The sequence below is a fragment of the Carya illinoinensis genome, chromosome 7 (assembly GCF_018687715.1).
Source record: "Carya illinoinensis cultivar Pawnee chromosome 7, C.illinoinensisPawnee_v1, whole genome shotgun sequence".
In the NCBI taxonomy this organism is placed as follows: domain Eukaryota; kingdom Viridiplantae; phylum Streptophyta; class Magnoliopsida; order Fagales; family Juglandaceae; genus Carya; species Carya illinoinensis.
This window is the reverse complement of record NC_056758.1, coordinates 10,325,001-10,397,089: the sequence shown is the minus strand read 5'-3', so window position 1 is coordinate 10,397,089 and position 72,089 is coordinate 10,325,001. Positions and strand designations below refer to the sequence as shown.

At 35.2% G+C, this 72,089-nt stretch overlaps 3 protein-coding genes across 3 annotated transcripts; 2 read left to right on the top strand and 1 right to left on the bottom strand.

Moving 5' to 3' along the window:
* Positions 1–14,841: 14,841 nt before the first annotated feature.
* On the top strand, positions 14,842–19,421 carry LOC122315002 (aspartyl protease family protein 1-like). Its single transcript, XM_043130677.1, has 11 exons — positions 14,842–14,989; positions 15,358–15,592; positions 15,978–16,119; positions 16,398–16,630; positions 17,096–17,320; positions 17,506–17,641; positions 17,734–17,807; positions 17,895–17,994; positions 18,075–18,135; positions 18,819–18,890; positions 18,980–19,421. Exons 1-11 carry the CDS (start codon positions 14,926–14,928, stop codon positions 19,180–19,182), a joined length of 1,545 nt encoding a protein of 514 aa, XP_042986611.1. The 5' UTR covers positions 14,842–14,925; the 3' UTR covers positions 19,183–19,421.
* A 20,510-nt stretch (positions 19,422–39,931) lies between these two features.
* Positions 39,932–42,710, top strand: LOC122316153. The gene is made up of 5 exons (XM_043132689.1): positions 39,932–40,807; positions 40,967–41,262; positions 41,428–41,692; positions 41,817–42,215; positions 42,384–42,710. Exons 1-5 carry the CDS (start codon positions 39,932–39,934, stop codon positions 42,708–42,710), a joined length of 2,163 nt encoding a protein of 720 aa, XP_042988623.1.
* A 2,315-nt stretch (positions 42,711–45,025) lies between these two features.
* On the bottom strand, positions 45,026–60,239 carry LOC122316449 (pre-rRNA-processing protein esf1). Its single transcript, XM_043132969.1, has 7 exons — positions 59,592–60,239; positions 59,350–59,421; positions 58,451–58,662; positions 56,648–56,810; positions 53,667–53,795; positions 45,989–46,689; positions 45,026–45,639 (listed from the first exon to the last, which is right to left on the bottom strand). Exons 1-7 carry the CDS (start codon positions 60,129–60,131, stop codon positions 45,270–45,272), a joined length of 2,187 nt encoding a protein of 728 aa, XP_042988903.1. The 5' UTR covers positions 60,132–60,239; the 3' UTR covers positions 45,026–45,269.
* Positions 60,240–72,089: the final 11,850 nt, after the last annotated feature.

Here is a 72,089-nt window from a genome sequence, read left to right as displayed (position 1 = left end):
CAGTGTTTGTTTTATTAATTTTCCCTCCCTACCTTCTATCACGAGATTGTCTTTGGTCTATTCATGGGAATTTAAGAGAAGAGGTTCACGTTTGGCAGCTTGCTTGCCCATGATACTGTTGGTGTCCAACTTCGCATTGTTTTCGAGTTTTTTTTTTTTTTTTTTTTAATCTTATTGCATGAGTTGCTATGTTATGATGATGGCTGAACATCGCTTTAATTCTTCTAAAAATGAACGATGATTAGGTTGGTGTGGAGTTCTGTCTTATCAATGGAAAATATTTGAAATATTAAGTCAGTAAAATAAATTTTTTGAAGATAAATTCAAAGAGCTTTGCTACACATAAACCCACACATTACATTTTTTTTTTCAATTTTTAAATTATTTTTTAAATTTTTTTGGTTTTATTTTTTTTAAAATAATTGAATTCTTCTACTTAATTATTCATATACCAAACATTTGGTAAAATAAAAAAAAAAAAACAAAGAAAAAGAAAAAGAAAAAGTGTGGTGTGTGAACTTATGTTTAGAATTTTTCAAATTAAAATGGAAGCATGAAAGTGAAAATAATGCATTTATATTTCCTACATGATTTCTTGTGAAATATCCATTTTATTGAGATTCCTATTAATTGTTACCCTCTCTCAAAAAGGGCGCTATATCCATTGCCAAATATTTTCAAATGTATATGATTTGTGCTACATCCACGAGGGTGTAGCTTGACAAATTCTCCTGATAAGCCTATTGGCCATTTTTTTCATTCATTTTTAATACACTTAAATATTTAAAAAAATAAAAAAAACTCACAACATCATTCAAAAAGATTTCCTTAGTCACTAAAAAAAAATTGTCTGTTAATTTTTTTAAAAAATTTACAAACTAAAAAAAGTAGTAAAATGATAGTAGTACGGTAATAAGGCTATCATTATTCATAAAACAAATTGCAGAGGTTACTCACCCTCTCTCTATATCTCCCATATTTTTTAGGAGTGCATGATCATCTCTTCCATTTTCTTCAACATAGAAGGGAATAATATATTGAATGAAATATGTAAAGTAGAGAGTGTAACATTCTCTAAAAATATGGAAGAGATATCTGCATGTTTAGAAAGTGGACGAGGTAACTTAAAAAATGAAAGAAGTACTCCTTGGTCATCCCAAGAGTCATGATAAAATATTATAAACAACCTTATCTCCAAAATTCTCATTGTTGAAGCAATACTCAATTCATTCAGGGTTTTAACCCTTTCTTGCTCATAGCCCTTGTCTCCCCGACTCTTGAACCACAAACTTCATACAACACTACAAGAAAAATGGACAATTGCGACTAATTTATAGCAACGAAAAGATGATTAGTAACGAAAAGACTATTGATTGCTAATAGTATTTTTGTTGCTATAAATTGGTCGCAATTGTTCATTTTTCTTGTAGTGTAAAGACTAAATTCGAACCCATAACCAAAAAGCTACGTAGCAAGAAATGTCCCACAAAGTTCAATATCCAAGACTCTAACTAATAAACATAGTTCAAATTCTTATTATACATCAAACCAAAAAATTAGTTTGCATGTCGGTCATAGGTTTTGCGTGCAGATTAATAATTGATCCATTTATTAGTTGTGTAATTAGGTTGGTTTGTTTTCGTCAACATTATTTTCTCTAGAAATTATATGTATATATATTTTATAATTCGATAGAAATTTGCAATATGATCATATTAACTATTTCTTTAGAATTTTTCTTTTTGAGCATTCCTACTCATAAGCCTCATACACCACACTTAATATTTTTTATTTTTTTAAATTTTTTGTAAATTTTTTTTAGATTTATTCTTTTTAAACTAATTCAATTTTTCTATTTATTATTCATATACTTTACATTTGATAAAATAAAAAAATAAAAAAAATAACAAAAATGGATGGTGTGTGGTGTATAGGCTTATGTTTAGATTTTTTCTTTTTTTAAAGTGAGATTTCTTATAGTTAGACCCTTTTAGCAATCAAATAAAATTAATATATAACTCAAGGGAAATATTTTAGACATAAAAGGATTACATAAAAGTAAACTTATAAACTGATGTGGTTTGATGTGATACGTCAGATTTTAAACTTATTTTTATTGTTAAGCAGATATAATGGATTTCATAAAATCACATCAATTTATGAGTTTATTTTATGTAATCTCTTTGTGTATGTAATACTTCTCATAGATCAATCATATCACGTGATAGTTCTAACTTCCCATCTATTTTTCTTCTTTTTGTTTTCAGTGTTTGCTTTATTAATTTTCCCTCCCTACCTTCTATTACGAGATCGTTTTTGGTCTAGTCATGGGAATTTAAGAGAAGGGGTTCACGTTTGGCAGCTTGCTTGCCCATGATACTGTTGGTGTCCAACTTCGCATTGTTTTGGGGCTTTGTTTTCGAGATTGTATTTTTCTCTTATTGCATGAGTTGCTACGTTACGGTGATGGCTGAACATAGCTTTAATTCTTCCAAAAATGAACGATGATTAGGTTGGTGTGGAGTTCTATCTTATCAATGGAAAATATTTCAATGATTAAGTCAGTAAAATAAATTTTTTAAAGATAAATTCAAAGAGCTTTGCTACACATAAGCCCACACACCATACCTTTTTTCTTTTTTCTTTTTTTAAATTTTAAATTAATTTTTAATTTTTTCTTAGTTTATTTTTTTAAAAAATAATTGAATTATTCTACTAACTATTCATATACCAAACATTTGGTTAATAAAAAAAAAGTGTGGTGTGTGGACTTATATTTAGAATTTTTCAAATTGAAATGGAAGCATAAAAATGAAAATAATGCATTTATATTCCCTACATGATTTCTTGTGAAATATCCATTTTATTGGGATTCTTATTAATTGTTACCCTCTCTCAAAAAGGGCGCTATGTCCATTGCTAATATTTTCAAATGTATATGATTTATGCTACATCCACCGATGGTGTAGCTCCACAAATTCTCCTGATAAGTTCATTTGCCCTTTATTCATTCATTTTTTATACACTTAAATATTTTTTGAAAAACCCCACAACGTCATTAAAAAATATTTTCTCAATTACTGAAAAAAATTGTCCGTTACTTTTTTTTTTAAATTTTAAAAAATAAAAAAGAGTAATAAAATGGTAGTAATAGGATAGGAAGGCTATCATTATTCATATAAAAAATTGTAGAGGTCATTGCAGTGACACCCTCTCTTGCTCATTGCCTTTGTCTCCCCAACCCTCGAACCACAAACTTCACACAAAGACTAAATTCAACTATAACCAAAAAGTTACATAGCAAGAAATATCTCAAACAAGAGCAATTGCGACATTAAACTAGAAGAAAAAGAAGGATAACAAATTACATAAGGGTATGTAGAGGGCTATAAATAATATAATTCCTTCCTCCATTTCTTTCCTTGTTTTGGTGCAAGTGCAAATCTTTGGAGACTACAAATTGAATGTAGTAAGGGATCTGAGATCACAACATTGTTTGTGTAATCGAGGCATCAAATTAATAAGGATTTCGACTAATATTTTAAATCGCTTAGTAGTGACATGGGTGATCAAGGACACCTAAGTCCAAGATGATGAAGTGTATTTTTGGAATTTTGGAAAAAAGAAAGGAAATTTTAAGAATTTGAGATAATCTGTAGTACTCATAGGCTTGAATGGATGGCTTTAAGGAGATTTTGTTTACTAGTATGTGGGGAATAACTGTAGTTTGCTAGGCAGATTTCGAGGATGAAATCTTTCTTAAGAGGGAGGATGTAACACCCCAACTAAAATTACTAAGAATTTAATGAGGATAATTTAATTGGACCTAAATTAGGTTTAATAAGCAATGATGAGTGAGCCCAGGATTAAAATTTATTGAGAAAGGTTTGGGAATTTTAGTTAAGCCCATAGGCCCAAAATTTTATAGTTGGCCTGTTAAGATGAAACGTACTAACGTTTGTAGAAGATGTATCGTAATATTCTACTTATTTAATTACCTATAATGAAGAATAACTAAATAAATATTCTATTTCATAAAAATCAATGAATACCGATTAATTAAATAGTAATAACATATTTTCGTTTTTCAAATTATCATTTAGTAAAATAATTAGGTATTTATTCAACTCCGTTAAAATAAGTCATGAAAATTTTAATTCTTAAAATAGGTTTAATTTTCTTATGATTAATATAATTATTTAATTTTACAAAAATCTAATAAATACTGATATCGTTTAAATATTATTAACATATTTCTTTATTTTCAATTTACAACTTTAATAGCATAATTATATCAAAATCTAATATATTAAGCAGAAGAAATTCATTTCATATAATAGACATTGAACTTAAAATGTTTAAAATAGAAATCAACCACTTGCTATTTACTATTTAAACCCTTAATTATTTTCTGTATAGAAAAATAGAGTTTCTGTAAAATAAAGGTTCTGTGCTTACAAGAAGTAAACCAAGCCCTGCCAATTCCATAATAGTTAAATCCAGCCCAACACGAGTCAAGTCCGTTGTAAAACACGTATTGAACTTAGGAGTAAGCTCAACTTAAAAGCAAAGCCCCGTCCCCGTTTGGATTTTAAGATGAATTGAGTAGAGTTGTGAATAGTAGTATTTTGTAAGTCCATTGAGATAGATTTAACTTTTTAAATAGATTGAAATGTATGAGCTAAGTTGAGATGAGTTTAACTTTTTTATATAAAGTTGAAAAAATGATCGATCCCATCAATAATTGGCTTGAGATGAATTGAGTTTGGTTCAACAACCAAACACAATCGTGCGTGAATCCAAATCCAGCCTAACAACAAAAGCCCATGTGAAAAACCAAAGTTGGCCTAAAACCATATGTCATGTCTCACAACCAGAGCATTGGTAATGGCGTAAGTCTAAAATTTAACTAAACGTAGAAAAAGTCATTTGCATTGGATTTGTAATACATATCAGGTTTGACATTTATATTACAGTAAGTGTTAGTGCCTCTTCAAGTCTGGCGAGGAACTGTTTTGAGACCAAACATTTATTTTATTATTTTTGAGACTACCTGGCGCTCATCTCTCGCTTGTTTACATTGTGACTTTCTTGCTATTGGTGGTCTTCGACTGGTGCAGTGTAGCGCATATTATCTTTGTGTTTGTGAAAATGCACCAACGGTTCACTTATTTTAATAAGAACAGAGATGTAAATGCCAGATGGTGTTGCCTTGGTCATGACTTTATTAATTATTTTTTGTTATTTTTATCGTTCTTGCAATCTTTACACTTAGCTGAAGTGTAAAATATTAAAAAAATAATCAAATATTATTAAAATAAATAATATTATATTCTTATTTAGAATTTAAGATAGCTAGTTCAATGTTAACTAATCTAACTAAAAGTCCATATTAAAACTAAAAAAATCACATTGGAGCTCTATTTTAGACTTTGGCAATGGCTAGGCCATTGATAGTAATTTAATATAGATATATATTATATATATCACAAAACAAGTCTGACTACCCATTTGAAAGACATCGAACTCTCTAGAGAAACAAGGAGTCTTGTGACAGAGGGCTTAAGGCTTACCATGGGGGAAAGATACGCCGTGCAAGATGGAGGTATGGACGACGTGGATGGAGACGAGACTGAGATCAATGGTAGCCACAGCTTCGGAATAACACAAGGAAACTTGCTTACGACAGATTTGAGGCTGCTAGAGCTGTGGTGGAGACTTGTCGACTTTTCTTGAACGAGGTGGTGCTTTAAACGTGGTGGTCGACACTTTCTCTATGCATAGGGAGTCGACGTGGAGGAGTTGGCCACGTGTGGAGTATTATGAGGTTCAATGATGGTTTATTGAGAAGCACTGGAGTAAGGGAGGTAGATAGGGGTGGTCGTGTGCTTATTAGCGCGGTGCAAGGTTACGGAGGGTGGCTGGTCATTGGTTTCTGTGGCTTTCGGCATATTCTGTGATGGCTCTTGGTGGTGCCTTTCGGAGAGGGAAAGAAGGGCTAGCATGCTCTATTTTAGAATAGGAAAATAGAGGTGTTTTGTGGTGATGGTAGGTTGTTTCATACGATGGAGACCTTGGACAGAGGAGAGCTGGCTTTGGACATGGGTTTGGTGCATCTGTGGCCTGTGGCTTATTGCCTTCAGTTTCAATGCAAGGTGAAGAGAGAACTTCCTTGAGCTTGAGGTTGGTAAAGTGCTACGATGGTTTGTTGTAGCATGCTTGAAGGCTTGCAGTTTTGTTTGCCATGTATAGCTTGCTAGGTGGGAGAATGGGAGCCAGTAGAATTGAAATGAAGGGACCATATTTGTCACAAACAAGGACAAAATGAGAATTTGTTAGCAAAACAAGGGATGCAATTGGAAATAAAGTAGTGAACAAAAGTTATTGTTCATGCACAATAGCCACTTATATAAGTAAGGTAGATATATATATACATATTTTTATATAGATTTATTTGTAGGAAAAATCTGGTTGTAAGCGATTCTGTGTATCAATACACATACCCATACAATGTGATTAGTCAAAAAGTCAGACTTTAATGAAAATTGTGCCAACTTGAATTTTGAATATAAAGACAACAACATTAGTACGCATATTGGTACGCGAATTCGTTTGTACATAGCAAAACTCTTATTTACATATGTTCTCTCTGTTGCACTTTTGTGGACTCCCATCCTCCATGCCTAGTAAGCCATATATGACAAACAATACCAAAAGTCTCCACGCACACCCAACAAGTCACCGTTTCCATATGTTGCACCAAGCTACATAACTGTTGCCCCCCATGTTCGAGCCTATATGCCAACCAACAAACTTCCATGGATGTCCACCCAGCAAGCATCACAGCACAACCTCCACTCACGGCCTGATTGCCTTCTTTCACATTCATCAACTGAAGCCTAGTAGGCACAATAGCCAACCTCCATGACCACCAAACCACACCGAAACCAAAAACTGCTATCACGCCAATGGCTCCCCACAAAGGTGAAGCCTGAACCTGTAACTGCACCACCTCACCATCATCGTCCCTAGCACCACCCTATTGGTTGATAATCACCGCACTCAACCTCCAAATCATAGAACTTCTCCCAAACTGAAATAGAGCAATGTTGCCCAAACCAAGAGTAAGTCACCATAGTCCAACCACCTTGAGCCACCGGATGCCTGCCATAGTCCAACAACAAAGTACATGGGCCATGGGCCAGATAATTTCATTAACAATTTCCTTCATTTTAATTCATCATCTTATTTGGACCCATAGTTTTATTTTCTTTTTGTGCAATTAGTTTTGTAGCTCGAGCCTATGTAGGGGTCATCTTGCTTATGTACGAGATAAGAGCTCTAAGGTTGATCATCATAAGCTTAATACAACATATTTTTTAATTTTTCTATTCTTCTCTTGGAGGTAAGGTCAACCTCGAAGTTGACCAATTTTCTTGCACTTTTCTACATTTTCTATTCACTCAAACACCAACTATCAGGTGTGTTGCAAAGTGATATTAGAGAGGCACCAGCCTCTGTGCTATAATGGAAGAAATTCTTGTATTTCTCAACAAAATCAAAGATTCAATGGAATGAATTCAAGAAAATCTCAAAATTCTCTATCAACATGTAATTGATGGCAGGAAGGATTTTGAAGAAAAATTTAGTCATCTGTAGCAACAACTTCGTGAGTTGCAAGAAGAAGAAAAACATGCAGCAAAGGTGGAAGAAAAGAAAAGGAAAGAACAGCAACGTATTGCTTGTCCGATTTCCTCTTCAACAAAGGATATCTCTCTCAGATCTCGATTTTTCCTCTTCCACTATGGATTTCTTCCCCTCGACTGGCTTTGACTCAACTTGGGGGATAGTTGAAATTTTCCTTTCTCAAACAAATGCAAATAGAGATTCGACACAAAGAGAGGGTGTGTGTCAGTTCTGCCACTGGGAACGATTCCCTTAGCACCATATGGAAGTTTGATTCTGGTGGCCTCCGCTTCCCACCCTCACATTTCTTCTTCTCTAACTTCTCTGTTTGTCTCCGTCATTTTAAATCCAAAATCCAATAACCAATCTATGTCACAATTCTTCTCTCATTTGTTCCCTCTCTGCTTCTAGCTCTCCAATCATAAGCAACCACCCTAGCACAAGGAGTTCTCTACTCTAGGAAGACCTACAAGTAGCGGTATCCGTCAAGTCGTCAAGTCTTCATCTTGCTCAACGACCTCATCAAGGTCTTTATAACTGGTAGTAGCAATAGTAATGACCAAGAAATTCCCTTCCACTTGGTAATCTCTATAGTCAACATGCTACAAGGCATCTTCTCGAAGCTTGGAAACCAGAGATACTAGGACATTTCTTTATTTTTGCAGACATTCTTGGAGCCGATAATCAAGATATCGGTGGACAGATCAAGAAGTGGGGTCGGTTCAAAGAGTCCTAGAACCCAACATTTGATTGGGAGATCGTCTGTTGAGGTATTTGAAATTATCGACCAACAACTTCAAGAATACGAGCAAAAGCTCTTTGCCCCTACGGGCATGCCTTTGTTTAGCTTTGATTTACCAAGGTGGTTACCGGTGTTATTAAAGGTCCAATTGAATGTCTAGTTGTTAGTGTTGAATGGGTCTATAGAAAAAGAAATGTCAAAGCTAGCCTTGTTGTTAGTGACCAAAACTCAAGGTTTGCGCATATAGTTGATGCACGGGTTGGTTCAAATGAACCTATCCTATCCAAAGAGATACATAAAGTCTAAAGAATATAAGGTACAAGGATGCAATTGATGTTGTGGTATCTGTTTCTATTAAAAAAAAAAAAGAAAAAAAAAAAGAAAGAAAGAGGAAGAAGATGTTGTGGTATCTGCATATGTGAAAGAAATCATTGAGTATTGGAGTCCTGCTACTCATGAGTTCCTGGAGAAAGAGGCAAGGACAGAATATAGGGCACCTCAGTTGTTTGCCAAAATGCTTGAAAAAATCTTATGAATGTTTCCCAGCATTCTGGCTCCATTTTCATTAGTATGGTGTCAAGATTTAGAGCTAGGTTGGCAGTAGAAATTGGGCTATTTTTTCTTTTGATTGTTTTGAGAATTTTTGAAAATGTTGTTCAACCTAACTTTCAGCAGAAGATGAGTGTGCTTTAGTTACCCAAAGAACTCTGGTTGATTCAAAAATCTTGATGGAAGCTATCATACTTGAGGTAAAAAAAAGGGAAAAAGTTACAATTAAAAATATTGGATTTGAAATAAGTAGTACTAGAATGTACTACCTTTATTTTATGTCTTGTGATCCAATACTCAAGGGCACAATAATCAAAGGAAGGACTGTGTGGAGAGTGTGGTCTGTTGATGGTCAAACTGCTGGGTATACAAAAAAGTTGATCAATGATTATTCCACTTTGACATATGCTCCTATAACGGGAGCTCATTGGCCTATTTTTCCCTTCAAGGTTCTTATAATAATAGCTCATTAGCCCTTTGATAGAGAGAGTGGAAAATGATTTAAGGAAATCGGTGAAGATGCTTGGCGTGTGAAGGTTGCTACTAGTGTAGCACGTGGAATTGTATATCTCCATGAGGATTGTCATCCTCGAATTATTCATTGAAATATCAAGTCATCAAATATTCTTTTAGATAAAAACTTTAAAGCTTGGGTTTTAGACTTTGGGCTTACCAAATTAGCTCTTGATGTAGACACACACATAAGCACCAGTGTCACGGGAACGTTTGGATACATGGCTTCAGAATACGCAACAAGTGGCAAATTGATTGAAAAGTCGTGTTTATTCTTTTCAAGTTGTGCTTTTGGAGTTCATTATAGGTTGCAAGCCTATGGATACCTGTTAGCCATTGGGTGAGGAGAGCCTTCTTAAATGGGCCCCCCTATTGCTTTCTCAAGCACTTGAAGATGGTGACTTTGGAGGGTTGGTGGATCCAAGGCTGGAAAAGAACAATGTTGGAAATGAAATGTTTTGGATGATTAAGGCAGTTGTAGCTTGTGAGCTTTATTCAACTATGAGAAGGCCAAGAATGAGTTTGGTGGTGAGAGCTTTAGAGTCTTTGGATGAAGTTTCAAATTTTACCAATGGAATAAAATCTGGCCAAAGTGAACAATTTGATCTTGCATAACAATATGCACAAATTAGAATGTTTCAAAGGATGGCATTTAGTACTGAAGAATACAATGTTGGGCTTCCATTTTATCCAATCAGCTCAGATTTATGAGAGGAATTGGTGGAACGTGGTGCATCATTTGTGTTTATGTTCCCAAGAAAACTTTGATATATGTAGCAATACTCCTTGATAGTATTGATATTATGAAACATGAAGTGGCTGTTAGTAAAAAGAAAATTCTCATTTTTAACTCTAGTGATGGGATAATTGTAGGCAAGGATACCCGCACCTTGTGGGTAGGGTGCTTTGATCGAAAATGGTTTGTTACAGTCCAAGAACATAGTACATGGGCCATGGGCCAGATAATTTCATTGGCAATTTTCTTCATTTTAATTCAATATCTTTTTTAGAGTATAGCATAATAAATGGGCTTGGACCCATAGTTTTATTTTCTTTTTATGCAATTAGTTTTGTAGCTTGGGCCCATGTAGGGTCATCCTGCTTATGTACGGCTCTAGGGTTGATCATTAGAAACTTAATACAACATATTTTTCAATTTCTATTTTCTTCTCTTGGAGGTAAGGTCAACTTCAAATTTGACCAATTTTCTTGCACTTTTTTATATTTTCTATTCACCCAAACACCAACCATTGGGTTCACGACCAACCCTTCTATTGGTGAATCTCTATACCTACCTCTTCACGCCATAACAACCACTTATGTGTGTCTGTGTGTGTGTATATATGTATATATCACTCACTCTTTCATTTCAGTGTTCAACCATCACACACAGAAGAAGTCAGTTAGTCCCTGCCATATCTCAGGCACCCAACGCTATTGCATGCTTCCCTCTCCTTTCGGTTAGCCCTTCGTTTTGCCTTCTCTTAGTACAGAAACCTTGCTTTAGGTTTCAAGTGTTTTATTTTCCAAGTCTGGACACACGGCTTAAGTGTAAAACAAACCATATTACTTTTCCTTTCCCACCCTTCCCGTAGCCCCTATAAAACATTCACATACAGACTTCCCTTACTTGTAAGCCATGGCAGACTGCTGGGCTTATTTTACGAACTTGGTTTACACTCAGATGATAATGTTTTGGGCTTATTCTACATTCGAGTTTCATAAATTGAGCTTGTTTGGGTATATAACTGTTATTCTAGAAACTTATGTTTATAATATATATATATATATATATATATGTATGAGATCATTCTATATTATTAAATACTAATTTTTATAATTAGATTTCAGCAGTAAATAATAAATATTTTAATTTTATTTTGAACACTCTATATCTAATTAAGTCTATTTTATAAAAAGGGTTTATGCTATTATTTAATAAATTTATATAAAATACAATTTCCTACTAAATTATATGTTATTAATATTAAATTATGATTATAATAATATATAGTTTTTAAGGATTTGAACTCTAAATATGATTAAGTTTAATTATCAAAACAAATTTCCGTTGTTATATATTTGGTCAGATTTGATAAATTGTTCTATTATAGTTATAATTAGGAAATAAAGAAATATATTAAGAATATTTAAATGATATTATAATTTATTCGATTTCTTGTAAAACTGAATAATTACTTAATTATAAGAAAATTTGAACTTAATTTTATGAATTGGGATTTTCACAACTTATTTCAATAGAATAAAGTCTAATAACGTTTCTAAGTTAGAAACTGAAAATAAAAATGTGTTATTAGTATTTAATTAATTATATGATATTAGTTGTTCAAAAAATATTATATGATATTAGTATTCAATCTTTTTTGTATGACACATAATTTTTATTAAATTAGTCCTCATGGTACTATGTATGTATAATTAATTAGAATATTATGATACGTTTTTTTTTTTTTTTTTATAGAAACCTTAGTAACATTGGGGTTGTGTGGAAGAGGTTTCGTCTCATTTCATCTCATTTCCAAATATCAGATAAATACTTTTTAATTTTAAATATTCAACTTTTCATTTAATCATTACCTAATCTATACAATTTTTCTAAACTTTCAAATAAAATATAAAAAATAGCTCAACTTTTTCAAATTCCAAAACAAATATAATATTTAAAAATTATATTTTAACAATATTTTAACTTTATAATATTTTTATTCAACTTTTTTTCTCTTATTTTTCAAAATCTAATAAAACATCATAACTCAAATAATTTCACAACTATTTACAAGTCGTTTCATTACTATTAACAGATTTCTCATCTCATCTCATTCCTCAAACATCTCCTTATTATTTCATATAGGTAACATGCTACGAAATAGGTTTAGGAAGTAGTACGAGGTAAGTAACTTGATTATAAAATTAAGTTTAGCACACATAGGCTAGTTAGATTATCATTATAGCCAGTTCTTTGATAGCCAATTTTTTATGTACCACACATGTTATTCATCATAGTACATGATCATGTTAATTTTGCATCATATTTAATTCAACATTTATAATTATGTATGTATTATGTATGTCATACATTTCACATTGGTCTTTGCACGTAAGCTTTCAAGATGAAGTGTAAGATAAGATTAGATTAGTTTAATTAGGATGGACATTTAAATGCATGATACCAATGCGATTTATGGGTGGATGTGCAAGCCACAGACCTAATCATGGTCCATCATGCTAGAATACTATTAGCAGCTCCCTTTGTGGCTACAAGATGTGGGGTCAAGTGCACAACCTTGTATACATGGTTAAGTGTGTTGATTAGTAAAATAATTCAAGACAAGTCATAAACATATGTATCAATGATCATGATTTTAAATTACGTGAAATATTTTATAAAAAATCTTATATTTATTATGTTTACGTTATAATAGAATTATTGACTCTTCAACTCATTTTAGTTTTATATCATGTTTTTAAACACCTAGGTGAGGATGATGAGGAGTAAAAGCGGACCGTGCTTAGATGAAGCAGTTTGATTTAATTCCATGCTTCTTAGATTAATTAATTTTTATGATAGACATTTTATTCAGTTATTTGAAGACTAAGATTTAATGTTATTTGAGATATGATTTATTTAATAACTCTTTTATAAATTAAATATTTATTTTATTAAATTATAAAGTCTCTCGCTTGTCTATATTTATAAAAACACGTGATATCCTTAGCTTATGGGAAGGAGGTGTTACATTCGGATCTGACTCTAACTTAGTGGGAGTTCGGATCTGACTCTAATTAGTGGGAGTTCGAATTTGAACTCCAACTAAACCAGAATTCGATCCAACTCCGACAATACTTAGAAAAGTAAAAAAACTTTAGGTCCGAGTCTAATGCTGTGGAGTCAATATTAGAATCGAATTTTTAAATTTTTGCACAATCCTATCCAAATCGGTAGGTCATTTTGCCGAACTTGGCGAACCACATAAATGTTGGTCTTCTTTATTACTATCAATTTATTGTTAAGCAAGCTACGGATGAATACCTCTAACATACTATCACCATGAGCAATTATGTAAGATAAGAGAGTCATTCGACCATACTCTTCAGCCAGAAACTATTTCAGCAAGGACAAAGCTATTATGCCTTTAATTTATACCACTCATTTTTTCCTCTCGACGTGGCATCACAACCACAATGTGCTGCCAAATAGCATATTAAAAAATATTCAAAATACAAATATAAATAAGTAAAAAGAATCTAAAATTTTAGTCTTCATTTTTACTATTTCCAACAACATCCCCAATCTTTTCGATTTCTCCTTATTTGTCTAAGAAATTCAAAATAATGATTTTTTTATTTTTTATTTTTATACAAGATGAGAGTTTCAAAATAATGATTTTGGCTGTAAAGATGGAGGCACTTTTTCTTACAAATGGCTGGGCAGCAGTCATCGGTGGTGCAGTAGAACTAGGTGGCGATCGGATACTCGGAATGGGTGGGAATAATACAAAAAATGAGATTTGTTTGAATGATATCGTTGATATAACATTTTATCTAGAAAAATGATATTTACAATCATAAAATAAAGTGAATAAATATTTTATTATGTTTTAAAAAAAATACAGAAATGCATAAAAATTTTATTATTTTTTAAAAAATTATGTATTATTTACAGACTCCATGTAGCATCATCCATTTATCTTACTGAGAAAAGTAGAGCTTGTGAATGTAATTTTATTATGTACAAATAAAGTTGACCGTTAATCTGCTATTAATATTGATTATTTTATATTTAAAGTTTAAATTAATACTATTTTTAATAAAATTTATTTTTTAACTAATTATATTAGATTGATGTATATATTAATACGCAGTTATGCTTGTAACTAATTTTTTCTGTGCACAAAAAGTGGGACCCTTCTTTCTCAATCAGTGAGAGAACGACTCTTAAGGAGAGGTTTGGAAATAGATATTAAAATTTTGATTTGATATAAAAGTTTAAAATATTAATTTTTAGTATTATTATTGTTTTGAAATTTGAAAAAGTTGTATTGAAATTTAAAAAAATTAAATTATTTATTATAATTTTATGTAAAAATTTTAAAAAAATTATAACGATGAGACGAGAATTTTAAAATTGAGTAGAAAAACCTGCCCCAACTCTTGGCGCGTCAACCACGGTCTTCGTTTCCCCAACCCACCCCCTACGTCTCCCGCTCCCTCCGAGCCGTCTCATGGACCAGTTTTCGTAATATTATTTTGGCAACAAGTGAGAGAGCGTCAACGTTCCACAGCTGCTTCCCAGTTTCCAGTTTTTATGGACATTAAATTTGTTCCCTTTGGTTCCTCCTGATCTTTATACTATACATGTATCCAGATTCTCTTTTCCAAAGAGAGACTTCTGCAGCAGCATCAACTACTAAACCATGGCTTGGGCTCCCTTTACATCTCCTTGTTTATGCTTACTATCCATTTTCTTTTTCGGTTTGGGTTCATGGATCTGTTATGGGTTCGGCTTCGGCGACTTTTAACTCTTGGCTCTTCAAACACGGTCTTCGTTTCGCCAACCCACCCCCTACGTCTCTCGCTCTCTCCGAGTCTTCTCATAGACCAGTTATCGTAATATTATTCTGGCAACAAGTGAGAGAGCGTCAAAGTTCTGCAGCTGCTTCCCAGTTTCCAGTTCTTATGGACATTAAACATGTTCACTTTGGTTCCTCCCCTTCATACTATATATGTATCCAGATTCTCTTTTCCAAAGAAAGACTTCTGCAGCAGCATCAACTACTAAACCATGGCTTGGGCTCCCTTTACATCTCCTTGTTTATGCTTACTATCCATTTTCTTTTTCGGTTTGGGTTCGCGGATCTGTTATGGGTTCGGCTTCGGCTTCGACATCCACCACAGCTTCTCCGATCCCGTTAAGGGAGTTCTCGGCCTCGATGACCTCCCCGAGAAGGGAAGCTTAGACTACTACGTTGTCATGGCCCACCGTGACCGCTTAATGCGCGCCCGTCACCTCGCCGCCAGCTACGGCCAGTCCTCGCCACTCACTTTCGCCAATGGAAACGACACTTTCAGCTCTTTGGGATTGTACGATCCTTAATGAACTCCTAATGTGTGCATGTATTATTAGTTTTAAAAAAAGAACTTTATTGGGCTTTTGAAGAATTTGGATATGATTTCTTGGTTACACTAAGAAACTGGAGGAGAAGAGGAGATAGGGAGTTTTTTCTTCGCCACATTAAGATATTTCTTTTGTGGTTTCTCAGGCGAATTTTTTCTTATTGATTGATGGATATGGAAAATAATTTCTTAAAGCGTAACACTCGTTGAGAAAGTTGCGGATTTGTTTGTTTGGTTTGAATTTTCTCTCGATTTTCTTGTTGACCAAACAAGGAATGAAAGTTATAAGGGATTCTCTTCGTGTCACTTTTCTAATAACTAACCATTGCTTTCTATCTTCGTGGTGTTTCAGTTTATATTATGCCAATGTTTCTGTGGGGACACCAAGTTTATCCTTTTTGGTGGCATTAGACACAGGCAGTAATTTGTTCTGGCTACCATGCGATTGTAAGAAAGGTGGCTGCATTACTGGCTTGCAGACATCATCTGGAGAGGTATGTTGTAATACTCCGAATTTTATTTATTTTCTTGGAATCATGATCTGTTATAAATATTGTTTCAACTGCTATCTGGATAGGGCCTGTGTGTCAATCTCTTGCTGCTGTCATGCTTACAACAATCATCTGCTTATTTTGTGACGATAGGACAAGCTTTGATTATTCATTAGCTCTGTGGTCTTATGTTTCCACCTATTTGGTTATTTTGTAAATAGGTGGTGATAGAAGCTTGCTTGAGTCCTGAATTCTTTTGTAATTACTCTTTTATCAAGCAGGAAATAAAACTCAACATCTACAGCCCTAATAATTCATCAACAAGTGAAAAATTATCCAGCGACAGCACCCTGTGTAGACCAAGTGATCAATGCTCTTCAGCAAGTAGTAATTGTTGTTATAAAAATCTGTATTCTAAGAATACTTCATCTACTGGGATCTTGGTAGAGGATGTTTTGCACTTAGTTACAGATGATGATCAATCAAAAGCTGTTGACGCTCGGATTACATTTGGGTATGCAATTCTTCCTTCACTTACTACCAAAAATATTTTTTGACTCTTTGGTTTTTTGTGATATCAAAATAACTCCCTACATACAGACGAGCAGCTTTTCAAATGAATATGATGTTAAATCGTCAGTGATATTTAGTTTAGAAACTGGACTATAATCAATTAATTGTCAGTTGAAATGACAAAAAACTGGAGAATGGGAGATTTTATTTTTCTATCGGTTGTAGGATGCGAGATTTTGAAAATGTAGATCTAGACTTTGGTGTGGCTTTGTTCTCCTCAAGTAGGAATGATTATCATGAGGACTCTCAAGTTGTTGTATTGCCATCATTGTGGGCAGTAGGTGATCAACTAATATCTATTTATATAAGAAAAGAGAGGGTGAAAAATTTCCTGTGGTGGTCAGATTTCTTCAGCAAATTTTTGTTTATTTCTGGTCCCCCTTGTCTAATGTGTACTTTGCTGCAGTTGTGGTCAAATTCAGACTGGTGCTTTTTTGCTGGGAATAGCACCAAACGGTCTGTTTGGGCTAGGCATGAAAAATATATCCGTACCTAGCATCTTAGCAAAAAATGGGCTAGCTTCAAATTCCTTTGCGTTGTGTTTTGGACTTGATGGGGTTGGGAGAATCAATTTTGGATTTAATGGCAGCTCAGAGCAAAGTGAAACACCATTCAATGTTCAGCAATCACAGTAAGTATTTTTTTTTTTTTAATTAATGGGGATGGTGGGATTCAAACCCCGTATCTAACCTTGAAATACCAGGGTCGATGCCGATTGGGCGTTCACTGGTACTTCTTGATATTGCAAATAAATTTATGTTTGATCAGAATCGTATGCTACTTGTAATGATTTTTCCTTTGGAAACTTCTTGTCAGTCCATCTTATAACATCAGCATCACTCGAATAACTGTGGGAAACAATTCTTCTGAGCTGGAATTCAGTGCCATCTTTGACTCTGGTACAGCTTTCACACACCTAAGCGACCCGGCTTATACTTTTATTTCCGACAGTGTAAGTTCTTTACATAACGCTATTCCGTGTTACCTTTTTGGGAATTTGTATTTTATAAGATCTGAATATCTATGATTTATGTTGCGATTCAGTTCAATTCCAAGGTCGAAGGAAAGAGGCATGCACCTGATTCCGCGATCCCTTTTGAATACTGTTACGAATTACGGTAATTTATATTAAAGAAAATCCTGTTCCTATTTTGTATTGGTTTCACCCTTTCAACTCGGAGGCATTGAATCCACTTTATATGCAGTGCAAACCAAAGCACCTTTAAAATCCCTAGTATGAATCTGACAATGAAAGGCGGAGACGACTATTTACTCAAAGATCCAACTGCATTCATTCAAACTCTGGTATGATCTCACTTCTACAACGACTTTTAATTTCCTTTTCCTAGTTGAGTTATTCTAAGGTTTGATATTATGGTCTTCAGGAGGGTGGAAATTTGTATTGTCTGGCTCTTCTCAAAAGTGAAGATATAAACATCATAGGACGTGAGTATCTATTTATCGATAACTTGCTTATTTGTAGATCAAGAAGAATTTTGTTTGTTTTAAAACCTCTGTGTTAATGAGTACACATTTTCATGTTTTTCTGTCTTTCTGGAATTTAGACTTTGTGCATATATCCCTTTACGTTAGGTGATATAACTCCATTGTTGTGGAAATTCTACGTATCCTTCTACTGTCTGAAACTCAAGGATAATGAATTCTGAAGTGATAAAAAAGCACAGAAGTGAGCTGTTTATTTTCCTTTAACTATATGAGGGTAGTTGCAGTTTTTGGTTGAGTCAGATAGATCTGCAAAGCCACTCATTGTGTCTACTATTACTTTAATACATAGACAATTAGAATTTTAAAAACCATGACTATATTCACTCTCCTGGTCCAGTACTCCCTTCCTTTTTAGACTTGCATTGCCACTGCATGATGGTTAAAAATCATTGTACCTTATTCAGCAAGATATTATTAATGTGAGTTTGAATTATGGGAGGCTTGTCAGCATAGGCTGCGCAATCTTTAAACCGAGTTAATGTCTGCACAAGAAAAATATATATTTTCTTACATCATTGCCTCCTTGAATAAGCCTCATATATAACAGAAAACCATCATGCATCTTTATATGTTTGAATTGACAAGTTGCCACTTACGTTGTGAATTTATTTATTTTCATCCAGAAAACTTCATGAGTGGTTATCATATAGTTTTTGATCGGGAGAAGATGATGTTAGGTTGGAAGGACTCGAACTGTGAGTGTGGTTCCTTTTTTATAATGTGCAGATTTCTATTCTCTTGGTGAGTTCTTTTAAGTTGCTATAATGAGACTTGCTGTCCCCAGGTTACAATGATGAGAGTTCTAACACTGCACCCATCAGCCCATCACCATCTCCTGCGGTTTCCTCTGTTGTTCGATTAACCACAGAAGGGATTGGAAACAACTCTTATATGCCTGCAGCAGCACCATCCAGTTATTCACCCAAGTTGAAGTCTTTTAGTTACACAGTCACCGTGCTTCTTGTTTCTTTTTTTGCTATTGTTTGATCACCCGAGTTGGAAGCATCGTTTTCTTTTTTATTTTTTGTCACACTATAGGCTATAAGAATCGGAAGGTCAGTTGGGCTCCTACTTTTTAGTGTTCTGTTGCATTAATTTGAGCATTGGGTTCCAAGTAACATAATAAAGATATTTATAATTAGTATAAGCAGAAACCAATTCAGGCTGAAATATTGGATATGTCCGCAGTCTATGATAAACAATAAAACTGCGATGCTTCTCGTTTACATTGTTTTTCTTGTAATGCTGCTCAGTCTTTTTAATTAGCCTATATTTTGCTATTGGCCATTGAATGGCGCGCGTTTTGGCGCCCATTAGTTGTCATGCCCATGTGTGCTTCAGCTGCTACTCTGCTTTGCTGTCATTTACTTTTTCAGAAATGATATGTGCACGGACCCTTGCACGGGCTGATGTGGCACTGCCATGGCTATATCTGATGTGGCATGCCACGTCAGCACTGTCAATGATACGCGAATGTGGCAGTGGCATTGCCATGCCAGCCCGTGCAAATTGTCAGTGCATGGATCCGTGCCTGTTGCAGGACTCCTCTAAATTGCATTAATATAGCTTCAGATGGTACCTGTTTCTTTTCCTCATACTAGAATCTGAGAGATGCAGAAACACCCAGGGTTTGCCCAAGTGGTGAAGGCTTTAGTCTTGGAGTATTACTTTTCTCAAGGTTCAATATCTTATGAGTGCAAACAATCATGTGGGATCATATTTTTTGGTGAAAAGTCAATGATTTAATCAGTTTTATGTAGGGAAACAATACGGTATATGTGATCGAGATTTATTCTACAGAATTGGGTCTGAAGGGTCTTGGAGAGGTTCCCGACGTATTTAAAAAAAAAAAAAATCTGAGATATGCCGAGCGTCTATATATCCTTTGCTCTGAGGAGTGAGGATCGCAGCTTCGATGGAGGCTTTCCTCTGCTGACCGCTCAATCAACTGCTGAGATTTGAGTTTTTTTTGGGTCATTGAAAAAGGAGATGTGCTACGTTTTCAGGGTGTACTGTGAAGCATGCTCCCATTTGATTTTCTTTTATATTTTTTGTGGGTTTGGTTTTGATAGTTTTCGCTCAAATTTGAGAAGGACTGAGAGACAGCAGAGAGAGAGGTAGGTTAAAGTTCCGTCTTCGAGTTTTTAGGTGGTTGAAACCTAAAAGCTAAAATGACCTAGCTAAAGCTTTCTAGCACTCTTGGGAACCTGGAGGTAGTACACATATAATCTCTCTCTTATTTCCTTTATAGATAGTTCACACAAGCTTCTCTATGCCAAATTTTGATTAGTTTACTTGAGGTTTGAACCGGGTTCCTTAAATTCTTTGCAAATGATTTAGGGCTGGTTTAGATAGCCAAACGAGATGAAAATTTTTAAGATGCTTTCATACGGATAAAACACACTTTGTATCCAAACGTTTGTAAGATGAGTTTTGTTAAATATAAGTAAAGTTGCGTATTAATCTACGTATAATTACTAATTCCTTCAATAATATACTAGTAAGTAGTATGAGCTAATTATTATAAAATAATATACTTATACTTTAATACAAATAAACTAAAATTGACTAATAATAGTTTAGTATATGTAAACATCATATCATAACTACTATGTAACACTAATGTATAATAACATATAATACTAATATATAAACACTAATCTAAAAATTAGAATAACATGTAATATTATTGTATAATAACACAAGTGTAATAATATGTAATAGTAATATATAATAGCTAATGTATAATAATATGTAACATGTAATACTAATGTTTAACAATACTAGTATAATAACATTCCAGAAGTAATTGAGAGTGAAATGTCAGAAGAACATGAATCAACTAAATTGTCTAATGAGGATGAGGGCGATTGGTCTAGCAAAACAGATAGTGAATGAATCTAATATTTGTGTAAGTATATAATCTTATAAATATCTGCAACGTTTATACATACTATATATAATTTATTACAATTTTAAACAGATATGTCTCCCAAAAGCAAAGCATTGGGTGCGCCATCCCCATCCATTACCAACTCCCCGTGTGGTTCATCTACTATCAATAGTGGGCCAACATCCCCAAATCCAGAATAAGGTATTTTATCAAATTAAATTACAAACTTAATACTTGATTTAAGTAATCTATATTAATAAAATAAGTAAATTTAATAAAAATATTTAGTTTAATTACTGTATATATAAATGTTGTAAGCCAGCACCGAGGTTGAGGCACTACGAGAAGTGTCTGTATAGAGAAAGTAAGGAAAGCGAGTAAAATTAAAGTTGATAATCTTGATGATCACACTAGTAGCTCCGAGGATTCGGCAGTTTGGCTTGCTTCTTATGTTGGTAACCTTACTCATACGTATGCACCGATGACTACATTCTCCTAGGTTAAAGTTCTCTAAGATGTAAAAGACTACATCAAAAAATGTTGCTTGGTAATGAGCTACATCCCAAGAAACTAAGTATAACATGTTGATTTAAAGTTAGTTTGTATTTATACTAATTGTTAATAATTTACGAAAGGACGAGTTTGAACTTGATTGTAGTTGGCGAGAGGATCGACTAACGGTTGAAGAGTTGATGTCGAATGTATTCTGGAGGTACAAAAGTCGATGCCATGCACACTATTAGAAATTTAGAACTACGAGAGAGACACATCAAAATCCATGTAAAAGCAATGTCACCAAACGAATAAGAGAATGTTTGTGATATGTTTGAAAATCTTACTTATCAGATAATTTCATTGTTATCCTTTTTTAATAGTATATGATAGATGTATTAAACATATAGTTATAATATTTTTTTAGTAACGGAGTATTGTGAACGAAGCAAATAGATCAAATTTAACGATACACCATCATACGATTTTCTGAATTTTTCATCGTTTGTCTAAAAATATGGTCAATTATTCTACTCCTCATTAAATATTAAGATATACATTTTTCTTATTTAAGTTCTAATCTATATTTCCCTTTTGCAGCAAGAAGAAAGTCCCGCGACTATAATCTAACCCAATTATATGCTAAAACACATAAAAATTATGATGGTACTTGGACCAGTCCCGAAGTAAAGGCAAATTATATAAGATAAAGTTTATTTAATTCAAGTCTAATATGGTATTTTTGTTACTTATATTAATATATTATGTTTTTTTTTTTTTTTGCAGGAGAAGATGATATCTCCTAAGGAAGCTACTGTGAATCTATTTGATGAATCATTTGTCAACAATACTTAGATCATTTCTCAAGTTCTTAAATCACGTTCTGGATATTTGAGAGGCTTAGGACATTGCGTGAAGCCATTCTCGACATCATCATCCTTTTCTAAAGTCAAATCGAATGACGATAAGACTAAGGCATTATAGGAAGCAGTACTTGAGATAGAATGTTTAAGGTCCAAGGAAAAGGAATTGCTGGCCTGATTAGATCAAGCAGCAGATTTTGATGCTAGATTAGAAGAGAAAGTGCAGAAGAGGTTGGAGTTGAATAATCAAAAAATGTTTGAACAATGACAATTAATGATATCTCAAAACTCTATGCCACCACCACAATCTTAAAATTTATTTTTTCTTTAATTGCCTTTCAATTATGATGTTTTAAAACATTTGAATAATTGTGATATTTGAATTACAATTTCTGCAATATTAGTATGATATTTTTTAATAAATTATGTTATGTAAGATTAATAACATTCAAACGGTAAATAACTCGTTCGAACAGTCAATTACAATTTATAAATCCATTCTAACAAAAAAATACCAATTTGAACAAAGACTAACCCATTCGAATGACAATAGAGTAACATGGTCCATATGATGGTTCAAACAATAAAATATTTATTTGAACAATATTAATGTGCAAAACCCTGCTCGAGCAAACAGAATTTCCGAAAATAAAAAACTTGCTCGAACGACCAAAACTTATGTTCAAACACAAATCATTTGAAAACTTTATTCGTTAAAATCCATAAAATTTGTTCGAACATTCATTCCATTTGAATAGGATCAAATATGGTTATTAGTTTGAATTAAAAATTCTTATAATTCGAACAGTATTTGTCGGTTCGAATGGGTAGGTTTTCATTCAAACGGTTTGTTAAGACGAAAAAATTTTGTTTCCCAAAAAAATAAAAAACGTCGTTCAAATAGTCTTGATTGGGTCAACCCAATTTCATCCCTAAAAATAATTTTTTGAGATGAAATTCAGTTTTCGTCTCCAAATACATTTCAAGACAGCCTTTTCGAGATAAAATAGAGAAAAAAAATTTTCATCTCCAAAAATTTTTAGGGATGAATTTTGGATTTTTTTAGACAAAATAATTTGTCTCAAAAAACCCAAACTCTTGTAGTGATTAAGCATATAATGTTATAATTGAGGTCTTAAATATTTTTTTTTTCCTCAATGAAGTCTAGAGGATAAAATCTCTCAACTATTTTTTATTTAAATTCTGATTTTTCTTCTATTTTCACTTTGAATTCCATATTAAGAAGTCTAATATTATATAAAAAAAAAAACTTGGAGATCCATAATGATAAGTTTATTATTTTTCCTAAACTTAGTTTTAATTTAATTTCGGTGAGGTCATTCATGAAAATAAATAATATATAGAAATTATATACAAAATTTCAGCATTGAATTTTAGAAACACCTTCATCCGTAACAGACTAATCCTCTCTTCCTCCAAGCAACCTTTGTGCACATGGATTTGTACAAAAATTACTAACGCCCACATCAAACTTCACCAAAGACCACGGCCTCCTGACTGGAAAATATTGCCGCACTCCTCGATATTCATTATTTCTTGCTAATTAATCTGCTTGTTTTTTTTGTTGGCATAAAATACTCACTCTTATTTTCTCCATTTTTCTATTAATGATAGATATAATAACACATTGGGAAGACTTTTAAAAAGGAAAAATATCTCACACAGTGATCAGAGCATTAACTAGACCGCGTGAAAGACTTTCTATTTCCACATTTGACTTGGACTAAATATGTACACCCACGTATTACTCCGTAGAAACCTGCAAAATGCATTAATATCCACATTTATTTCACATGGACTGTCGGTTTCAGTTTAGAATACTAGGATCAAAGAGTGGGCGGAACAAATGTGGAAGCTGAAAAGAAATGATAGACTGAATTAAGCTGCTCCTCTTTATAAATGGAAATTATTGGTTCGAATGTATTGCCAACATCTCAATTTGTTGCTGACCATATGTATGAGCAGCGCCTTAGTATTCATCAGACTCTTAATTGCTAGTGTTAGATGGATTTTATTTAGTTCAACAGAAACCAAATTATCCATAGCTCCAAGAAGTGTATGGACACCTAGCTGTAGAACACTAGTATCCGACAAAGATATGCATGCCATGGAAATATTTTATTGCGGGGCCAATTAAACCGCAGACATGCATTGAAGGTAGATGGGTTTTATGGGTTGGGGAAACATGGAATATTCCCGACTAAGGAACCTAAAATCCCTGTCACTAAGGGAGTTGCAAAAAGAAACGCTAATACTAGAACCTACTCAAATTGAAACTATCGAGCATCCCGGGGGGGTACTTAGTTTTTGTAGTGGAGAGGTTCATAAAACAATAAATATATAAATTATGCAAAGGTCATCAAAATAATTAAGAGAACACTGTAAGTAAATGAAAGAATACAATACAACTAGTTGTAAGTATATATATTTTTGGTTCGTTGAACATAAAATAGCCATTTCATTTTTTTGTTTGGTTTTAAGAAAAGAAAAATGATTCCCTATGAAATAACCAAAAAGAAGAAGTCACTTCTTGCCATTGTGACGAGCTACCAAGTATATATAACCGCTCCCATTCCAAGAATAGCATTGTTAAGGTCAGTCGAATAAAACCTGAAGGACATTGACCGCACTACAAGAAGAAGGTTCGTTTCCAGCGTTAGAATTCATCGCAAAAATTGCTAAAAATTACCACAAATAGACTTTTTCATCGATTTCCATTCGACGCACGTTGGATGAGGGAAAATGGATACAACTGCTTTTTAGCAACGATTTGCAATAATCATTGAAAATATTATTATTTTCAGCGATAATGTATCGTCGGAAAAAGCCCATAAATTCACTGTAAACTATAATTAGTTAAATCATAGTATAGTCTCGCCGGGTACCATGGTAGCATAGACTAGTATTTCTTCTGACAATGTCAACCATTCTCGAAGTAGCTTAATTAAGTAGAATTGTTTAATTTAATGGTGACGGGGACTAGTGGGATCATGTTCGGACCTAGAAATCAAGGGTACCAGTCTTTGAAGACACGGAACCGGATGCAAGCAGAAGACCCAGATGCACCGTCAATTAAGTAGAAATCAAGGGTACCTGAGCAAGCAGAAGTTCCACTTTTGCAACTTTGAAGACCCAGATGCACCGTCAATTGGGGCTTGATTCAGACATTCTAAAACTAAAAACCTCCGCTTTTGCAACTTTATTGAGAATGTTGTTGCATCAAGCTAGAATCACAGGGACCTGACAAGAAGTTTGAACCAATTACAAGGTAAGGGTAAATAACAATATTCAAAAGATAACTAGCAGACAGCGAATTATGTTGTATTTTTCTTAGCAAAATAATTTTCTGACTGGGCTGGTTGTTTTATCAACCATTCCGAGAAAACAAAAACTTAAGGGCATAAAACAAGAAAATTCAAGAACATAAGCAACAATGATGGACAAATATCATTTATTCAGTTCAAGAGATTTGATCAAGCATACCACAACAGAAATCTATGACGAGTTATATTAATATTTATGCATATATATATATGTGTGTGTGTGTGTATATATATATATATATATATACTAGTTAAGATTTCATGTGCAATGTACGTATGCTCAATTGAAGATGGCGTAAATGAGCAATATGTCAGTCGGACTGATCTTGCTTGGTGATCCCGATCAACAATAATTTCTTACGATGTTCGGAATTTTCAAGCAGTGTGTCCGTTGGACTAGATTTGCTTGGTGATTCCAAGCAAAAGTTATTTACAGTTTTATCAATTATAAAAAATAATTATTAAATCGGTAGTAGCAAAGATAGTAAACCATGGATAAATATGTCAATCAAAACATGGTTTCTGAACAAGTTAAGTCAAGCGGGTTATTATATACAAACATTGTAAAGTGTAGTGGTTGTTACCTGCAGGTATGTATTTTTTTAACACATGATTAGGCTATTAAGAAAATAATTATTTTGTTTTATGGAAATAGAATTTGTTTTATTCATAAAATTGATCTTCCCAACTCAAGTATAGTTTTCTTTTATTGCAAGGCTCATGTCTATGTCTACATTGTGTGTGTGTGTATATATATATATATATTTGTAAGTAATAAGAGTTTTATTATCACGAAACCTTTTATCAGTAGTAACGGAGATTCATGAAGTAGCTCTATATGTTCCTTGAAGTTTGAACTTTGGTAGTTTGGATTAGACCAGCAACCTGCTCTATGTTGGTGGGCAGCAAGGCATCGCGCAGGGTGGGGTGGTTCTTTTGCCATCCTGTCCCGTCAATACCCATCGTTTGTTTGCCTCACTACCTAGAAAGACGGTAGATTTGTAGATCTATCAAACCTGATCAAGATTAGATCTAATCTCAATACCAGATCTCAAACCCATGGCGCTCGAGCTTTCAAAGTTCGTACCTCGCAATAGTGTTGTGGGTTTGAGTAGAGATGTAAAAAATATCCGGTGAGTCGGTAAACTAGACCAGACTAGACTGAACTGGTGGGTCCAATACTAAGTTTGATTTATTCTGGTACTAGTTTTATTTTTTTTTTATATTAGTCAAAATCAGTCTGGTTTCAATTTTTCTTTTCCTAAATCCAGACTAGTTCATATATATATATATATATATATATATATATTAATTTTTTATATTATAAATAATTTTTATATATAATATATAATTATATATAAAATAGTTTTATATTATATGATAAATTACTAATTAATATAATATTAAATTTTAAAATTTTATATCACTATAGTTTATTATATTAATAGTTATACTAATATTATATCACTATATATTATAATATATTATTATATTATGTATTATAATATACTAAAATATATTATCACTGTAGAATTATATACTATAATATATTATATTATATATATGATATAATATATAAAATAGTATATTAAAACTGGAACGTCGGACCGAATTGGATTGGAAACTGATAAAATCGGAGTACCAGTTTAGGAGGATAATCGGTGTGTAATCGGTTTTGAAAAATATAAAATCGGTGCATACCAGTTCAATCCTAAATTTTATCCAAAACTAGACCGAATCAGACCGGTTACACCCCTAAGTCTAAGTATCAGGGACAAAAACTTGTAGTGGGTTGCTCCATTAAGGGCTATAGGCCTTGTGTTGAAGGTAACAGTTGTTCATTTGGACTTTGGAGGTATAACAATCCGGCCCAATAATTTTAAAGTTGGAATATTAATAATTTTTATTAGGCCTAAATTATATTTAATTGGCCATATTGGCAGTAATGGAACGAACTTTTATGAGGAGGGCCAACTTTTCTATTTTGTGACACATTTATATAAAATAACAAGAAACTAAAAAAATCATAAAATATAACTATATATAAAATTAGATCTCAATAATTTGTTACATATACATAGAAATAAAATTATAAAAAACACAACTTAATATATGTTTCAAATTTCTGACGATAATGTTTCATAAAATAATATTAATAGATTATTATTTTATAATGAAATATTTAGAATTTATTTTTTTCATGGAAACTATCAAGTGATCTTTTAAAAGATTATCTTTAATTTTAGTTTCATGCAAAATCTAGATATTTTCGTGTCATATTAAGTATATAATGTTATAATTGAGACCTTAAATAATGTTTTTTTACTCAATGAAGTTTAGAGGATAAAATCTCTCAACCATTTTTCATGTAAATTATCAACTTTAAATGATTTTTTTTTTTTTTCATTTTGGATTCCATATTAAGAAGTCTAATATTGTATAACAAAAAAAAAAAAAAAACTTGGAGATTCATACTAATAAGTTTATTATTTTTCCTAAATTTAGTTTTAATTTCATTTTGGTGAGGTCACATCCTTGAAAATAAATAATGTATAGAAATTATACAAACATTTCTAAATATATTGAGATTTTAGAAAATTTAAAAGAACATAGGGGGATAGTAACTGTTTTTGGGGGGGGGGGCATTTGCTATATTTATAAAATTATAAATAAAATATAAGATATATTTTGAATTTTTTAAAAACTTTGGCCCCCCTTAGACATAAGGTAAGTTCGCCACTGTATATTGGATAAGCTCACGAGCGATAAATTATTGAAATTAATTAGGAGTTTTAATTAGGTTTAATAACTAGGTTAAATCTCATTTATTATTTATTGAACGAGTTAAACTCATTTTAGAATTTAAAGATCGGTTATTAGTAGGGGTGTAAAAAAAAACCGGCAAACCGGAAAATCGGCTCGGACCAAACCGGACCAGACCGGTTGTGCCGGTTTTGGATTGGTTCGGTTCGGAACCGGTTTTCATAAATGAAAAACCGGCCGGAACCGGTCCGGTTTCGGTTTTGGTTAGTTTTGGACCGGACCGAACCGGACCGGACCGGTACTATTTATATATTAATATTATATATAATATATTTTATATTATATATAATTTTTAATCACATAAAAAATAATCACATATATACTAATACTAATATTCTAATATAGATTATAGTTATACTCATACTAATATAGTTATATTAAATCATCAAAACTAATACTAACATATAGCTATACTAATAGTCTAATATTAATACTATTATATTGTCTAATATATTATGTAACTATAACTAATACTAATATATATATACTAATACTAATCGTCTAATATAGGATTATAGCAGATTTTTTTTTACACTAGATTTCTTATTTTATTTTTTGTTTTATAGCAGTTTTTTATATAGCGAATTTTGTTTATATAACAGATTTTTTTTTTTTTTTTATAAACCAGATTTTTTATAGCAGAATTTTTTTACATAGCAGATTTTTTTTGCAAAGCAGATTTTTGTAAATGGTAAACAAAATTTTTTAAATCAGTTTTTTCTTTTAAATTGAATTTTTATAAAAAATTTATATTTTATTAAAACCGGAAAACCGGACCAAACCGGACCGGAAACCGGTAAAATCGAAATACCGGTTTAGGAGGAAAATCGGTGCGTAATCGGTTTTAAAAAATACAAAACCGGTACCTACCGGTTCGGTCCTCAATTTTGTACAAAACCGGACCGAACCGGACCGGTTACACCCCTAGTTATTAGAAATTTATTTCAATTTAAAATCATTACTGAATGAAGCCCTCTATACAGTCTCAGTCACTGCCAATTCTATATTGATCGAACTATTAGATCATGTTTCTAAATTCAAACTCTTTTCTTAGATGATTACGACTAAGTGTTCAGGAAATTAATGTCACTACATGTATTAACCGAGCCTAACTTAAACTAGTTGTCACCTTCTTCCAAATCTCTCTATAAATATCTCAATTCCGCGTATTATTTGGAAAAAACCATAAACCTCTCAGTTCAGCATCATGGTGGATTTTGTGTCGAAAATTTTTTGAAGCAACACTATAAGGTAAGTAGCTTAATCATAAATTAAGATTAACATATGTTAACTAGTTACATATGTATTATTATTAAAACCAGTTTTTTGAAAGTCAGTGTTTATATACCACATATGTCATGATATTTGCAAACACGCCATTGATCATGTTTCATTCTGCATTTTACAGTTATATACATATTATGCATCTCACATTACATAAGACACGTAAGTTTTCATAAAATCAATTGTAAGATAATCTCAAAACAATTAATCAGATGACTGTTTAAATGCATAGTACCAATGTAATTTATGGGTGGATGTGCAAGCCAAAAAACTAAGCGTGATCCACTATAGTATAGTATAATACTGTTAGCGGCTTCCCTTGCGGCCACAGGATATAGGGCCGGTGCAAAACCTTACACACATGGTTAAATGTGTGGGCAAATAAGATAAGTTAGATAATTTAAGACAACTCATGCATGACATAAGCATACGTATGAATGATCATGATTTTAAGCTTTCAGCATAAAATATTTTATAAAAACCTTATGTCAAGTATGTTTATGTTATAATGGATTTCTTACTAAGTCATTGACTTATTAGTTTGTTTTTGTGTTTTAGGTTTATATATGTATTATTAAAGTTGGGTACCGAAGTAGTTTAGAACACTATGTAACCTCGCTTAACCCCTAGAGGGGACGAGCAGATGTGTCAAGCGGGCCGGGTATGAATGGGCATGTCAGGAACCACCCTTATTTTGGATCAACTTGAATGTCAGTTATTCACAAACCTATTATTTAAATAGACTTGAGTCAGCTCTTCCTTGTGTCCTAATTTCACCATAATTCAATTTAAAAGAAATTTTAACTAATTATTGGAAAATCTCTTTGGGTAACAATTTTGATCTAGAAAAGTTTTTAAAGCTTTCCCAATAAGGTTTGGTTTACTCAAATTTTAAGACATTTATGGTCGTAACATCAGTTATTTTAGTTTTTCAGTCATAACTTTACTAAGAACGTAAGAGAGAAGGTTATGCACCCAATGCTTATTTGTATATTGTGTGTATGTTTGTGCGTGTATAGATATGTATATATATATATATATATATATGTATGTATGTATATATTTATGTATTGCTAATTAAAAAGTATAGGAGGGGGCAATTGGAAGTGGCTTTCCTATCCGAGCATGTGATCATAGAAACACCATATATGCGGGGAAAGAACCTTCCTTCTCCTTGGGTCCTCTTTCTGCTGAGGTGAGGTGAAGTCTTTGCACTGCAAAGAGACGTCTCTTGGACTAGGTCCGAAGAGAGCTAAAAGAATGGAGGAAGAGCTACACAAGCTATGGAAGGGATTTACGTTAACAGAGCAGGAGTCGGGCTTAGTGAGGGTGGAAAAGGACGTGACAAAGGTCCTTGAAGCTAAAGGCAAGCGATGTCTCCTTATGATCATCAATGCGGATAGAGTGGTAAACAAAGAGGCCTTCAGAACCACTATGTCAAAGGTATGGAGACCTGAAGGATGGATCCAGTTCAAAGAAGTAGGAGATAATAGGATGCTGGTGGAATTCCAATATGAACATGATAAAACAAAGGTCCTGCAGGGGAGGCCATGGTCTTTCGATAGAAGCTTAGTGTGCCTTCATGAGATTGATGGACATGTTCCACTAAATGAAGTAGCCTTCACCAAGGAACCCTTCTGGGTTCAAGCTCATGATATGCCAATGGCATGCATGACAAAGGAAGTGGGAATGGAGCTGTTTTCAGGTATGGAAGAGATACATGAAGTGGAAACAGATGAAGGGGGATGTGGCTGGGGCTAGGGCTGTAAATGAGCCGAGTTCGAGCGAGCCTGGGGTGTGCGAGCTCGCTTGTTCACTACTCGAGTCGAGCTTGGGCTTGGCTCGTTTATCAGTCGAGCCTAGGAGCCAGTTCGAGCTCGGCTGGAGCTCGATTATGTTAACGAGTCGAGCCCAAGCTCGACTCAAGCTCGGCTCGTTTATGTCAAAATCCCACTAATTAAATTATTTATATAAACATATAAAATTATAAAATTAAAATAAATGCATCAATACAAATAACAAATTAAATACAAATTTACATTAAGAGTATTATGGTTATGGACTTATGGTACAATATTAGACGAAGCTTTACATCTTAACGGAACAAGTGAATAAAAAAAATTAATTACAACAATAAATTATGAAATAATATACATTATATTTCAAAACAAAAAATGGGCTGTCAAATGACAAAGTCCTCAGTCTTCATGGAATCATGCATGGAGCCAGCCAGAAATCTTGACATTGTTGCCCTGCATACACTAATACACTAAAAAAATTGGTATTATTTTTAATCCCTTGCTCAAGTACCATTAACTTAGCAATACTGTCAAGGGATATTTCACAGAAAATGCAAAACTTAATTTGCCGTGAAAAATCAATATCATATCTCTAACAAGTTACACAATACAATTATACAGGCAATATCATAAATAAATATGTGCATTAGGGATTTAGACAAGTTTTGAAATCTGATATCATCGTGACAGTCACATAAGTCAGCAAGTTCCCAAAATCTGATAGAAATATGTGCATCAGTGATTCAGCCAAGTTACCAAATGCATTATGCAGTTACCACAGAATAGATCCAAAACAAAGACCTAGCAATAGCCAATAGCCAATAGGCATGACTCATATCAGCCAGACAACAAACTGTGAAGTAGACAAGTTGACAACTTCAATGGGCACACACATAGAAAATACTCAAAACTGAATACTCTCATACCAGCCACAAAATATCAATACAAAGTAGATACAAAATGCAGTTTGAGACAGTTACCAGCCACAGGCCCACAATACTCTCATTCTCATACCATTGGCAGTTACCAAATAAGTTACCAAAGAAGTTACAAGTTCATAACAAGTTACCAAAGTTCAACAAAATCAGCCAGACAAACATATAGATGGCCAACTGTAGTGTCCAAAACAGATGTTCACAACAAGTTACCAAAGTTTGAAATTAATCTCATTCTTCTAACTACAGACTGCAGTTACCAAAATTTAGGAAATTCACAATGACAGGAAGTTACCAAACTTATACAAAATCGGAGTTCACCATGTCAGAAGTCAACAAGTTCCCAAACTTGAACAAAATCACCATGACAACCTGCACACACTGATCCAGTAAAAAACATTAATATAATTTTTATTCCCTTGCAAAATTACTCAAGTACTTTTAACTTAGTAATATTGTCAAGGGATGTTTGCAATGCAAAATTTAATTTTCCATTTAAAGTAAATTAAGGAAATCTAGATGGTGAGGAGTTAGAACTTAGAAATTACCTGAACTATCATGACTCATATCATCCCAAACAAAATCAAATAGAACAACCAAACTGTCCAAATATTACAAAATAAACTGTCAAAATATCATATAGCAAATAATATAGACTAAACAAAAAAAATCAGATAAAACTAGAAAACTGCCCAAATGCTCCATTTTTTCAACATGCTCAAAAAACAGAATGTAAGTTTGTATGGGCCTATTGCTGTGGCAAGAGAATATGAGTTTTTGATGGAACATCCATCTATTGACAAGAGAAAAACAGTAGTTAGTATTTTTGTGAATAAATTAATAATAGTAAGTATAAAATAGTATAATAGCAATAGGCAATTAAAATAAATAAAATACACTTACAGAATTTGTGGATGATCTTTTAAGCCCATATAGTGCTCTAACCCAATCAGACCCACATAACAACATCTAGACAGTTTCAGTCTTCAATGAAGCTCTATGAGGATCAATGACTCTGCCTCCTGCGCTGAATGTTGATTCTGAGCTAACTGTGGTAATTGGAGTAGCCAAAATATCTCGGGCCAGTTTGGACAAAGTTCGAAACTTGAGACTATTTGTTTTCCACCATTCCAAGGCATCAAAACTTGCATCTAAACCCTCTTCACAAATATAAATGCTCTCCTCTAAATAATTGTCCAGTTCTGATTTACTAGGCTGCACGGTATCAACACTTCTAACAAAAGATTTAAATAATGACTGGCCACTCTGCATGCTTCTCCCAGTCCCAACACTTGAGGAAGAACCAGATACATTCATTCGAGCATTATCCTGCTCTCTTTGTGCCTCAAGAGTTGAATTGTATTCATGAATATACTTATTATATAACTCAAGCAACACAGCAGACACATGATCAATATTCTTAACAGCCTCCGGCCCGTGATAAATTAAAGGAAAACAAAACTGGATCAAGACCATTTTGAATCTAGGATCTAACACCGCAGCAATTGACATCAATAGATTACACTCCCCCCAATATTTGTCAAACTTAGCACTCATTTTTCTTACCATTGATTTCATGTACTCATTCTCATCTCTACTCTTCTTACCTAAGATGTCCTTCATTCTCCAAACTTCAGAAAGAAATAAGTTTGCTGTTGGGTAATCACTTCCAGATACAATATTGGTGACTTCATTGAAAATAGCTAATAGTTGACAAACATTTTCAACTTGCATCCACTCTTCAACAGTTGGAACCCATTCAAAACATCTATCTCTATCACCATATCTAGGAAAAACTTCTTTGAACTGAATTGCAGCATCCAACATTAAATAAGTGCTGTTTCATCTTGTAGGCACATCTAAAATCAGTTTCTTTGAGGGCAATTGTAACTATTTTGCAATTTCACTAAACTGTTTTAGCCTACTCTCCGATGCTACCAGATATTTTATACCATCTCTAACACAATCAACAATATCCCTAATCTCCCCAAGTCCATACTGTACAAGTAAATTTATTATATGTGCACAACAACGTACATGAAATAGTTGGCCACTTACAGACAGTGTTTTCTTCAATCTAAAATCATCTTTCAAGATCCGAATGGCAACATCATTAGAACTAGCATTGTCAACAGTAATTGAACTAATTTTATTCTCAATCTCCCAACTTTGGAAACACTTTTCTAAAACATCAGCAATAAGAAGGCCAGTATGTGGAGGTGGCACATTACAAAAGTTCAAGACACGCCTCTGAAGGTGCCAATCAGAGTCTATAAACTGACATGTCACTACCATATATGAAAGTTTTTGACAAGAATTCCACATGTCAGTTGTGATATGAACCTTATTCACATGTTTAAGCAAAGCCCTTAACTTTGTCTTTTCATTCTCATAAGTTCTCATGCATTCTTTCTTTGTAGCAGCCCGAGACATTTTTTTTCCAATATGGAGTGTTTGCACTCATGAATCTATTAAATACCACATGTTCCATTAAAGAGAATGGATATTCATGGTAAAGTATCATATGAGAGGCAAGCTCTCGGACCCTATTACGATCATAGGTAAAGTTTGAGACAGTGAAGGCACCATCTGCCTCCTTAGAGTCAACTACTAAGACTTTTTGTTTTTTCTTAGACCCCATGTATGGCAAACAAGTCAGCAGGTAACTACGTAATGTAGTGGTAGAACTTGAGCGAGAAGCTTTAAATATAGTTTTACACCACTTACATTGAGGCTGTTTAACCCCATTGCTATCAACTTCAACAAAATCCTTCCATACATCAGAAGTCCTCTTTTTTTTTTTTTTTTCATAGGCTACTGTTTGAACTTCTGTGGAAGGGCCCTCAGTAGACACAGTATTAGGGGCCTGAGAATTTTGGGCAGTGTCTCTATCATTATCAGATATGGCCTCTACTAAGCTAATCCCAACAGAGTTTTCATTTTCATACTCCTTTACCGGATCAACATCATTAACTGGATCACCCATTTGGTGGGATCTAATATTTTGTAAACACAAAACCAGAAACATCCAATAAGCATGGGATCACGGCCTAGAAATCAAAACAACCTTTCAACTTGGTGGCTCAAGGTGCCACCAGAAGGCAAGGATACTAAAAGATGTTAAAGTCAAAACAATTTCACAATAATAGTTTTGTTATACAGCCCTGCCTTGATGGCTCAATGTGCCTCCAAAAGGCAAGGCTGATATAGTTGATTTAATTCAACTAAAACAGATGTTAAAGTCAAACTAATTTGACTTGAACAGTTTTAGTATTCAATCTTGCCTTAGTGGCTTGATGTGCCTCCAGAAGCAAGGCACCTCAACAACATAAACATAGAAGAAACTAGATAAAACTTGAAGCAATCACCATGAAAAACACAAAACAGATTGGAACAGATTAATCAAGCAACACAATTTTATGGCATAATTCAATACTTGAAGCAAGAACAATGTATAAACATTTATAATCAAGTAAAATAGATTCTACATATGCATATTTAAGTACTTGAAATTAGAACAGAAACACAAAACAGATTGGAACAGATTAATCAAGCAACACAATTTTATGGCATAATTAAATACTTTCTCAAGAACAATGTATAAACATTTATACATTGTTCAAAACAGATTCTACATATGCATATTTAAGTACTTGAAATTAGAACATAAACAAAAAACAGATTGGATAAGAATTAAGATGAATCAAGTAACACATGGTAAAGATAACAATATTAAATACTTGAAGCAATCACCATATATGATCCTTTATAATCAACCAAAACAGATTCAAAAAAGTATATTGAAATACTTGAAATTAGAACATAAACACAGTTACACAACTACAAGACAGATTGTAAATTTAATACTTGAAGCAATCACCATATATGATCCTTTATAAGCAACCAAAACAGATTCAAAAAGTATATTTAAATACTTGAAATTAGAACATAAACACAGCTACACAACTACAAGACAGATTGTAAATTTAATACAACCAATACATGCAACATTAAAACATGCACCACTACTTAAGGCCAAAATCACCATAGGATCAGATTAATCAACCCAAACATGAACAATAAAGCATTATTAAATAGTTCAAGCAAGAACATAAAGCATCATTAAATAACAATTAACTTGAGAGGCTGAGGGAACTCACTTGCGACTATAAATTTTTCTTTGAGCACAACTTAGTAGGCAAGATGATTAGCCAAGCAGCAAAGACAGATATAAAAGCAGAAAGCTCAAGTTAGACGCCAAGTTCTAAAATTGTAAGCAATAGCAAAATAACCAAATATTGGGCATATTCAACTATTACAAATCAAAAGAAAAAATTAAAATTAAAACATAAACTTAACAATCAAAGTGATGGACAACCAAAACAGTCATAGTCTCAGTGTCTCATAGTTACCAAAATTAGCATATACGACTGCTTCATGATCACGATTCATGAATGACAGTGTACTATAATGATTTCATGTAGATCTATTGTGCCCACAATACCACAAATCACAATATGAAAAAGAGTTAGGATAGAACCAGAAATGGGCATTGAAAATAGCTACATAAAACTATAACTAGATAAATCAATCAAATCTGACAACATTCCCAACCAAATGCGTAGAAAAAGGAAACTAAATTGGGTAATCGACTCGTAGATGGACGAATCGACGAACCAGAGAACCACAAGCCACAAAATCAGGGAAGCAGTGGTTGGGAGTCATAAATGCATGCATTTAATGACCCATTTGTCGAGGACCGGCTGCTTTCTCAGAGGCTGATATTATAGCCAGGGTTCCCCTCTAAAACGGCAGTCGACTGCATCTGCTAGGGTTTCTAGCAGACTGCAGAAGCAGCCATTTTCACTCGATGGCCCGAGGCCCCTTGAGAACAAATGCTGCCCAAATGCACCACACAAATCGAATGATAGATTAAGATGACATATAGGAGGTAATCAGTAAATAGTAATCGGTTACACCGTGTAAGCATAAGAGATTCAGAGAATGGATAACAGGAGAAGAAGCTAGGGTTTCTCGATGGGAACAGATTGTGAGAGGAGAGAAAGTGAAGCGGCAAGGCCGAGAGAGTGAAAGGTGACTTGGTGAAAGTGAAACGTGAAACGGCGCAGCAGTAGAACTAGATGAAGACTCGGGAAGCATTGTAAGTTGTAACCCTAGGGTAAATGTGCCTCCATTAAAATCCAACGGCTCCAAAGTCCCAAGAAAAAGTAACCACATATCCAACGGTTCAAATCAATCTAGGGTTTAATTGGATTCGGCTCTTTAATTAAATTTATACTAGCATAAAAAACCATATTTAAATATTATTCTATTAAAAAAAATACTATAGTCTATGCATTATAAATTATAATACATGTTAATTTTTTTATATTATAATTTTTATAATTAGCAAGTAGTGACTGTAGTGTTGTAAAAAAAACTATATTTATTTATAATAATTAATTATACTATAAAATTGTCTAACATTATATTTTATCAAACATTCTCCTAATTGGTACTCATAATATAAATTTATAGTTATATTAATTAGTATAATATAATAATACTATAGGCTAATACCGTATATTAACCAAAAAGAGTATTCTATTTTAGAAAATATTATAAGTTATAAATTATAATGCATGTTAATTGTTATATAAATTAATTTTTAAAACTAGCAAGTAGTGTTGCAAATTCATAGAATATATAATGATATAATCTAAGAATCATAGGTGATAAGTATTTAATAATTATGTTATGATAGATTAATAAAAATATTGTAAATAGAATGATATAATTATGATTTATGAGTGATATGTTATAGGGCAATAAGTTATGACTATAGCTTATAGACTATAGCCTAGAGCCTTATTATCCTATAAGCATAACTTCTTATATGACATTTCACTATTTGATAAGAATAAGATAAATATATCAATATCATATATTAATATTATAAATTAAATATATAAACTTATAGTATATTTAGAAGAAAATATTTAACTATAAGTCACTATAATTCTATATACATAATTAATAATACATATATAATTATTGATTATTATATATATTTTATATTTTACTATATATGTATAAATATATACGAGTCGAGCTTTATACAAGTATATTCACGAACATTAATCGAGTCGGTCGAGTTTTATATGAGTTTGTATCATTTAATAATTGAGTTTATTTCTGTGTTTACGAACGGCTCATTTAATATTCGATTCGAGCCGATTTCGAGTTTCTTCGAGTCGAATTCGAGCTACCTGTCGAGTAGCTTGTTTATTTTACAGCCCTAGCTGGGGCTGTTCCCTGAGAGCAAAAGTCGAAGTGGACATCACCAAACCACTGATCCGAGGTCGCTTCTTAACAATTGATAATGTTAAGCGATGGATTCCTTTCAAATACGAACGCCTCCCTGCTTTTTGTTTTGCCTGCAGTTCGATCAAACATGTCAACCATTGTTCTGGTACAAGCAGATACAACAAATAGGATGAGCGTAACCAGTATGGCCCTTGGCTCAGCGCTATTCCTGTAAAGCCTAATGTCTCTGATGCTAAATGTTACGGCGGAGAAAAGACCCAGAAAGCTCACCACAACCACCAGGAAGGCAGCTCAGGGACATAGACAAATGAGGAAACTCAGAAACCAGGCATAGAAAAGGTGGTCAAGCTGAGCAAGGAAATAAACCTATCACGTGATGTGAAAAACCAACGAGTGACAGTGGTGCAAGAGGAGATCTTTTCAGCACAGGTTTCTGATAGGGAACAAGAGAACAGCAGGGAACCTGTGAAAAAGCAGGTGGGGGGAATGCTAAAAAAGGAAGTTCTGCATGATACAGAAATGAAACAGAAAATCCTGTTTAACACAAAAAGGAAAGTGGTCCCAAGCAAGCAGACTTCTCCCTTGCTAGCCAAATCAGATCTCTCGACAACTTCATGGACTAGCAGATAAAGGCACTGGCTGAGAACAGACAAAACAAAAGGTGGAAGAGGCGAGCTCGAGACAGGTCTGTTCCCCTTGACTCTCAACTCTTTACAGAAGTTTCTAAAAATGTGGGAACCAAGAGGAAAGTAGAACCTAGTTTTTTGCCTGTCTCTAGGGGAAATGCGAATAAACAAATCAGAATTAGTGAATCATGTGGGGACCTGAAAACTGAAAAGTTGGTGGTGGCTGCTAGGCAGCACCACCAACACCAATGAGGTGCCTAAGCTGGAACTGCTGAGGGCTTGGGAACCCTCGGACAGTTAATATTCTTAATCTTTTGATTAAGGACAAGTCCCCCAACATCGTGTTTCTAATGGAAACAAAATGTTCAAAAACCAGAATTGAAGAAGTTAGTAAGATACTGAATTTTGATTCTTGCTCAGTAGTTGACAGTATAGGAAGCAGTGGAGGACTAGCCTTGATGTGGAACAACAAAGTTGAAGTGGACATTTTTAATTACTCCAGATGGCATATAAGTGCTCATGTCAAACCTGGCCCAGATAAACCCATGTGGCTCTTCACAGGGTTCTATGGCCACCCTGAGACAGCCAAAAGAAATAGGAGCTGGGAATTGTTAAAGAATCTCAACCCCGGGACCTCAATGGCCTGGCTGTGTTGTGGAGACTTTAATGAAATTCTTGATCAGAGTGAAAAGGCAGGGGGTTGTCTCAGACCTTATAGACAACTAGAAAGCTTTAGAGAGGCAATCATGGATTGCTCTTTGAATCCTATCAAGACTCAAGGCCCTAAATTTACATGGGCTAATAACAGAAGGGATGGGAATTTCACTAAAGAGAAGCTTGATAGAGCAATGGCAAACCTTAATTGGTTACAAAACTTTAGTGAGTCTTGCTGTCATGTGCTCCCTGCCATGAAATCTGACCATTCCCCCTTTCTGGTCCAAGTGAGTGGCAAAGATGGTACACCACCCAGCAAACCTTTTTTGTTCAGATTCGAAGCTGCTTGGAACCTGAAGGAGAGTGTTCTGAACCCCATTAGAGAAGGATGGGGTAAAGTAACAATGGGGGGTGATGTTGCCTCTACTATGAGCAGGAGGCTACATAACTGTGGCCTAGCTCTAAAGAACTGGAACATGTCAACTAATAAACAGGCTCCTATTAATTTAAAACAGAAGATGAAACTGTTGGGGGAGCTGCAAGACTCAAATCAAGGGGACAGAACAGATGCAGTGTTCCAAATTCAGAAAGAAATCGAACAAGCACTAGGTGAAGAGGAATTAAAATGAAAACAAAGAGCAAAACAACATTGGCTACAAAATGGGGACAAAAATACAAATGTCTACCACCTACATGCCACTCAAAGAAGAAGGACAAATAAAATTTCTCAGGTGCTGGACCACAACAACTCACTGATTACTCAGCAGCAGCAAATTGGTGATATCTTTACAAATTTCTTCTCTGATTTGTTCACCACATCAATCCCATCTGATATTGATTTGTGTCTTGAAGATGTCCCCCAAAAACTTACCCCTTCGATGAATGAAAAGCTGCTGGAAAAATTTTCTGAAGATGAGGTAAGAGCTGCTGTATTTCAGATGAAAGGTATGGGGTCTCTAGGCCCTGATGGATTCCCAGCATTGTTTTATCAATCCCATTGGGATATCCTTGGCAAGGAAGTGAGCAGGTTTGCACTTAACATACTAAACTGTGGTAAATCCTTGGAGGGAGTTAATGAGACCTATATTACTCTCATCCCTAAGATCAAAGAGCCCTCTAGAGTCCAAGACTTTAGACCAATCAGTTTATGTAATGTTATTTATAAAATTGTTGCTAAAATGCTCTCTAACAGACTAAAGCTTGTCCTACTAGATATTATATCTTCAAACCAAAGTGCTTTTGTACCAGGTAGAGCTATAACTGATAATATCTTGGTGGCATACGAAACACTCCACTCAATGACAACTAGAATGAAAGGGAGGACAGGGTTTATGGCCACAAAGCTAGACATGAGTAAGGCATATGACTGGGTGGAGTGGGATTTCTTGGCTGCAGTGATGAAAAAGATGGGGTTTGATCAAGCCTGGATCTCCATCATCCTAAACTGTATTTCCTCTGTCTCATATTCCATTCTCCTGAATGGTGAACCTCAAGCCCCTTTCAAACCAACCAGAGGGCTAAGGCAAGGGGATCCATCTTTTTATCATATGTGTTGAGGCTCTATCTTGCATGCTACAAAAGGCTGAGGCAGTGGGAAGTCTATCTAGTGTTCCCATTGGGAAAGGTCCCCAAAGAGTAAGCCACTTGTTCTTTGCTGATGACAGCATGATTTTTTGCAAGTCAAATTCTCTGGAGTGGAGTAGGCTGATGAGAATTCTAAGTATCTATGAGAGGGCCTCGGGTCAGGTGCTTAACAAGGAGAAATCTTCCATTTTCTTCAGTAAAAACACTCCTCTAGACAATCAGCACTTCATATTGAGTATTGTTGGAGTCAAGTCAACGGGTTCCTTTGACAAGTATTTGGGGCTTCCTGCAATGGTGGGTAGATCCACAACTGCTGCGTTCCATAGTCTTATTGATAGGACTTGGGCTAAGATAACAAACTGGAAGACAAAGTGCCTCTCAACAGTTGGCAAAGAGGTACTTATTAAATTAGTGTTGCAGGCCATACCTACTTACACAATGGGGATTTTCTTGCTTCCTCAATCCATCACAAGAAGATTGGACCAATTGTTGAGAAAATTCTGGTGGGGCTCAAATGAAGATCATGCCAAGATTTAGTGGGTAAAGTGGGGCAAACTGAACAAGAGGAAAGACCTTGGTGGGCTGGGATTTCGAAATTTCAGTAGTTTTAACCTTGCCCTCCTGGCCAAGCAAGGTTGGAATATCCTCACCAATCCTAGCTCTCTTTCTGCTCAAGTGCTTAAACAGAAATATTTCCCCTCGGGAGACCTGCTGCATGCTAAACTGAGCTATAGACCATCTTTGGCTTGGAGAAGCATGCTGGCAGGAGTAAAGTTATTGAAAGAGGGCCTACAATGGAGTATTGGAAATGGACACAGTGTTAGAGTATTGGAAATGGACACAGTGTTAGGATCTGAGAGGATAGATGGTTACCCAGATCTATCTCTTTAACTACAGGTAATAGGAGTAATGGGGACAGCAGGGTGGGATGGGTGTCAGAACTTATAAAGCCTGTGATGAAGACATGGAATGAAACCTTACTCAACCAATGGTTCCCTACACAACAGGTGGATCTCATCAAATCCATCCCTATCAGTTTGGGAAACAGAGAGGACAAGCTGATCTGGTGTGGTACAAACAATGGTCTCTTCTCAATAAAAAGTGCATACCACTTACATAGGCAAATTCTGTCCCTCGAAGAAGAAGGGACTTCTAGTGAACATGATCAAAGTGAGTTCTGGAAGTCTATGTGGAAGTTACAGGTCCTCAATATTGTCAGAAGCTTCCTTTGGAGAGCATGTAACGAGGTTCTCCCTACTTTTGACAATCTGCAGAGGAGAAAACTGAGAGAAAATAGCCTATGCCCAATCTGTGGAGTTGGAAGAGAGACCTCAAGCCATGCACTTTGGGGATGCACTGCTGCTAAGGATGTGTGGGGGCAAACCAGAATTAAAATCATGAAGATGTCTATACAATGTGACCTGTTTAGAGACATTTGGGAGCAACTAACTGTAAAGCTTCCAAAAGGTGAACTTCAGATGGCTGGCATGATTGCAAGACTAATATGGAACAGAAGAAATGAGAGTGTGCATGGAAAGGACTCGAGACACCCAAACTCTATTCTAGTCAAGGCTAAAGAAGACCTGAGGTTATTCCACCTAGTCAAATCCAAGGATGAGAGATCCAATGTTGCTGTTGTGTGTCCCAATCTAGTGCAGAAGTGGAGAAAACCCCCAGCAAGTAAACTAAAACTTAATTGGGATGCTGCTATTAATGCCTCAGTGGGAGTGATAGGTATGGGAGGCATAGTAAGGGATTTTCAAGGCAGAGTTTTGGGGTCAGTACGGGCAAACAGGAAGCTAAAATTATCACCCATTGATGCTGAGGCTTATGCCTTTCTGGTGGCCAGCCAGTTTTGCAAAGATAATGATTTCTCTGAGCTAATCCTTGAAGGAGACTCAATGCAGGTGGTCCTCAAAATGAAAAATTCAGTTAGAGACTAGAGCCAAGCAGGTCTAATTCTCGAAGAAGCTAAATCTGTCCTGAATTATTTTACAAGCTGGAAGATTGAACACACAAAGAGGGATGCTAATATGGCTGCCCATTTGCTAGCCAAGGATGCCCTCAACGTGGTAGATGACATTTTTGATCTTGAGTTTATTCCTAATTGTATTAAGAGTACTGTCCTTAGTGACTCTATGTAATCAGTTTTGCTTGAGTAATGAAATGAGAATTGTTTAAAAAAAAAAACAAACACCATATACGCTCAAAATTTGGATATTTTGTATGCTTACTTTTTAGGTTTCTATTTGTTTGGTTTATATATCACATAAGTTTTTGCTATTAATGCACTTGGGAATGGGACAATAAGTTTTTTTGCGAATTCGTCTGATTGTCCAATAAGATTACTCAAGCACCTAACTTTTATATTAAATCTCCAAACTTCTAGTTATGTCTAACTATCTCCATTTAAAAAAAAAAAAATCTATATTAAACCTTTTTATAGTTTAGATCACATTAATATTTCTCTAGTGATCATTTGTCTATTCATATATTTGTTTATTAAAAAACATTTCCTCATGTGGAAGATGGACAAGAAACCCTTCCTTCTACATTTAAAATATAGGCTTCATATCTATCTTTATGTTTTTTGTTATCATGTCCTTTTGTTTATAAAATAAAAAATAAATAGTCTATTTCCCTCATCTAGAGGACGTGGAATGAAATTTCTGCTTTTGCAATTCTCTCACACGGTTTATTTGTAAAGAGTTATAAAAGTTTAAGACAATACCCGTTACAAAAAAAATTGTATACAAGGGAGGCCTCAATAGTGAGTAGTTGCTTGTAATTTGGGTCTTTTCCTGTATGTATCAGGTCACAGCTATAATTTTGATATGTCCGAGTTTCGAAACCGTTTCATTCCATTACTTCTCGTTGATTTTATACTACTAGACAATAATGCTAATTTAATGAAAAGTAATAATTCTAAAAATATGAAGAGAGGAAAATGTTATAGAAACTTTCATCTTTTGATTATCAAACGGTGAAGGTGAGAAAAGAGAAGTGGTGTTGGTATAGAGAAATTGAGTCCAAAGTTTATTAGTTGAGAATCGAGATTCAAGAATTACCGTCCAAAATATCAATACAAAGATAATTTATGTATAACACTTTCTATATATTGGGTAATTTTAAATATAAACAAAGACGAAGGAGGATGCAAATAAAAAATAAATATAGCTCTAATTTATGTGGAAGAACTAAAATCATAGTCTAAAAAGAAATGATAAATTTAACAACTTTATAGTCTGAACATGAGTTACCATATTGACGTTATGGGTAATTTTTCTTGCTAAACATAAACAAACAAGCAAGTTTTCCTTCCAATATTTCAAAGAAACAAAAACATTGTGCGTAGTGTATGATCTTCCCCTCAGTGCTTGTCCTTAAATCGTCTTGGTAGTTGCTAGATTGCTGATTCCACCTCCAACAAAGAAAAACGGCCTTTCCAATTCATCTTGTTTTCATTCTTTTGAGATTTTTTGATTTCTTTTTAACTGATTGAGCTAAGGTTGAAAGATCATGCGGCTGCTCCATTTCCTCCGTATCTGCAGATTGCAATTTTGCATCTTTCTTCGACATCGAACCATTAGAGGGAAATTTAACTTGCTTGGACTTCATCTTTATTGATTTAACCAAGGATGATAACTCAAGCTTATCTTTCTTTGACGGCAAAACATCAGACGTGACTTGCTCATCCTCATTCAACTGAGGCTCATCAGATGGCACCTTTGATGTAGTAGATAACTTCATACGCTCCCTTTCTGCCACTTCTTGCCTGTTTTGCTTCGTCTGTACTAAATGCCGAGATAAAGCTGCCCACCTGTGACATCCAAACTCTAGTTGTTAGCACCACATTAAAGCACACTTACGAACAAACCGGCAGATAAGGCAATAATTTCGCAATATTTTGGAAGATCTATAAAAAGAATCCAGTAGATTTACATGCAAGTTCTTAATTTGAAATGTCAGAATCATCAAACAGTTGCCATAATGTCATGTCGCGTGGGTTATCCTGCATATTACAATTACATACACTCCCCATCTAGAGACGAGTATCCCCAATCATTGGGCCTTATAACCCCCAAGTGTTCCCTTCTTCTGTTCCATTCAGACAAATATATAATGGATACAATAATCACAAGAAAAATTACGTTCTGCATAGAAGATACCTTTTGAATTCAGGATTTGTTGGATCCAGTGCAAATTGAGGTGAAGTGAAGAGAGCAGAAAAACGCGGATCATTATAATCAAGATCTGGTATTTTGTCTTCATCTGGAACCTCTTTCCCCTTCCTTCCCTTGGCCTTCTTAGGTTTCAAATTATATCGCTTAAGACCAGTTTCTTCCCCCTTGTCATCAGCAACTAATAACTCAAGCTCTGCTCTGCTTGCTTCTGCTTCCTTATCCACATCTTGATGCAGCCTTTCTTCAACAATTTTACCTCGAACCACCTTTTTACCTCTTTTAACTGAAGGCTCTTCAACAAAAAAATCATCTGGTTGTTCAGGTGCCTCTTGATCAGTATCACTTCCCTCATCCTCTGATGAATACTTGGACTTATTTTTCCTAGCCTTCTTTTTCTCACGGCTTTTTCTAAGATAGGCCTCCCACACTGTCTCTGACTTCTTACCCTTCTTCTCTAAAATACGCTTGCTAATGTCCTCCAGACCAGTATTGAAAGTGACCTCCATATCCTGGCCTTCCTCCTCACCATCACCCTCTGAGACATCACCAGACTGTATTAAAGCACGGTACATATCTCGTTTTTTATGCCTTTTAGCTGACTGATCCTCTACATCATTCTCATCCTCGTCACCATCGCTTTCGCTCTCATCAGAAGCCAAAAACTCCTTCAACTCCAGTTCAGCTAGCTATAAGAAAACAAAGTCAGCATCAGCTCAGAAGCAAAAGGCATTTCTATAAATTTGAAGGAAATATTATTTTATACTGTGGCTGTTGTCACTGTTATCATATCCTCTCTCCTCTTCTTTTATGCTTCACAAAGCAATCAACACTAATTTATGTATACATGCAAATACCGAAATACATCAGATTATAATATGTAGATTAATATTAATAAGCAGTATTATGTATGGAGGGTGAGGAGGAGGCAAGAACTCTCGGAATATGAGAGAACTCGCTACAGTCAGGTAGTCAGAAAACCTGAAAAAGAGCACAAAGTTTTTCCATCGGTGGCAAATTTGCATGGTAGGAACAACGCAATTGAGACATTAATGGTAGACAGAGCGGTTTCCTCAGACCCGTTAGCCATCAAAAATCACATTGTACAGTATTACAAGCACCTACTTACAAAACAGTCCATGTGGAGACCCAAAGTGGATGGATTAACTTTTGAATCGTTAGACCAATAGGGTTTAGGGTGGCTTGGGAGGCCTTTCAAAGAAGATGAAGTGTGCATAGTAATACGTAGCATATTTAGGGACAAGGCTCCAGGCCCCATTGGTTTACCTTGGGTCTCTTCCAAGTTTGTTGGGTATTGATCAAGGATGATCTCATGAGCGTGTCTCAAGCAATGTTTTAAATTCCATTCCGGTGATCATTCCGACTAAAGCAATAGAATAGAATATTTCGGTACCAGTGCATTCTAGTGTACCATCTTAGAATTAGCTATATATATAAATTGGCAATTTCTAAAATAAATAAATGTATATATGTGTATCATGTATGTATTTGTGTGTGTATATCTATGTCAGTATGTGTGGGTGTGGAAGAATTGGAGATTTATAAAATGAATATATGTTGAAAACATTAAAAAAAGGTCGAGATATTGGTGTTAAAAGATAATATTAAAAAAACCACAAACTTGAGTTGAGACAAAAAAATAAAATAAAATAGTTGAGAAATTATTAAAAATAATAAGATTTTAGAAAAGACATAAAGTTACAAAAAAATAAATTATATAATGCCTTTTAGATTTTAAAATTATATGAATGCCATCTAGATTTTAGATTTACAAAAATACATCCAAACTCAAAAAAATTACAAAATTGCCATCAAAACAATTCGGAAGGCCGAAATGGAATGAGAATGTATAGTGTACCCGGCACTACACCGGAATGGAAAATTCCAGCCCTTCTAGTCAAAACAGAACATAATTCAAAATTATGCTTTCAAGAGTTTGATTCTAATGAAAGGTTTGAAAGAAGTCTTAATGCTACTTTTTTTAACCCTCATTCCTAAAAAGATCGAGTTTGTAGATGTTAAAGATTATCGTCCTATTTCCCTTGTGAATGGAGTGTACAAGATGCTATTGTCCTATTTAAATTCCCTTGTGAATGGAATTTTTTTTTTTTTTTTATAAGTAATAATCTTTATTGAATATGAAGAAACTAGGCAATGCCCAAGTACACAAGGAGTATACAAAGTGAGACACCTAGTTACATTCTAGTGGACTATAAAGAAAATAGAAACTCATGAACGTTCCCGCCCTTTAGAACAATAGCATAAAACCATTGAAACAAAGAGAATACAAAAAAGTTCCAGATTTCCCCCACTCCACGCTCCTTATCACTAAAACACCTCTCATTCATTTCTGAACGTAAACACCACATTAAGCACAAGGGCATCATCCGCCACACTGCTGCCAGTTGAGCGCTGTTGTGTGGTCTGTTCCAGCATGCAAGTACCTCCTCCACACTCCTAGGCATAACCCAATTTAGCCCGGTTCTACTAAGTATTCCAGCCCATAACTCCCCAGCCACCTCACAATGTAAAAGCAGGTGATCTATTGATTCCCCACTCTTTTTGCACATATAACACCACTCCATGACAACCATACCTCGCTTTCTAAGATTATCAATCGTTAAAATCTTCACCTGAGAGGCTGTCCAAATAAAGAAAGCAACTTTAGAAGGTACTAACACCTTCCATATACCCTTCCATGGAAAGAAAGTTTGCTGTTGGATTGTCAAGGCCTTATAAAAAGATTTAACAGTAAACTTTTTACTCCCCGTGTGAGTCCACAACAGTTGGTCTCCCACATTGATGCCTAGATTTACTGAATATAAATACCTGTAAAAATCTACCAGCTCTTCAAGTTCCCAATCCTGCGCATTTCTAGTAAAAGTGATATTCCAAGTTGCTGTCCCGTTGGCCCGACATAGCAATTCTGAAATTGAGGCCTGCTGATTTCCAGCCAAGTTAAATACTGCTGGAAATGTAGTAAATAGAGAACTCTCCCCACTCCACGCATCTAACCAAAAACGGGTTCGTGCTCCATCACCCACCTCAAACTTTAGATGTTTTTCAAAAGCATTCTATCCCTTTCTTATGAATTTCCACAGGCTTACTCCATATGACCCCCTATGCTCTAAAGAACACCATTCCCCCCACGCACAACCATACTTTTGATCAATGACCTCCCTCCACAGCGAGTGCCCTTCCAAGTGATATCTCCATAGCCACTTCCCTAATAATGCCTTGTTAAACACACTCAAATTTTGCACCCCTAACCCTCCATTCGCAATCGGCCATGTCACCCTTTGCCAATTCACAAGGTGAAACTTGAATTCCTCCCCCATGCCTCCCCACAAGAAAGCTCGGAACAACTTCTCTATCCGGTTTGCCACCTTCACCGGTAAAGGGAACAGGGAAAGAAAGTAGGTGGGGAGATTGGATAGAGTGCTTTTAATGAGAGTTAATCTTCCCCCTTTTGATAAGTACAGCCTCTTCTAACCCGATAGTCTTTTCTCAATCTTCTCTACTACTCCATCCCAAATGTTCATTGCTTTATAAGGTGCCCCCAAGGGAAGTCCTAAGTATTTTAAAGGAAGGGGCAATTTTACAACCCAATAGCTCCGCTAACAAAGCTATATTGCTCATGTCCCCCACCGGGACCAACTCCGTCTTCTCCAAGTTCACCTTGAGCCCCGATACAGCTTCAAAACACAATAACAATGCCCTTATGTCTCGAATCTGGCCACTATCTGCATCACAAAGAATGAGGGTGTCATCCGCAAAAAGTAAGTGAGAAATGATGCTAACATTACTATTGCTGCCTACTGAAAAACCAACGAGAAAACCCCCCCTTACAGCAGCCTCCACCATGCGACTCAAAGCCTCCATCACAATAACAAACAAGAAAGGGGATAGTGGGTCTCCTTGTCTCAAACCCCTAGAAGACTGGAAAAAACCACGTGATGTTCCATTCACTAGAACTGAAAACCGAGCTGTCGATACACAATGCTTGATCCATTCACACCACTTATCCCCAAAACCACATCTTCTAAGCATATAGAAAAGAAAATCCCAGCTCACATGGTCATAAGCTTTTTCCATATCTAGCTTGCAGAGAACCCCGGGATTACCTTCCCTTAACCGACTGTCCAGACACTCATTTGCTATCAAGACTAAGTCTAAAATTTGCCAGCCCCGAACGAACGCATTTTGAGGTTTGGATATGATACCATCCATCACTACGCTCATGCATTTTGCTAGCACCTTAGAGATGATTTTATAAATCCCACCTACCAAACTAATAGGCCAGAAATCTTTCAAGTCATTGGCACCCACAATCTTCGGAATGAGAGCAATGAAAGTAGCGTTTAGTGACTTTTCAAACTTGTGACTAGTATGAAAATCATGAAAAATTTTCATTACTTCCTCCTTCACTATATCCCAACATTCTTGAAAGAAAGCCATGGAGAAACCATCTGGGCCCGGGGCTTTGTCTTTACACATACCTTTCACCACATGATGCACCTCCTCTTCCTCAAACGGCCTCTCCAACCATCCTGCTACCTCGGAATCCAACTGTTCAAAACTTAAACCATCAAGTTTGGGACACCAATCTACTTTTTTTCAGCAAAGAGTTCCTCATAATACTGCACTGTGTGGTCTTGAATTTCTTCAGTAGAAAGCAACATCTGTGAGCCAGAATGGAGGACTTCAATAGTGTTATTGCGCCTGTGTGAATTGGCCACCTTGTGAAAGAACTTGGTGCACTTGTCCCCCTCCTTCAACCAAAGCACCCTAGACTTTTGTCTCCAAGATATCTCTTCCGTCAGCAATACCTTCTCAATTTCGGTCACAACCACATTCTTCCTTGACAAAGAAGCCTCATTAACATCCCCTTCCTCCAAAGCGTGCAGCTCTTCCCTTAGGATATTTTTCTGCACTTTTGTATGTCTGGAAACTCCTACATTCCATTTTTTTACATCTAACTTGAGAGCTTTAAGTTTACTCGCCATAATAAAGCTAGGGGTACCATCAAAAGAATAACCATCCCACCAATCCCGTACCTTCTCCACAAATCCTTCAACTTCTAACCACATATTCTCAAATTTGAAGGAACACCTACCCCCATGAATGCCACCACAATCAAGCAAAATTGGGAAATGATCAGAACATACTCGTGGCAACCTTTTCTGGCATAGATCCGGGAAACGCGTTTCCCATGAAGAAGAGACTAGAAATCTATCCAGCCAGGACCCCCCTCGACTATTGGACCAAGTATATGCCCCCCTTGCAGCGGCAAGTCCACAAGGTTCAAATCAAATATCAACTCTGAAAAAGTTTCCATTGCGCCTGTCCACGTGGATGCCCCCTCCCTTTCACTAGGAAACCTGACTACATTAAAGTCTCCGCAAAAGACCCAAGGTAAGTCCCAAACAGAGTGTAAACCCGCCAATTCCTCCCACAACAAATTTCGCTCTCTATCCCCATTGGGCCCATATAGGTTAGCTAGAGCCCACGTCCACCTATCCTCAATATTCTTAAAAGATACTGCCAAAGAGAACATCCCAGTACATTCTTCCACCATCTCCACCACTCGCTTATCCCACAATACCAACACACCTCCCGAAGCCCCTGATGAAGCTAAGTAACACCACCCCACAAAGGAGCAACCCCACAAACTGCGAATTATGTGCCTGTCAATACTACGCAACTTGGTATCTTGAAGGCAAACAATGTCCACCTTCCAAATACGGAGAAGAGATCTAATGTGAAGGCACTTATTCACATCATTAATCCCCCTTACATTCCACGAAAGGATTTTAAGCATTAATAAAAGACGCTGGCCCCATTCCCTTCACCCTCTCCCTCCCCACGCTGCTTTCTTTGTTATCATAATTAATAGAACTCTTGAGGCGTTTCAACTCCAGATCTTGTTTCACAGCTGATTTTAGCACTGGAGTTCTCCCTGCCTCTATCGCACTTAAGAGAGCCTTAAACTGATCTTCAAACCCAGGACACAAAATCCCCACACATTCATGCAGTTTTTCGACTTCTTTTAGCACCCAATCCGAAGAAAATCTGAACACCGGTTTTGGGGATAGGGTACGTAGCGGGATAGGGCTATCCATATCTCCCTCAGCCCCACTAGTCTCCATTTCCCTCAACTTAACCTCCTCCATGCCTTCTAGGCCCTCTGGCCCCCCTTCGATTTCCAGCAGCCACATCTCCTTATTAATATCCCCTTCTACTTCAATATTCACCTCCCCTTCCCCTTAAGGCTCTCCAAAGACCATCGGCGTCGTCTATGCATGTATCAGTAACCCATGTTGAGAACTGTGCTCGTTACATGGTCACCTGTCTTTGTTCCCACTCCCTATAAAGGTTGATAGTTGTATTGAGAAGCTACAACGGAATTTCTTGTGGAGTGGGATCGGGGACGAGTTCAAATTTCAACTTGTGAATTGGCCAATCGTTTGCACACCCACCTTGGATTGGGGATCCATAGCATGATGAAGTTCAGCCAAACTTTTTTGGGAAAATGGATGTGGCGGTTTCAACCAGAAAGGGGGCCCTATGGAAAGACAGTTATAAATGTGAAGGTCGGGGAAGCTTGGGAAGGATGATGCTTGAATGAGATACGTGGACCACATGGGGTGGGTTTGTGGAAACGCATTAGAAGAGGATGGGAGATATTCCTAAGGCATGCATGTATTGAGGTGGATGACAATTATGGGGTCAAGTTTTGGCATGGCAGGGGTTTGGTGGTCAAAGCCTCAAATACATATTCCCAACCATATTTGAGCTTGTATGGGTGGAGGATATGTAGTAGTTGATCTCTTGGTTTTTCAATCGGCTCCCCTCAATGGAATGTAGAGTTCATTAGAGTAGATTGGGAGTTGGAGGTTATCACCAAGTTCTTTGCTTTATTGTATTACGCAAGAGTGAACGAGGGAACCAATAGACAAGATCAGGATTGTTCTAACAACTTCCAACTAGTCAAGGCATGAACACCTTTTCATGGAGGAATATATGGAAGACAAAAATTCCTCAATAAGCCGCTTTTTCAGTCTAGACAGCCTCCTTAGGAAAGATTCTTACTATGGACAATTTGAGGAAAACGCCATGTAAAGATATTGGATTGGTGTTGCATGTGTAAGAAGAATAGAGAATCAATAGATCATCTGCTTCTACATTGTGAGGTGGCCAGGACCATGTAGGATGATTTTTTTTTGCAGGAATGGGGATCTCTTGGGTCATGCATTGAAGGCTGGTGATTTCCTAGCAAGCTAGAGAGGCCTGACTCCAAGGCAATCCTCAAGTGGCAGCAATCTCAAAGATAGCTCCTAAATGTTCGTGATTTTCTAGTTTCAGTTGTAATCTAGTTAGGTACTCCTCCTATATACGGTATACATCATGTGTACTGGCTACACCCTTTTTCTTATGAATAAAACTACTTGATTACCTGTAAAAATGTATGCGCATAAATCAGTATATGTATGAGAATGAATGCATTATTTCAGTTCAGCAGCAGGTAATCCACCATATTCGTGCAGCACAAAAAAGAAGAGTGCAGTTTATGACATCAACTTTGGAATATATATTTACAAGGATCATATAAAAAAGTGGAAAGAAATAGATCAAGGACACCAACCTGGTCAGCATTAAATTTTCGTTTCAAGGTCTTTACACGATCCGGTTCATCCTCATCCCAAGAAAGTTGAATTCTACTATGCTGCAGAGCTCGAGTTTGGAAATCTAAACCTTCGTATCCTGCAGGTGCCTAAGCAAAAACCAAAAATTATCATTATTAAGCATCACTAAACTTTTTTAGCTCCAGAAAAAAAAAAAAAAAAAAAAAAAAAAAAAAAAAAAAAAGCCATAGATTCTCAAAGTTTGGCCAAATTAAGCTTCTCCACTCTGAGACAATCCCTTAGCAGCTGAAATTCTAAATGTGTGTCCCTATTACGGTTGAAATCCACTACCTATAAAATTTTCAAACATCTTCTTTGATTTCTATTAAGCCACTTCACCATTCCTCTAATTAATTATATCATTTAACATTGTCTCAAATGCATTTTGATCTTTTGAATTACACATTCTATTCTTTTGAACTTTTAAAACCCCTAACCTCCTGCTCTTCTCCTCCCTCCTATGCATATCATCTCTGTCCACATCTGAGCTTTACGTCTACCATTCAATTTCTTTTTGATCAGAGCTTTTCATCTACCATTCATTTCTACCTATCCATCACCTATAATATCTCTGAAGCATTTCCTTTGCTCTCATGAGCCACCTCAATATTCTTCTAATTACCGTAAATTTTTATTGGCTCCTTAATTTTTTTCTTATCGGTAAACAAAATTTTATTGATCATAAAAGTAGGCAAAAGCCCAGATATACAGGACATATACAAGAGTGTTGCCCTAGTTCAGTGATACAAGAAATTCATGGAAACTCATTCCATTGAAATCAATTACAACCAACCAATGAAGTAAAGTATTGAAAAACAATTTCCTAAGCTCTTCCATTGATTGCTCTCGATCTTCGAAGCTTTTGTCATTTCCCCCCAAATGCACCACCATAAGTATATTGGGACCATCTTCCATGTAACGCCCAAATGGAAGGTACAAACTATATGACCTATACTCCAAAAGGACCAATAAATAATACAATTGGAGCCCCATTATAACCTTATAAAGAGCAAGAACTTTTCCTTCCCAAGCAATGTCGGATCTCATACACTACCTACCCTTCTCCTTAGCATATGGAGTATCACAGGAATATTGCTGAATATGGGAGTTACCTTGAAGGCCTCTCCAAGAAGCTAAAAGATTGATCAACCCTTCTTAGCATCACCCAATTTAGTCCCAACCGAGTGAAGAAGTCATTCCATAATGTTGTGGCAATCTCACAACGAAGTAGTTAATGATCAACTGACTTCCCACTCTTTTTGCCCATACAACACCACTCCATGACAATAAATTGACGTTTCCTTAAGTTGTTGAGTGTGAGTAGCTTCCCCAATGAAGCAGTCCATACAAAGAAGTGTACCTTAATGGTTCCATTGTTTTCCAAATGCTCTTCCACGGGAATGGGTTGGTTGTGTGTGTGTGTGTGGCTTGATAGAAAGAGCGGACAATGAACTTCCCTTTCTTGAAGTGACACCAGAAAATTTGTCATCAACTTCCCTTGTGAGTGGAATATATGAGATCATAAAACTCCGATATTGTGTCGACTCCCCAATCATGAGCATTTATGAAAAACGTGTCATTCCATTGAGTGGCACCATTTGGTGTAACCAACAGGTCTGTAATCGAGGCTTCTTTCATTCTTGCTATGCCATAGACTTCTGGATAAGCTTCCTTGAGTGGCCTATTGCTACATCATATGTCATGCCAAAATCTGATTTTGAGTCCATCACCCACCTCAATTTTATTATTCAAACTTTCTACTTCACTCCTTATGATCATTTACTTACAGAGTTTTTACACTCCCCGACTATTTAAATGACCATTTATTGCATAATATTTTATTTTTAAATTCCAAAAAACCTTTCAATTTCCACTTCTCAAACGACCCTTTTAGGTTCCGCTTCATCGTAGTTACTACACAAAAATTAAGGGTTTTTTCTTTTCCCATGATGAATTCAGAGACATTTTTCCATGCATAGTGCAGACATACGACTAGTTATTCATAAAGATATGTGCTTTAGTGGGAGGTTTAATTTTTTTTTTTTCCCTTGAGTTCTTTCTATGTAGCCAAATGGCTCATTGTCCTCAAGTTTAAAGCTGCAGGACTATGAGGCTCATTAATTATCTAGAAACATGCAGGCCAAAATCCCAGATCAGAAAGAGAAGAATTAAGTGACAGCAAGATTGAATTACAATAGCAGTATATGTATTGATCTCAAATGCATCATCGCGACTAGGGCAAGGGCACAATACAAAATTCAAACTATTTGTATGGGTGTAACACAGATCATATGATCTGTACTTACTACAGGTATATAAATTTCTAGAGACAACAAAATCAGCACCAAAGGGTTTCATCCTTCAGTGCTACCTTATCTTTTAATTAATTCCCAGGTTTGATGTAGAATGGCCAGAAAGAGGCTCGGGTAAGGATTTAGGCGATGCTTGAGTTGGATCCTACACCTCAGTCAACCAATGCCCCCAACTTGGAATCCTAGTCCTAGATTTTTAAATAGGAATAGCAATATCCATCCATGCCAAGCTGGCATTTCATCTCGGAGAAGAAACAGCAAATAGTCATATGGCTTGCTATGTACTAGCAATTGCACTAGCTTTCACTCTAACTGCAGCTTCCACTTTTCAAAGGGTAGCACAGAGGATTTTATCTTTTAAGCATTGGTGTGATTACATCAAGACTTCACCAAAATTTGTTTTGTGAGTTACACAACAAATTATCTTGGCTTCTACAACATAGCCTGCAAACAGGGCCCATAACATATTAAATCAAGTTCATTGTATGACTGTGTATGCTCCTTGGTAGACTAGAAATATTTTCATCAATTCACTGAAATGGAATACGTGATGATATATTTTTAAAAATACTACAGCCCAAACTCTCAAAAAGCAAGTACAAAGCCTATCATGAGGTTAGAAGTCATACCTCGGTAGCAATATCTCGGGGTGGGTGTTTAAATTCCATGGAGTCTGGAATAAATCTCAGATCAAGTTTATTGGATGATCTTTCAAATTCAACTCCATCACATGCTTTATAAAGGTAATCAGCTGTGGCACTCGAATCACATTCCACCACAGCATAGTAGTACCTGTGGAGGATGATATACCCAAAAAATATGTAATATAATGTACATAAGATTTGATATGGTGAGCAATGCATGATCCAAAGAAAAGCCTATTATGTAGTGAAAGCATAGCCAGAATATAAGCTCAATGAATTAATTTTTATGCCCAAACAATACATATTTCAGGGGCATCTACTCAAAACTTTTTACTTGGCAGCTAGAAACAGAGAAAATGAAGTTCAACCCAGAAAATATTTCAAAATGATCAAATTCTTCTGATCAAGTTAGTTAGCAGTACTTTTTAATTTAGCATGCAATATAAATAGCTCTTGGTCCTTTTTTACTCAAGTAAAGTTTGTAAGTTTATCATCACTAGCATAGAAACAAGTGAGAGTAAGGGGATAAAAAATTAGTTGCTTAACCAAAATTTTGGAGATCAAAATGCTAACATTGACACTGTTAAAATGGGTCTATTTATTGCTAACCTAGTTATATAGAGTATTTTTCATCCAATAAATTTAGATATATGTGCGTATCAAGCAAGTTTACAACTAGTTTTAACAGTTTTTTGAATATGATAAACATCATTAAAGATAGGAAATCCTAAATAGATCTCATAAAAAGAAAAAATATCCAGAAGTACACCTAATTGAATAGGCATGCTATCACTTAAATGCTTACTGGTTACAAATAGATGATTCAATAAAACAAAGGCATATTTCTTAGATGTAATTGTGCCCTCTAAGAAAATGATATTGTTTTAGAACTTAGAATTTTACTGATAAAATCAAAGGCATTACCCATGTACAGAGAGTACCTTAGGGAAGATTATGACCAGTGATAATATAAGAAAACGTGGGCTTATAATCATAGACTGGTGCTATATGTGCAGAAATAGTGGTGAAACAATGGATCATTTACTCCTACATTGTGAGTTTGCTCGGGCCATATGGAATTACTTTTCTACAAAGTGGGATTAGCATGGGTAATGCCGGGGAGGGTGGTTGAACTACTAGCAAGTTGGAGAGGGATCACAGAGACACCACAGATTGCAGCTGTGTGGAAGATGACTCCCCATTTGTATATTTTGGTGCATCTGGAGTGAAAGAAATGACAAACATTTTGAGGATAGTGAACACTCCTTGGAAGCGTTTAATAGCTTTTTCTAGAAGACTTCATTTATGTGGGCCATAGCTATAGATTTAAATGGTCTTAGCTTCCATGATTTCCTTGTAATAGTTTCTGGTCATTAAATAGGTGTAATCACATGTATACCTCATGTGTACTTCAGCTATGCCTATCCTTATATCAATAAAATATCTTCCTACTTACCAAAAAAAAAAAAGTACAGAGTATAAGAGATCCACCTAATTGTAAGAAAAAATGTGTCAACCTCATATACCCCAAAAAAAGAACTAATGGCGCCTTTTTATTTTTCTTTATTACATTCTGCTTTTCATTTCTTTTCCTTTCTTTTTTCAGTGGAAAGGAAGAAGAAAGGCACTCAGATTCAAAGTAAGTTATATGTTAGATCTCAAGGTAAATTTCACTCTGAACATGTCAACAAAGGGATGCAATATCTTACAGATACCATAAAAGCAGCACAAGCATAAATAAAGATTGTGAACCTGAAAAAATGCACAAACTGCACTAAATTCAATCACCTTAACTTGCTTGTCTCATATGCACGCAGTTTCTCGTAATCTATCTCATCTTCGTTGTCTTCATCATTTTCATCATCAAATAAGCCAACAGGACCATGAACTTCTTCCTCTTTCATACGCTGAAGACCAAACTCAGACGGATAGACAGCCACCGATAAAATTTGTCCGTCTTTTGGGAGAAATGAGCTCAAAACTACATACAAGTCAACAGCCTGCATAAAGGTGAAGAAGATACATCAAATAAAAAATAAATACAGTGCAGAAAATACTGTCATAGTATTGATATAGGGCTCTGGATTAAGTACTGGCATCAGGCTAATGATTCAGGAAGAATCCTACAGCTTCATATAAAATTTGACCTTTGAGTTCAGTATTGATATTGGGCTCTGGATCTAGTATTTACTTGTAAAGCAGTTAGGAACATCCCCCAGACGTTAGTATCTGGGGGATTTTGAGGACTCTTCTTTCCTTTTGTTGGCTTAGAATATGATCCCCTAATTGGTGGGATAGAATAAGAGCTGAAGATTTTGTGCAGATAAACTGGGCGAGTAAATACAATCAGTAAAACAAAAATGAAAATTTTCTAACTGTATATCCTAAAATGGAATCACACGCAGATAGAGAAATGATATAATGGCATACAAATACCAAATGCGCAGAAGCCATTATTGTGAAAGGCAGGGAGATCAAGTCAAGTTCAGTGCTTCAGCAGGCAGCTCACTCGACAGTTACAAGGGATGGGAAGCGGCCCAAAAACAGAAGTACTAGCATTGGGACTATAACAATTCAAAGTTCAAACATAATCAAAATGATTTGGATAATTAAATGGCACTAGATACTTTGACGTTGGCTCTGATAACGTAAGACTCAAATTCAATTCTGTTCAAGACTTAACATACCTTAACATACCTCCAATCCATATTAACAACCGCGAGTCTGCGAGTTTCTCTTTCGATTTCTGGTATACTCTCCTGTCAATATGGCAAAAACCATAAAAGAAAGAGTGACATAAAATTCATGTGAAAAGGCACAATTTGGCTGCTAATTACATTAAACTGAAAATCTACAAAGCACAAACTTGAAAGGTTACATTTCTCGAATACTTTTCTACCATATGACCAAACTTGAGCTCGAATTGTACCTGCACTTGAGGCTCTTCCTCCTCCTCAACCCCCTCATCTTCACCTTCATCGGTATCGGTGGTTGTGTACGACTCATCGTCCTCCGATTGCGACACCTCCGACTCACTGCTCGACTCCAGTCCTGACTCGACATGAACGAGTTTCCCCAATTTCCGCTCTTCCTCTACTTCCTCGTCGTCTTCATTGATAACCTCTTTCCCCGCCTCCTCCTCCTCTTCCTCTTCTTCTTGTTTGTGTTTCTCCTCTTCGATTCGATAATAATGTCGCAAAGAAGTCTCAGAATTCCGCTTCTTGGGCTTTCCTCGCTTGTCCAACGGAGCCGAGGACGAGACGAAGAAGCTCTTGTCAGTAAGAACGCGGTTGAATCGCGAGTCGATCGCGACCACAGAAGTGTTCCTGGGAACTTTCTGGAACCGAGGGTCGGAATGTACAGACGAAAACCGAGCATCAGTGATGATCTTCCTGTCAGTAAATTGGGCTGCAGCTGAAGATTCTGAGTCCTTCGACTTGTTCTTGGTCTTGCCCTTCTTTGAGGCCATGTTGGATTAAGAGAATGAGCGGCCTCTTCTTTTCCTTAGGGTTTAACGAATGAGCCTGGTTGGTTTCCTTAGGGTTTTACAGGAGTCTACGGAGCAGCCACTGTAGCAGCAGACAGTATACACACTATGTGGTTGCATCTGTTTTTTTTTAATTAATTAATTTATTTATTTATTTATACCCAAAACGCACGTTTTGTTCAGGATTTGAAAGTTGGTTCTGAACATTTACTCCCATTCGAAACATTCAGCGAAGGAAAATTTTATGTGCAGTCATTTTTGCGGATTCCTTTGTGCACTCCAGTGATATGATTGGTTGTATATTAAAAAAAAATTAATCCAGCCAATCATATCAGTGGAGTGCGCAGGGAGTGCGCAAAAATGACTGTATGTAGCATTACTCTTCAGCGAAATACTTGCCCTCCTACCTCGACAGCAACCCCCGTTAGTGACCGTCTCTCTTGTCAACGATCGGGCGAAGCTTCTCCGTTTGGCCAGTGCCGCCTCTCCCCATGAGCTCGTTGAACGGAGCAAATCTGATTTGAAGGCTAAAGACACTGCTCCGGTGGAGCTCTGTTTTGCTACTACCCTTGCTCAGCTTCTGCGGTAACATTTGAAGGTCCATTTTTCCTTCCATACTGGACATTCTTCTTGTTGTATTCAGATAGGTGAATTTAAGGTTTTGTGAGATAGATATTACGGCTTAGTTAGGGCATGGAGAAAAAATACAGAGTGTGTTTTCATTTAAAGGTTACTTTCTCCAAATTGTAAAATATGCAAGCAAGAGGATTTCTGAGGAAGTGTTGAAACAAGTTTAATGCTTTGAAATAGAATGGATTCCACGAATGTTACTTTCATACTGTAAAATATACTTCCTGGTAGGATATTTGAGGAAGAGCTGAAGCAGGTGTAATGCTTTGAAATAGACTTTATTTCCACGACTTTTGTTTCATTTGTTGGTGTGTAGGTTTTTCTTGGATTTGGCAGCACAACCTGTACTAATAACTAATGCATAGGCCTCTATTCCAACGGTAAAAACATCTTAAGTTTATGCAGATAACTATATAGAATCAAACAAAAATTAGTAAGCTAATTAAGTGAGTAACGTTGACCCATAAGCATGCAATTTAATACTAGGAGTCTAGGTTATTTTTTCTCTTGAGGTCTGTGTCATTTTCCTCAAGGAACTTCTTTAAATACTTAACACCATTCTTCTTGTTTATGATCTGCCATGATATTAAAACAAATGTAAGCAAGGTTGAATAGTCCTAAAAATGATTCAGGTCAATTTTCTATTTGTTTAATACAAACGCACGGTTAGAAAGAGAAAGAAAAGGAAAAGCAACCTCGGATGGAGTAAGAACTTTTAGTTTGAAAAGCACAACAGCATATTTAGATAAGCATATAACTTTTTTTGTTGTTGTATTCATTAAGTCATTTTTACTTTTTCAGCTAATGAGCATAAAGATGATATATTGGTTTTTTTTTTATTTTTTTGGTTTCTGGGATTCCATTTTCGAGTTGAGATGTGGATATTGAAACTGCAGTCGTAAAACATAATATTGTCATGAAGCCTCACTTTTTCTCTGAAACCAAACAGATCAATTAATTAACTAAACCCGCTTTTGTTTGTTCTCTTAGATATTTTCTTTACATTTCCTTGCTTCTAACTATAATCATTTATATAAAATGTTTTCTTTGTGTTCATTCTTGTTTTCATAGATATTTTCTTCACATGTTGTTTTGAAATATTTTATTTTTGTTTGATTTTCAAATAATTTTTTTTTTATAAATGATAAAAAAAAAAGACCAATTGTCTACCCTTTATTTTTATTTATTTTTCCTGAGCATCCAATTGTTCACTTGATAACTGTGTCCCCAAAATCCACACAAGTCACACTAGTCATGGATAGATAATAGCTGTGTAAAAGTTCTATCTCACCAAAAATTAGAAAAAATAACTTAAATTAATATTATGTGTATGATCCAATTCAGCTTCATTGCCCACACTAATTACCACTCACAGTATTAGCCCGACACATGTCCATTTTAAGTAATAAAAGAGATGTAGACCCCACCTTGTAATTGAAGTCTAAAGTATTATAATTAGCTCATAACTTTAATCTAGCCACATTCAACCCCAACACTACACACAGAGCCACATGCAATCCCAACACAGTTACACCTAGCCACATGGAACCTTTAGTCTGAAATTTATAATCCCACATTATGTCACTTTTTTTTGTTGTCTAATGTCATTGTAAAATCAGAACTACTTTTTTGGAGAATTTTTCAATGGGCTCTGTTAAAAGAAATGTTATTTCTTTTATATTTAAATATGCAACATGCCAACATATATCTTAAAGCAACATTTATTCAATGGTGTATTGTCAAATGCTAGAAAGTGTTATTTAAGACACACAAATGACTATAGAAATTCTTTTGCTTTATGAAATGAGAACAACCCTTTTTTAGATTTGAGTTACATAATTACGAATCTAATTAATTGCATAATTGCAGTATCCTTTTGTTTGATGTAAATATGCCTGACCCTCTACCAAATAATCTGGTAAACTTTAGCCCATTTGATTATTCATTTCAGGTATATTTATTTGAATTTTTAAATTCTAAACATTAACATGTTAATTTTTTTAGAGTTATTCCATTTTATCTACAACGTGCCTGCTTGAGCAGATACCACCTTATATGCCTTACCCTCCGCTGAGTAATCCAGAGGAATTGAGGCAAGAAAGGCCCTCAGCATTAACTATTCTAACTAATGCAGAATTTGAACAAAATCTTGGAAGTCCATTTAGGATGACGGATGAAAGTTTTCATGACGCCAATGGTATTACAGTTTTGTTTGTCTAGATTTTACGCTATTATTGTTTTGATGTTAATCCATCCATATGTTTTCATTCTTAGAAATGTTCTTCGACCTAAATGAAGATTTAGAGGGTACCATTGTTGTCCCGGATGATGACGTACGAGTTGAAGCACCAAGATCCGGTATGGAATTTGAGATGCGAAAGAGCTTATGATCTATTATAAGCAATACGCCAAGCAAGAGAGTTTTAGGGTATGGACATTCAGGACTATAAGAGATGATGATGGAAGGCCTGTGTATGTGACCATTGGTTCTTCCCGTGGCGGGAAGCACTAACCTAAGGGTAGTAATATCTCAAAACCACAGCCAACAACTAAAACGGATTGTAAAGCGAAGGTAAATGCAACGTTGAACAAGAATGATAAATGAGTTTTCACTACTGTTGAAAATGTGCACAACCACATAACTGTGAGCCCCAAGAAGATAAGACTTTTGCGATCTTATAAGTATCTAGATCATTGAGCTGAATGATAGAGCTGGTATACGAATGAATAAGAATTATTATTCTTTTATCATTGATGCAGTGGGTTTTGAGAATCTTCAATTTCAAGAGAAAGATTGTCAGAATTTCATTAACAAGACTAGACATTTAAGGTTGGGTAAAGGAGGTGGCAAAACACTTAATCAGTATTTCAAAAGAATGAGAGATCATAATAATGGCTTCATTTCTAACATGGATGTGGATGATGAGGGAAGGGTACGGAATGTGTTTTGGGTTAATGCACAGAGTCGAGCGACCTATGAGTATTTTGGGGACGTTGTAACTTTGACACAACGTATCTAACAAATAGGTATAAGATGCCTTTTACTCTATTTGTTGCTGTTAACCATCATAGGCAGTTCATACTATTAGGGGCGAGATTGCTTTCAAGTGAGGACAAACATACTTTTGTGTGGTTGTTACGAGAGTGGTTGGATTGCATGAATGGTCGGACACCCAAAACCATCATAATCGCCAAGATTGGGCAATGAAGAGTGTTATTGCCATCGTACTTTCCGAAACTCGCCATAGATATTGTTTATGGCATATAATGCGCAAAATTTCATTGAAGTTAGGATCTCATGCCAAATTCAATACGGGGTTGAAGATTGACATTCAAACTACATTATAGGACTCACAGACCACCACAAAATTTGAGATGAGTTGGGGTCAACTACTTGCAAAGTATGATCTAGTCGGCAATAATTGGCTTCAATCGTTATACGATGAAAGGTCTTTCTGGGTTCCAACTTACTTAAAGAGTGTATTTTGGGCTAGTATGAGTACGACCCAAAGGTCTGAAAGCATGAATGCATTTTTCGACCCGAATTTCCATTCCGAAACAACATTGAAGGAATTTGTCGACCAATTTGATAATGCTCTTAGAAAGAAGATCGAGGTAGAAATAATTGCGGATTTCAATTCTAACAACCAAATTATTCCCTACATGTCCCATTTCAATATCGAGAAACGGTTTCAAAAGTTATATACAAATGCAAAGTTCAAATAGGTCCAAGGAGAGTTATTGGGCCTAATGTGTTGTAATTTTTGGTTGGTAAGCACATAAAGATGCATTTTAAAATACAATGTCTTGGATGAAATATCTATTGATGATTACATCAAAATGGTCCAATACTCAGTTTACTATAACGAGGAGGAGATGGAGGTCAAATGCACTTGTGCACTGTTTGAGACAAGAGAGATTCTATGCAGGCATGCGCTTATAGTTTGTCAGTTGAAAAAGATTAATGTGCTGTCAGATCCTTACGTCTTGGATCTCTGAAGAAAGGACTTAAAAATGAAATACACATTACTCAGAAGTAGTTATGATGACCAGCGGAACAGGTCAGACACACGAATGATGAGCTTGTGGTTAAAAGATGTTAGCAATTAGCAACCAAAATATCCTCATATAATGAAAAAGTCAATGCATTCCTACGTGTTGTTAATGAATTTGATACAAAATGTAAAGGTTCAACATAGGAGTCGACATTCGAACAAATGAAGGTCAAACCAAATGAGATCTTGGACAAGGGTAAGAAGGTGTTAAGCCCCAACGTGGTCTGAGAGAAAGGGAGACCCCTAAGTAAGAGGAAGATGCCACTCGTGGAAAAGATGGCAACAAAAAGAAATAAACGAATAATAGTTTTAGAAATTTGCACTTTTAATACTTAATATTCTAATTCTAATATATTTCTTTTTTTGTTTTGGAACTTAGACTTGCAGAAAAATCTTGATAGATGAAACACAATTGGGTGACACCGCAGGATCTCAACAACACCAATTTGTTGATGAGGTTGGTGTTGGGATGCAAAACTCCATTCTTACACAATCAACTCCACCAGGCAATGACGTTAACAATGTATTTTTAATAAGTGAAAACCATGTATGACAAAATGATGTAAACGTACAAGTTAAAGAAAAAGCGTGCTTCAGTCATTGTTTTAATTATAGTTGTTTTTTTTTAGATGGGTGACCATATTGATGCACTGTTTGTAACTCTATGGTGATGAGCATGAAACATTTTTGAAGCTTCTAGTTGGCATCACAACAATCCTAATCCTTTTAGGATTCACTTCCATCAGGTATTATATTTTTAAACAAAAACTTTGCATCCTGACTCTCCTTGGTTGATGGCCAACAATTGACTGTATCTTTCTTTTGCTTCTTAATTAATTTTTGGTTCCCCTTATCAATATCAACATGTTAATCAGGGAACTTCTATTTTTGTGAACTTCTATTTTTTCATTTTCAATTTCTCTTTTCAGTCCTAATTTTTATATTTATTTGTTTTGTCTATTAAGATTTTACTTGTTCATCCCTTAACACCATTGTCCCATTTTAATCAGCCTTCCTCTCCACCCAATACATTGATTACAACATTTAAGTTTTCTACAATTTATAGCAAACTATTCCCCACTATGTGCAGCTAGGACTTCATCTACGCAGAGTATGTCATGGTTGCAGGAAGTCATCATCATTCAATTGTTTGGGAGGTGACCAAGATTTTTCTTATATCAAATATATTTTAGTGCATTTCTATTCTTGACTAAAAAAATTATGGTCGTTGGTGGGATCTTAAATTATCGATATTATATTATATATCAAATCAACAATTGGTGATGAAATTATCATTTTGTTCTTCTTGTGGGTCTATATTGATAGGATTTATTTTGCAAGTTAACCAAGTAAATGATGGCCAAAACTTTTGCATTAGATTTCATAGTTTATTTGGAGCTGCATTGGCTACTGGATTTGTGGTGGCTACAATCATACTTTTGTAGTAGATCGTGTCTCTTGCGGGAGAATCTAGTTTAAAGAGGAGAAAGAAACATTTTGGATTGTTATACAAAGTAATTGTTGTGATTTTAAGACACATATAATGTTTAAGGCAAATCTGTCTCGTTAAATGTATTTATCTAAGTTTAATTAAATTGAAATTTTAAATGTTTTTATTGATCCTATTTTGCACTTGGTATCTATTCACTTTAAATGTTAGTCACAGTCGGTATGTGATATGTTATTTGTTAAGCTTCAGAGAGAGAAGAAAAAAAGAAAGAGAATTACTCAGTTTCTGAAGAAAAGATCAATATAGACAAAGTATTTGCATACTTTTGTTCACAGTTTACAGCTCCTATTGCAAAAAACTACTAAGCTCCAAAAGTTTGGATTCCCATACTAATAAGACAATGTCCCAATTTTCTATTTACATACAAGTTATCCAAATCAAGCCAAAATAATTACAAAAATGATAAGCTAATACAAACACAATAATTTTTGTTTTTCCACAAAAGAGTTGTCTCTCGCTCTTGTACTTTATCTTCCTTTTTACAAACTTCATATTGTTTTTTACGAACTTCATTCTCATGCACCAATACGTCATCCCACATCTTCCAAACTTTACTCTTTTGAATACAAATGTTCTCCTCTAGCAAGTGAAGTATATCCGTCAAACAAAGAATTCACATTTCCTCGCTTCTCCCTACACACAATAATAACATTTAAAATGATAAAGCATATTGTGGGAAATGAAACTCAATTTGCTAATTAACATGATAAGTTGTTTTACTGTGTTATAGTTTGGGTAGAAAAAAAAAAATTCCTTCTAGGATTTTTAGAAGTGTGCGACGTCTTAAATGGTGCTTTCAAACCACACCAACAAGTTGGTGTTTTCAAGACAAAATCATCAATTATAGACGATGATTATTGTGTAGATGTAATTCGTGATTTTGAAAACACTGCACACAGGTTCAAATTAGTAAAAAGGCCGATTTCATAATGTACAAAAGAGTTAAGAATGTCAAAAGTTACTCTTGAATATCATCAATTGTTGCAAACTGGGTCAACTACTAGTGAAGCTGCCTCATTCTGAGGAATATGCATTGCCCCAATTCAATATATAAGGTCTCCATGTCCGGATCAACCTCTTCCTTAAAAACTAAAATTTAATAACAATACAATACAATACAATACCAATACCGATACAGATACAGTGTCATTTCTTGTCATTCCAAAACCAAAACCCTACTCATAGTCCTGATGGTTCTTATGTGTTCCAAAATTCCCCTTCAATCAATGCCTTCAACTAAGATGTAATCCATAACCATTTAATCTTATTGGATGCACGCCCCTTCGCAACGAAACTTGAAGGTGTTTACTATAAGGAAAATGAATCTTGATTTTTTTACATGGATGCTTTTGATGATTTGAATATGCCAAAGTTTCTGGAAAATTAAATGCTCTAGGACACACGAGTTTGATTTTTAGTAGGTAAAGCCAAAAGAAAGCAGAAAAAGTGAATTGAAAATATTAAAGAGATCATGATGGGGAATCAGTTCCAATCCTCTCATGCTTGGCTAATGATAAATTAGAAGGTTAGAAAGAGAATTGTAGCCCATGCACAAGCTCTAATCTTTTAAATTCAGTTAAAATCTTATTGCTCTTGGTAAATTTCTATAAGGATAACACAGTCTAAGATACACCAACATCCACATTCTGATCCTAAATTCTTTTCTAAAGTGTCAAAGACATGCGTTTTATTAGTGTTTTACAATTTACTTGTTTTTTACATTTTAGTTGTCTGTCATTTTCATATGAAACCTTCTAGGTCATTTTGCTCCATTCTGTTATGGGTTGTTACGGGAAGGCAATGAGCATTATAAGAGGGGAATCACAGAAAGGGAAAGGATCATTCTGGAAAATCAGTAAAAGCTTGGTTTGATGTAATGGAGGTTGGAAGCCCTCGAAGCCTTCCCTCTCAATATACGTATGACACTTGAGAAATTTTATCAAACATATTCTGTGCATTATTTTCCTTCATTACAAAATCCTTCATTTACATTTCATTAGTTATTACAACACTACATCACATCACCCATTATAAACAGGTTCGTTTCATATTTCTGATATTCTTTATTTTTTGTAAACTTGTTCGACTTTAATTTCAAGCTAATATCACTAATTTATAGCTAATATACCTAAACCCTGGAGATAAACGCAGATAGAGTAAACACAAAGAAAACAAGGAATGTATGCCTAAACCATAGAATCACAGAGCAACAATGGTGTTCCAAAAAGTTTTAAGAAGATTACCTCTCACGAAGATCTCTGGACGTAGTTTCGTAGTTCTGGACTCACACCGTCACTGGATTGAGATGGGGAAATCACAGTGTAACCGAATGAAGGGATCTCAAAATCACAATGCACGTGAAGGGGTTGAGAAAATCATGGAGAATGAGAAGAAAAATGTATCAAAATCAAACCTGAGTTTTGCGCTTCCCAGAGAAGCAGATTCGTCTATGCTACTCTGCGATTCACAAAGAAAAAGAAGACAACGGGTTCCATTGAACTTGAGGGATTCACAGTTAAGAAAAAGTAAGACGAGCTGATTGAGGAGATACAAGGGTAGGGATTGAGAGAAGGGGGGTGTGCAGCTGAGAGCATAATTGGGTTCGTTGGTAGTGACCGGTCTATACGTAATGGCTTATAGGGATGCAGCTAAACAGTGGTTGTTGTCTAGACTTTCTATTACAGAAGAAAATGACCAGGACGAGCCCCGTGCAACCTAATATACAACTCACTTTCTAATGTACAACATTGACATATTTAAAAATAAATAAAAATAATTATTTTAATTTATTCTTTCAAGCTATTAAAAATTGTTGCAAATAATAATGTAAAAAATATATATATATATTTTAGACCAAGAAAAAATGTCTATATGAAATCATTAAAACATATTACATATGTTGTTCGCTGTAATTAGCTCAAGATAACCAAGCAAATTATAGATAATCATTATGTATTGACTCTGTATAATTCTAGCACTTTGTTTAACCTTAACAAAAAATTAGACAAACATAAACGAAATTAAAAAGTTACAAGCATTGAGCTATACATATTGCTACTCCTTCAAAACTTCAATATTATATTGAGTTGATCAGAGAGAGTGAGAGAAAATTGCTTAAAGTGGATGGTGGCTAGTCAAACGGTGGTGGCTAGAGCTAGGGTTTTCAATGCAGGGGCAATGATGGGGCTACGATGGAGGCTAGCCAGATAGGGAGGTTCAGTTGGGGGGAAAAACCGGCACAAGGTGGCTTGATGGACGGTGCTGGGCTGAGGTGTGGGCTATGCTATGGAAGTGCACGGTGTCAGTATAGAGGATCAAGTGAGATCTATGAGTGAAAGGGGCAGATCAGTGGTGAGGGAGTGAGGGGCAGGTTGGTCGGCAAGGCTTGACAGTAAGCTCGTGGGGCTACCCACGGTGGCAGCTGGTGGTGATGTGGAGGGAAACTAAGGGAGGAGGGAGAGAGAGGGCTACGGGCATGCGCTTTGGGGAGGAGAGAGGGAGATCTGCGATGGGGGTGAAGCCTGGAGGGAGGGGGCTTGGTTGGCCGACGATTGCGCAGAGGAGGAGGTGGTGGGATCGACGACAGGGTGGGTAGCCACAGTGGAGATGTGAAAGAGAGGTGGAGATCGGGGAAAGGGGTTTTTGGTGCTGGAGGGGAAGAGAAAGAGAAGAGAGGAAAGTGAGGGAAAACTAGATCCAACGGTGGATGCTAAACATTTGGAAATAAACTAACTAAATAAGTATAAAGATGAAATAAGATTCTATTTAAAATCAAACTTTGTTTTATTAATCTAAAAATAATATTTTTCATCATAAAATAAAATAATGAAATTTATTAAATATTTTTAAGAGAAATAAAACCATCTAAATAAATAGAGTTTTTAACATAAATAAAATAATGAATACTCAATAATACTCTTAAAGAACTAAAATCATTTAAATAAAATTATTTTATAAAACTTATCATATTTAATACTAATATTATATACGTATGTTTAATGCTTATGTTGTATACTTATGTTTTATATTTAGGTTTTATACTTATAATTTACACATATATTTTAAACTTATGTTTAATACTTATGTTTTGTACTTATGTTTTACACTTATGTTTAAAGTTTATGTCTTATACTTATATTTAATACTAATATTATATACTTATATTTAATATTTATGTTTTATACCTATGTTTAATACAAAAATTATACACTTATACTTCTTACTTATGTTTAATGTTTATGTTCAGTAGTTATGTCTAAAATACGTGTTTTATACTTATATTTATATTTAGGTTGTATAATAATATTTAATACTTATGTTTAATAATTATGTTTTATATTTATATTTTATACTTATATTTAATACCAATGTTATATACTTATGTTGTATACTTATATTTTATATTTATGTTTTATACTTTTATTTAATACTTATGTTTAATGCTTATGTTTAAAACATATGTTTTATACATAATACTTATATTCAATACTTATGTATTATACTTATGTTACACTTATATTTTATACTTATTTTTAATACTTATATTTAATACTTATTATTATTGTTATTATTATTGATAGGAAGATAAAACTTTTATTCATGAACAACCACAATTACATTAAAGATTCAAACCAAATTATCTGTGAAATACACTTTGGGAATGAATCCCACCAAAATTACCAAATCATCTAAATGTAAGGCAAACTTTGTCAAAGTGTAAGCTGCTTCATTAGCCATCCGACCCTTACATTGAATAGAACATTTCGAGAGCATCTTCATCATATTCTTTACCTCATAAACAAGATTTCCCCATAAAGACCTTAATTCACCTGCCTCAAGCAATTCAGTTACTATAAGCAATGAATCACTTTCAATAATAAGTTCACATATACCCATGGGAATGCAAATTTGTAGCCCTATCAAAATGGCAAGAAGCTCAACTTCCATTGGGTCATTCACTCTATTTTCTTTCTTACTTGTAGCTATGATTGCTTCACAAGAATCATTTCTTATAATAACACCCACCTCTGCTCTATTATGATCCTAAAAAATGGCCCCATCTACATTTAACTTAAGTGCACCTTGAGGAGGAGCTTGCCAACTGCAGCTTGTTAGCTTTCTGGTTTGTTTCTGATCTCTAGCTTCTTTGTAGTCCTTAGCCAACATCAAAGCATTCTCAATTACTTGGTCTATTGTCAGGATCTTACCCTAAAAAATCTTCTGGTTTCTTCTATGCCACATGGTACAAGCTATAAGAAAGAACTGGTCAAGATCTTCTTTTTTACCTCTATTCATAACCTTCATAGCGATCTGCATCAGATCCAACTTACTATCAGCTGCCAATAAGTCAAGAAAGTATTGATTCCACGACTACCTTACAGTTGAGCAGTAGCATAAAGCATGTCCCACATCTTCTTCCTCATCTATACACCATTCACAAAAGGCATCCTGCAAAATATGCCTATCTTTCAGATTCCTTCTACTTGGAAGCCCAATTTTGCAGGCTCTTCATGCAAAAATTTTGACTTCTATTGGGCACCCTCATCTGCCAAAGTTTCCTCCATAACCTACTTTAATCTGTTGCATTTGAACACTCACCATCTTGCTTTGACTACTTCTGAAAGAGATTATATGCACTCTTTACACTGAAAGTCCCAGACTTCTCATGCTCCCAAATGATACAGTTAGGCCTACTCTATGAACTAAGCAATACTTTGAAGACCTCTTTTGCTACTCGAGGGGTTA

Bases quoted from the DNA above. Each gene is read 5' to 3' on its own strand.
- LOC122315002 (XM_043130677.1), top strand. From the start codon at position 14,926: ATGGCTTGGGCTCCCTTTACATCTCCTTGTTTATGCTTACTATCCATT. The intron at 17,642-17,733 runs GTAAGTTCTTTA...GTTGCGATTCAG, and splicing joins ATACTTTTATTTCCGACAGT to TTCAATTCCAAGGTCGAAGG. The intron at 17,995-18,074 runs GTATGATCTCAC...TATGGTCTTCAG, and splicing joins CTGCATTCATTCAAACTCTG to GAGGGTGGAAATTTGTATTG.
- LOC122316153 (XM_043132689.1), top strand. From the start codon at position 39,932: ATGGAAACAAAATGTTCAAAAACCAGAATTGAAGAAGTTAGTAAGATA. The intron at 41,693-41,816 runs GTCTCATATTCC...ATGCTACAAAAG, and splicing joins TCCTAAACTGTATTTCCTCT to GCTGAGGCAGTGGGAAGTCT. The intron at 42,216-42,383 runs GTACTTATTAAA...AAACTGAACAAG, and splicing joins TCTCAACAGTTGGCAAAGAG to AGGAAAGACCTTGGTGGGCT.
- LOC122316449 (XM_043132969.1), bottom strand. From the start codon at position 60,131: ATGGCCTCAAAGAAGGGCAAGACCAAGAACAAGTCGAAGGACTCAGAA. The intron at 58,663-59,349 runs GTATGTTAAGTC...ACCTTTATGCAG, and splicing joins TGGATTGGAGGTATGTTAAG to GCTGTTGACTTGTATGTAGT. The intron at 56,811-58,450 runs GTGATTGAATTT...CATCCTCCACAG, and splicing joins TATGAGACAAGCAAGTTAAG to GTACTACTATGCTGTGGTGG.